General features: G+C 46.3%; 1 protein-coding gene across 3 annotated transcripts; it reads right to left on the bottom strand.

The window, feature by feature from the left end:
• Nucleotides 1-31,329: 31,329 nt before the first annotated feature.
• On the bottom strand, nucleotides 31,330-51,011 carry LOC130346492 (cilia- and flagella-associated protein 251-like). Of its 3 annotated transcripts, none has more exons than XM_056554563.1 (5): nucleotides 50,391-51,011; nucleotides 43,902-43,994; nucleotides 40,532-40,621; nucleotides 38,519-38,572; nucleotides 31,330-32,240 (listed from the first exon to the last, which is right to left on the bottom strand). In XM_056554563.1, the coding sequence occupies exons 2-5, from the start codon at nucleotides 43,953-43,955 to the stop codon at nucleotides 31,845-31,847; spliced, it is 594 nt and encodes a 197-aa protein (XP_056410538.1). In that variant the 5' UTR covers nucleotides 43,956-43,994; nucleotides 50,391-51,011; the 3' UTR covers nucleotides 31,330-31,844. The 3 variants fall into 3 exon arrangements, with proteins under 3 accessions (XP_056410538.1, XP_056410537.1, XP_056410539.1); XM_056554562.1 differs by having other exon boundaries at nucleotides 43,902-43,955; nucleotides 50,391-51,009; XM_056554564.1 differs by lacking the exon at nucleotides 40,532-40,621 and having other exon boundaries at nucleotides 43,902-43,955; nucleotides 50,391-51,003.
• Nucleotides 51,012-72,089: the final 21,078 nt, after the last annotated feature.

Raw genomic sequence — 72,089 nt, 5'->3', positions numbered from 1 at the left:
TGTCGATGTCAGCATCGACATACGATGCTTTTATATGTCGGGGCCATCGCATCAACTGCTATCCGACAGCGCAAAATGCTTAAGCTGCTGTCGGATAGCAGTTTAAGCATCCCGGGCAGGTTCGCCTACCTATTCCCGCTGCTCCGGGTCCACTTCCCGATCCTCCGGCGTCTTCTGCATCTTCTCCAGGGTCCGGGCCTCGCTTTCCGGTGTCGTTATTACGTCACTACGCACGCCGCGCCGGCGCAGCATCGTAATAACGGCTCCAGAAAGCGAGGCCCGGACCCTGGAGAAGATGCGGAAGAAGCCGGAGGATCGCGAAGAAGACACCGGAGCAGCGGGACAGCATCGGGAGCCCCTTGGACAGCATCGGGAGCGGTGAGGACCTGGTCCGGAGTTGCGGGGACAGGTGAGTACAGCTTCCTATACTTTACATTGCACGGATACCTCAACATACGATGGATTCGACAAACGATGGGTCATTTGGAACGAATTACCATCGTATGTTGAGGGACCACTGTACATGTGCCTGATTCGAAATGTCTGACACATGTGTGAGGTGGAGACTATAGTCGTGTAATGATGCTGTTAAACTTATGGATGTTATGAAACTGTCAAGATGATCGTGCTGATGTTGATGTATACTTGTCCATGCACAGTGACTAGTCATGGACTTATGAGTGATGAGTGAGCTAAGACCCCAAGAACCATGTACAAGCTTTTTGTGACTGCATAACTGCATAATATGAAATAACCAAAAGCTGGTGCAGCTCATGATGAATCATTAAATCTTATGCAAACCTGGACTAAAGCAATGTAGTTATGTACCAAATGATAACAATAAGAAAGCTATCGTGTATGCACCGTGACAGTCATGACCTGTAGGTCGATAAGCATGAAGTACCTATGAGTGGCATGAGCAAACAAATCGGACAGATGATACGAGCAGAACTTGGAAGCTGTGATCATATGTATCCCAATGTTCGCCAAGAATGCCATGCACCAAATGAAACTATAAGCGACATGCATGAAACGATGATCATTTATCACATTAATGCTGGACCTAGTGAATGTCGTATGAATGCTCCAAGCCTATGCAGTATGACTGGAGCGAAATGCTATGCATTTACACTATGACCATTTTCAGAATGTATATACTGTGCCGTAATTGCTACTTAACGGAAAAGCTATACATCATGAGATGCTACACGTACAAGTACTGTAAATTGTCACAACGTTGTGACAATTTACAGTACTTGTACGTGTAGCATCTCATGATGTATAGCTTTTCCGTTGAGTGTAAGAAAACCGAGTGTACAGTGAGATTGTTTATGAAAATACTGTATAAAGTTACAAACCTCTGTACCGTGTGTGTGAAACTAGGAATGTATGTAGTATGCATAGTATCAAGCTGTGAGCTTGAAGACAGTGTGAAGTTGTGAGCATAGTATAAAGCTCAAATGAAATTATAGCTAAGAGTGCATGTTTGTGTAAAAAGCGCAAACACATGTACAGTGTAAACTTGCACAAGCATACGAACAGTATAACAGCAAACGAATCTGTCGCCCTAATGATATGAGCGTGAGTACCGTTGTAAACTTACAAGCGTAAAATAGTACGGCCGTAAGTTTATTATGCCAATGACTATGGTAACAACCCCTGACCTATGTACAGTATAAATGATGCAAGCGTACGTCCCGTATACCAACTACAAGTATATATATCTTATGACAACTACTATCACCTGTATTGTGTAACTACTACAGTACCAACCACTAGCGTGTGTACAGTATGAATGGCACAAAACCGTGTGTGCAGCAAACCTACTACCAGCATGTATACCGTATCACTACAAGGGCGAAACCATCATTAATGTATTTCAATGTAATAATACAAGCATGTGTGCAGTAACCAACTACTAGTGTATGAACAGTGTGATAATTACCACAGTAACGCCAGAATGTAACAACGGTGAAGATGCCCTACCTGTGTGAACAGTATAAATGTACACAAGTATAATCAATGTAAAACCAAGAGCGTATGAATAGTATGAGTGCCATGATCGAATGAATATTATGAGTAAGTTAACCATGTAAATGTCGTGAGCGCATGAATATAACGTTCATGATCTGTAAACAGTGTTCCTGTAAGCGTATATGCAGTATAAATACTATGAGTGTATGTGCAAGGTAAGCTGTGGGCGTACTTACAGCATGAACGTTATAAGTGTATGTGTGGAGCGTGCGTGTAGTGAAAGCGTTTGAGCGTGCATGCAGTGCGATTATTATGACCCTGCGTGCAGTATAAAGCTATGAGTGTGCGTGCCATGGTCTCGGTGTGGAAACACATGCGTGCAGCGTAATGCTAAGTGCGTGCCGTATACAATGCCAAGAGCATACATGCAGTATGTGATGCTAGGAGCGTAAATGCAGTGTATAATGCTAGGAGTGTGCGTACAGTGTACGGTGCTGAAAGTGTGCGTGCAGCATGCAATGCTAAGATCGGGCGTGCAATATACCATGCTTTATGCGGACGTGCAGAATACAATGCTACATCCGTGCGCGCAGTCCACAATGCTAGGAGAGTGCGTGCTGACTGCAATGCTAAGAAAACCGTGCGTGCAGTATACAATGCTAGGAGCCTGCGTGCAGACTACAATGCTAAGAAAACTGTGGGTGCAGTATACAATGCTAGGAGCGTGCGTTTTTTTTTTCTCTCCCCGGTGGTGATTCTAAATGAAGTGTAGTATTAGCGGCATGAATAAATGCTCGGTATGAATGCCCATTGTAGACGTTGAGATTAAATGCACAGGAAATATGATGATTGCATGAAAATTTTTTATGCAAAACTTCAATGTAATGGAAGAAAGCCCAGTACCAATGCACGGTATGAATGCAGCTAAAATGCACAGTATTAAAGCCGTGACTGCAAGCACCACATACACTCTATGTACGCCCAATATCAAATTAAAACATTTATGTGTAAAACGGAGTCATTCAATATATATGTATATATACCTAGCATGATTAAGCACCAGGCATGATGTTCGGGGGTCCCGCCTCTCGATTCTGCAGCACTGAAGAAACAGGGCTCGGAGCCCACTGCAGGGCCCCGGTAACCAGCGACGCGTTGCCAGGCGTCTGGTCATGTAATAGGATTTGCCCAGTCTTGTTGCGGCGGCGGGCCGAGAGTGCATCGCGATGTAGAGAGCCTGGATCGTGGTCACAAACCCAGGTAACTGCATTGCCTGTAAAACATCGCTATGTACACAAAGAGGTGGGGACCACATTCACGTCGGTTGCCCCCAGCAACGAACTGCCGATGTCCTTTTTTCAGAATTTTTTTTTAATCTCGATCAGTTTCCCCTAGCAACGCTCCTCCGCAGACACCATCCTGTGCTTGAACTCCTCTGCTGGGCTCCTCCAACTTGCAATCTTGAGGGGGTTGCTCCTAGCAACGGCTCCTCTCCAACTCGCCTGTTGGTTGCCCTTGTCAACGTTATGTCCTTATCAACGTGTGCCCGCATCCTCCACCAAAATGTGACGAACCGTCTCAGGGATTAGCTCTCGGATCGTCCTGGTCACTTTCAAAGGGACACGTTCCTCACAATAACACAGCAGACCACAGTTCCTCATACAAGTCTGGCTCCTTGCCAGCTTTATTTCCACAGGTTGCAGGTAAAAACAAAACATAAACAGGAACAAAATAAAGTCCTAGACCAGTGGTTCTCAACCTTTTCGGCGACCGTACCCCCAAGTCCTGAACTTATGTCCGCGGGTACCCCCTCATGCGCGAGGGGTACCCGCGGACAAAAGGAGTGTTCTTACCTTTATACTAATGCATCCCCCCTCCATCTTAATCCCCTTGTGCCATTATTATCCAATATGGCAAAAGGGGATTAAGATGTAGGGGGGAATAATGGCAAAAGGGGATTCAAATGGAGGGGGGAATAATAGCACAAGGGGATTAAGATGGAATTAATCGCCTTGTGCCATTATTCCCCCCTCCATCTTAATCCCCTTGTGCCATTATTCCCCCCTCCCTTTTAATCCCCTTGTGCCATTATTCCCCCTTGCATATTAATCCCCTTGTGCAATTATTCCCCCCTCCTTCTTAATCCCCCTGTACCATTATTCCCCCCTTTTGCCATATCAGATAATAATAGCACAAGGGGATTAAGTTGGAGGGGGGAAAAATGGCAAAAGGGGATCAGAGGGAGGGGGGAATATTGGCACAAGGGGATAAAGATGGAGGAGGAATAATAACACAAGGGGATTAAGATGGAGGGGGGATAATCAACCCCCCCTCCATCTTAATCCCCTTGTGTCATTATTCCCACCTCTCTCTGATCCCCTTTTGCCATTTTCCCCCCTCCACCTTAATCCCCTTGTGCCATTATTATCCGATATGGCAAAAGGGGATCAGAGGGAGGGGGAATAGTGCAAGGGGATTAAGATGGAAGGGGAGAGGGATAATGGCGGAGGGGGGGGAGGGAGTAATAAAGCACAAGGCATTACATTTTAAAGCCTTGTGCTTTATTACTCCCCATCCCCCCTCCGCCATTATCCCTCTCCCCTTCCATCTTAATGCCTTGTGCTCCGTCCCATACAGTCCCCCCTCCGTCCAATACAGTTGTTTACCTGGCGTCCTGCGGTCCCGTTACCTGCTCCTTCACGGGATGTTCGGCGGGGCCGCACTGACGTCCCCCTGCGCTGTACGGCAACTCCGCGCAACATCAGGGGAGGCCACACTTCTCTCCGGCAACCACGCAGCTCACTTACAGGCTATGCGCTGACAAATACTGGCCAATGCATGGCCGGTATTTGTCAGCGCTTTCACGTACCCCGACAGCCCCTGGCGTACCCCTAAGGGTACACGTACCCCAGGTTGAGAACCCAGGCCCTAGAGACTGTCCAAAAACTAGATGGTATAAATCCCCAGCAGGGCAACAAGGTGTTAATGGACAGATTTATCGATGGGGCTCATAATAAGTGGGACAAAGCCCAGTTGAGAATGTTAGCAGTCAAAAACCCTCATTTGTCCTGCCCTGCTTTTAAGAGACTGACTATTCAAGTGATTGAGTCCGGGACTGACTTTGAGGAAGTTTGTACTCCTGTCCAAGAGCCACAAGGGCCGGTAGTTGGGCCAATACCACCATCATGGGCCCCCGCCCCAGTATCATCTGCTTTGCCAGTCACCACAGCCTTTGACCTACAAAGTGTTAAGCAGGACATTGAACAGTTGACTAAGGCGGTGAAGGAGCTTGCCATTCGGGCCGCCCCACCTGACTATGAACAGCCCCCACATAGGAAACCTGTCCCTGCCCCCTGCAATTTCAACTCTCCGTCCAATAGGCCCTCGGGGACTCATAGGCCCTTTTGTACTTACTGCAATAAGTCAGGACATTGGAAGATGCAGGGATTTAAACAGATTTCTCCTGAGGTCGCGGACCGGCCCTCAGGAAAACAGTCACCAGGTCCAAACCTGAATGCCTAAGTTAGGACTCGCACTTTATGTTGCCTCCTGCCCCTATGTAAAAATTATTGTAGAGGGTGTACAGTTGGAGGCGCTGATAGATACAGGGTCACAAGTGTCTACCATACCTAAAAAAAAATTCTATCAGCATTGGGATGCTAGTTTATTGTGTGAGCCTGATGATGTTGACTTTAGAGTAGTGGCAGGTAAGACAACCAATACCCAGACATGAATACTGGGAGCCAACTATTCAGTTGGGAAAGCGTGTACTTATTGGGCAGGGAGTGATTGTAAATAATGTGGCAGATAAGGGGTCTGCTGAATTTATAATGGAGATGAACATTATGAAAAACTGTTTTGTTGAAATAGTAGATGCCGTACCTCTCTCCCCTACATGTCCCTTTCAGGCCAATGGGCTGTGCAACACCACTTGAAAGTTCTACAGGCAGAGAAGTTTTCCAACAAGCAAGGTGAAATCTGCAGAGGGCGAGTACAAGACATCAGGTCGGTGACCTTGCAACCCAACATAGAGACCATCACCTGGTGCCGTGCAAGTCCTGGAGTAAGAAACAAGGACTATCAAGCCCTGCTGGAGCCAATGCAACTGGAAGATCATCCTCGATCATCCTTGTTGGAGCTGCGAGTAGCCTTGTTACAGTTACCAATGGGCCCCAGTACGGTTAGTCAATCTGTCTGATTCTACTACTGTGCTACCTAAATACACCCCAGTCGCCCAGCTGTATCTCATAGAGTCAAGGGTCATCCTAACAGAACACAAGGTGGCTCAAAAGCATGCGGCCCAAGTGGTTGAAGGATCCTGTATGAGTTCTCCTGAGCCCTGGTGGGCGCAACTCCAAGTAGGAGACAATACCACCCCAAGGGATCAAGTCAAGGGAGTCGTCAACGTCGCCAAAAGGTACCACAAGGCTTTTAGTAAACACCCTACAGACTTCGTACATGCGTCCATGATCCAACACAGAATCCTCACCGGCGACAACCCAGCTACAGAAATTCTTTGGATCCGGTCTCTGATGCTCGACTTCATCAGATTCTGGTTCCTCGAAGAGATGCGGCGATGGTCCGCAACACATGTCATGATCAGTCGGGACACTTTGGAGTCCACAAGACCGAGGCTACTGGATTGGAATGTGGAGCGACATTGAGAAATGGTGCAGTGAGTGTGCACTCTGCAATGTCACCAAGAATGTGTGCAAGGGCGCAAGAGCACCCCTCCATTCAATCCAGAGTGAAAGGCCTAATCCGTTGGTCGCGCTAGACCATGTCAAGTTGTCTCCTACCCAGTCTGGGCACACTTATGCTCTCACCATGGTGGATCACTACTCCAAATGGGTTGTCATGGTACCCGTTAAAGACCTCACAGCCAAGACAGCGGCCCAGATGTTGTACTCCAATTGGGTGCAAACCCTTGGGTGTCCGGAGTCTGTCCTAACAGACCGTGGAAGGGCCTTCGAGGCCCAACTCTTTGAGGAGCTGTGTCAGTTCCACGCCTGTAAGAAACTTTGGACTACAGCTTACCACTCTCAAGGGAACGGGCTCTGTGAGCACATCAATCAAGTCTTCATCAACATGTTGCGAGCTGCATCTGTATCCAAGCATGAAGAGTGGCCCCAATTGTTGCCCGAATTGTTGGAGATTTATAACAACACGGTCCATTGTTCTACCGGCTACACCCCTTTCTACCCGATGAGGGAATGGCATGGGCATTTGGGCTTCAAGCCCCATTCAATAACTCCCCAGGATCAAAGAAGGATCCAAGAAGCAAAAGAGATTGTTGGCAAAAAGATGGGCGAGGCTTAACGAAGACAACAGCAAGATTATAACTGTCATGCCTCCGCCAAACCCCTCCAGCTAGATGACAAAATCTGTCTGCGGAAGTTCCCGAGAACTCATAAACTGGACTCTATCTGGGAGACAGAACCATACACAGTGATGTCTGTACCCTATCCAGACTCTGACATGTACGAGGTACAAAAACTTGGGTATGAGCCGCAAATTGTCCATCGTAACAGAATCAAGCTGTGTCTCAAGGAAGACCTATTCCTGCTCCCAGCACCTTCTCCACCAGCTGTCAGACCTGCGAGGGAGTATGTGCCGGGCAAGGAAATCCACCCATCCATGAATGTCCCTATGTTCTCCCAAAGTCAACCTTCGGTCTTCTGTATCTCGCCAAACCCTGGACCGGTTCAACCAACCTTAGTCGCCACACCAGTCCCAGTCCTGTCACCAGTCTATACCCCAATCTCCCGATTACCTGTCTCACCAATGTCTCTGCCAACAAGTCCAAGTCCTGCCAGTCCCGAACCGCTACCTACTCCAGAATTCGACGAGGGAGAGCCTGTTGCAATTCCAATCGAGTCAAGAGCTCCCGAAGAAGTAGGCATTCCTTAATCCCAAGGGTAGGTGCTGTGTAGGTCCTCAACAGTCCACTCAAGGCCAAGTTCCAGCTAGGTATAAAGATTAAAATACCACATAAAGTCCTGTGCTACACATAGTCCACTGACACCACGTTAAGTCATGCACATATGTTTAATATCACATTAGGGCTGTAGCATTTACCATAGTACTAGTCCACAAAATGTTTATAATGCTTAATGTCTAATATTTTCTTGTGTCCACGTGCCCAGGATATTTTACTGGCCAGAAGGTAAAATAAGGTAACAAATGTCTAATGTTGTCTAACAATGCATAGAGCTCTGGGGGAAGTGTGTCCAACCAAGAGACCCCAGTAGCCAATGCATTGGGTAGATAGCCTCTGGCAGCCCAATCCGAAAGAGCTATGTATATTGTCATTTGACATGTTACTACAGCAGTTGCATGGTTACCAAGAGTCCCTTTATGTACCCAGGGCCCCCTGCAGTTTTAACCCCTATGTACACATGTTATATGTTAAAAGTGTAATGTTTCTTTAACTAGCGTGACCATGTGCTTGATACCCAGGAGGCACTAGTGACCAGGTGACCCCTCTAGTGACCTATGGGCTCTTTGCAAGACACTCCAATAAAAGCAGGGGTGGAGCTACAATCGCTCTCCTCCTGCATTCTTGCTTCTGCTGAGGTCCAGTGCAGTTGCCTCAGAGTGTGTCCAGAGCATTTGAGGCCTCAAGCCTAAAGCCTGCAGCCACAAGTCAGCTCAAGTAAGCTCAAAGTCATCTTCTTGTCAATTGTCAAGTCAGTCAAGTCTTCTATATAGTCACCATGGCCTGCACTAAAGTGTATCTATATACTGCAATTCCCAGGAAGCCTGCGAGGTCCCTCTGTGTAACTGGTCACCTATTTGGGAAATTGTCTGTACTGCATATACTATATCACCTCTCTACCCTCAGTAAAGCTACCGTGGAGGTATCAGGACGAGTCGAGACCAAACCAAAAGTGATCTGCTGGGAAGTGAGGTAAGGTCATACCTTTTCAGCTGTCTTGATAACCTCTTTAAACAGCGCCTCCTCTAGACTCTACTGGTCTTAAGGGAGTTCTGTTCTCCATTATTTGATCTTAAAGGGGGTCTCCTCCTGATGTTAAGGGCGCCTCATTTGCCTCTATATGTTAAAGGTGCTATCAGAGGAGCTAAAAATGCATAACTTTTTCCCTCCCTCCAGTGGCTCTTTTCCAAATAGCTCTCATCTCATCCTGATATCTCCTCACCTGGAATAAAGGGGGTGGCTGAAATAAGGGGTCAGGTAATGTGTTGTGATCACCACATGTGGGGGCGAAACCAGGCCTCCATGTGGTAGCCAATGTGCACACGATGTTGCATTTGTTTGCTGCCACTGATTTCGCTTGCATGTGACTACAAGCTACCTTCTCCCCCATCTCGGCCCTCCATTTTCATACCGGAAGGAATCAGGACGAGTCGAGACCAAATCAGAAGTGAGCTGCTGGTAAGCGAAGGAACGTCATACGTTTTCAGCTGTCTTGATAACCTCTTTAACAGTGCCTCCTCCAGACTCCAATGGTCTTAAGGGAGTCTTGCCTTCCAGTCTTTGATCTTAAAAGGGGTCTACTCCTACCCCTTATGAGGCAAATGAATCCTCCTGATGTAAAAGGCGCCTCATTTTCCTCTATATGTTAAAGGGGTTATCAGAGGAGCTAAAATGGCATAAACTTCACCCTTCCTTCAGTGGCTCTTTTCCAGTTAGCTCTCATCTCATCCCGATACATTCTCACCTGGAATAAAGGGGGAGGCTGAAATAAGGGGTCAGGTAATGTGCTATGGTCACCACATGCGGGCGAGACCAGGCCTCCATGTGGTAGCCAATGTACACACAATGTTGCATACATTTGCTGCCACTGATTTTGCCTGCATGTGACGACTGAACATGCCACCTGCTCCCCCATCTCGGTCCTCCATTTTCATACCAGAAGGTATCAGGATGAGACCAAACCTGAAGTGAGCAACTGGGAAGCATGGTAAGTTCTTACTTTTTCAGCTGTCTTGATAACCTCTTTAACAGCGCCTCCTCCAGACTCCAGTGGTCTTAACCCCTTAAGGACTCAGGGTTTTTCAGTTTTTGCACTTTCCTTTTTTCCTCCTTACCTTTTAAAAATCATAACCCTTTCAATTTTCCACCTAAAAATCCATATTATGGCTTATTTTTTGTGTCACCAATTCTACTTTGCAGTGACATTAGTCATTTTACCCAAAAATTCACGGCGAAATGGAAAAAAAATCATTGTGCAACAAAATCGAAGAAAAAACGCCATTTTGTAACTTTTGGGGGCTTTCGTTTCTACGCAGTGCATATTTCGGTAAAAATGACACCTTATCATTATTCTGTAGATCCATATGGTTAAAATGATACCCTACTTATATAAGTTTGATTTTGTCATACTTCTGGAAAAAATCATAACTACATGCAGGAAAATGTATACATTTAAAAATGTCATCTTCTGACCCCTATAACTTTTTTATTTTTCCCCGTACTGAGCAGTATGAGGACTCATTTTTTGCGCCGTGATTTGAAGTTTTTATCGGTACCATTTTTGTTTTGATCGGACTTTTTATTCATTTTTTAATGGTATAAAAAGTGACCAAAAAATACGCTTTTTTGGACTTTGGAATTTTTTTGCGCGTACGCCATTGACCGTGCGGTTTAATTAATTATATATTTTTATAGTTCGGACATTTACGCACGCAGCGATACCACATATGTTTTTTTTTTTATGGGAAAAGGGGGGTGATTCAAACTTTTATTAGGGAAGGGGTTAAATGACCTTTATTAACACTTTTTATTTTATTTTATTTTGCAGTGTTATAGGTCCCATATGGACCTATAACACTGCACACACTGATCTCTCATGCTGATCACTGGCGTGTATTAACACGCCTGTGATCAGTGTTATCGGCGCTTGACTGCTCCTGCCTAGATCTCAGGCACGGAGCAGTCATTCGTCACCGAGGAGGCAGGTAAGGGCCCTCCTGGTGTCCTGTAAGCTGTTCGGGACGCCGCGATTTCACCGCGGCGGTCCCGAACAGCCCGGCTGACTAGCCGGGATAGTTTCACGTTCACTTTAGAAGCGGCGGTCCGCAGCTTCTAAAGGGTTAATACCGCACATTGCCGTAATTGGCGATGTGTGGTATTAGCCGCGGGTGCCGGCCGTTGATGAGCGTCGGGACGGACGTGATGTGATGCTTCATATCGCGGGAGCCGGCGCAGGACGTAAATATACGTCTTGCATCGTTAAGGGGTTAAGGGAGTCTTGTCCTCCAGTATTTGATCTTAACCTGTTGGGAAAGAAGGGCGTATGCATACGCCCTTGCGTCCTGGTACTTAAGGACGAAGGGCGTATGAATTCGCCCGTGGGAATTTCGGTCCCCACCGCGCACCGGGCGGGGACTGGACCGGGGTGACTGCTGATATTGATCAGCAGGCTTCCCGCGCAAATGCCCAGGGGGGTCATCAGACCCCCCCCCATGTCGGCGATTGGTGCAAATCGCAAGTGAATTCAAGGGGGATCGCGGTTGTCTAAGACACCTACGATCCCCCTGAAGGCATAAGAGTGAGGTGGCAGGGGTGCCACCCCTCCTATACCTGCTTTTGGTCATCAGAAGCGAAGACCAATAGCAGATCGGGGGCGGGGGGGGGGTTAACTTTCGTTTTCCCCGTCCTACCCACCCACAATAAGCGGGGCAGAATGGGGAAACCGAAGAGGACAGGGCGCCGAAATCCACTTACCCGTCCTGAGGCAGCGGGCGACGGTGATCAGCGGGCGGCGATGTCGTGCAGCAGAAGAGGATGGCTCCCTGGATCCTACGGAAGCCAGTAAGTTGCCTAGTTGCCTATACAGTGGTCTCTAACCTGTAGCCCTCCAGATGTTGCAAAACTACAACTCCCAGCATGCCCAGACAGCTGTTTGGGCATGCTGGAATATGTAGTTTTGCAACAGCTGGAGGGCTACAGTCTGAAACCACTATACAGTGGTCTCTAAACTGTATCCCTCCAGATCTTGCAAAACTACAACTCCTAGCATGCCCAAACAGCTCTTTGCTGTCTTGGCATGCTGGTATTTGTAGTTTTGCAACATCTGGAGGGTCACAGTTTGGAGATCACGGTGCAGAGGTCTATAAACTGTAGCCCTCAGATGTTGCAAAACTGCAAATACCAGCATGCCCAAACAGCTATCTCGGCATGCTGGGAGTTGTAGTTGCGTACCTCCAGCTGTTGCATAACTACATCTCACAGCATGCCCTTCGGCGATCAGCACATGCTGTGAGTTATAGTTTTGCAACAGCTGGAGGCACACTGGTTGGAAAATACTGAGTTAGGTAACAGAACCTAACTGAAGGTTTTCCAACCAGTGTGCCTCCAGCTTTTGCAAAAGTACAACTCCCAGTATGCACGGTCTGTCAGTACATGCTGGGAGTTGTAGTCTTGAAACAGCTGGAGGTTTGCCCCCCCCCCCCCCCCATGTGAACGTACAGGTTGCATTCACACAGGCAGGTTAACAGTAAGTTTCCTGCTTCAAGTTTGGGCTGCGGCAAATTTTTCAATGCAGCGCAAACTCCTAGCTGTAAGCTCGCCATAACACACCAGTGCAAATGTACCGTAAAAAAACTACACTACACTACCACATAATAAAGGGTAAAACACTACATATTACACCCCCTTACACTGTGCCCCCCCCAATAAAAATGAAAACCGTGTTTCCAAAACGGAGCCTCCAGCTGTTGCAAAACAACAACTCCCAGCATTTCTGGAGAGCCGCTGACTGTCCAGGTATGCTGGGAGTTTAGCAACAGCTGGAGGCACCCTGTTTGGGAATCACTGGCATAGAATACCCCTATGTCCACCCCTATGCAATCCCTAATTTAGTCCTCAAATGCGCATGGCGCTCATTTAAGAGACCTGTCGTATTAGTTTAGGACCACATATGGGGTATTTCCGTACTCGGGAGAAATTGCACTACAAATTTTGGGGGCTTTTTCTCCCTTTACCCCTTATGAAAAGGAAAAGTTGGGGTCTACACCAGCCTGTTAGTTTAAAAAAAAAAAAAATTTTACACTAACATGCTGGTGTTGCCCCATAGGGCACCTGTGTTTACAAAGCCCCCATAGTGCCAGAACAATGGACCCGCCCCCCCACATGTGACCCCATTTTGGAAACTACACCCCTCATGTAATCTATTAAGGGGTGCAGTGAGCATTTATGATCTGTCAAACGCCAGTGGGGTGTAAATACTCACTGCACCCCTTATTAAATTCTGTGAGGGGTGTAGTTTCCAAAATGGTGTCATATGTGGGGGGTCCACTGTTCTGGCACCACGGGGGGCTTTGTAAACGCGCATGGCCCCTGACTACCATTCTAAATGAATTCTCTTTCCAAAATCTCAATGGCGCTCCTTCTCTTCTCAGCATTGTAGTTCGCCCGCAGAGCATTTTACATCCTAACATGGTATTTCCATACTCAGAAGAGATGGGGTTACAAATTTTGGGGGCCATTTTCTCCCATTACCCTTTGTAAAATTGGTAAAGTTGGGGAAAAACTGCACTTTAGTGGAAATTTTTTTTTCATTTACACGTCCAATTTTAACGAAAAGTCGTCAAACACCTGCGGGGTGTTAAGGCTCACTGGACTCCTTGTTACACGCCTTGAGGGGTGTAGTTTCCAAAATGGTATCCCATGTGGGGTTTTATACTCACTGTAAGCCCCCTGCCCATGTGAATGTATCCTGTACATTCACGGGGGGGGGGGGGGGAACCTCCAGCTGTTGCAAAACTACAACTCCCAGCATGCACAGTCTATCAGTGCATGCTGGTAGTTATAGTTTTGCAACAGCTGGAGGCACACGGGTTGGGAAACACTGAGTTAGGAAACAGACAATGTTTCCCAACCAGTGTGCCTCCTGTTGTTGCAAAACTACAACTCCCAGCATTCTCAGGCATGCTGGAAGTAGTAGTTCGGCAACATTTTTAGAGCCAGATGTTGCCGAACTACAACTCCCAGCATGCTTGGAGTTGTAGTTTTGCAACATCTGGAGGACTACAGTTTGCAGACCACTAATACAGTGGTTCCCAATCTGTGCCCTTCCAGATGTTGCAAAACTACAACTCCCAGTATGCCAAAACTGTCCAGGAATGCTGGGAGTTGTAGTTCTGCAACATCTGAAGGGCCAGATGTTACAGAACTACAACTCCCAGCATGCCTGGACAGTAAGGGCATGCTGAGGATGTGTAGTTTTGCAACATCTGGAAGGGCACAGTGGTCTCCAAACTGTGGGCCTCCAGATGTTGCAAAACTACAACTCCCAGCATGCCCAGACGCCAAGGGCTGTCTGGGCATGCTGGGAGTTGTAGTATACAGGGTCCCAATACAGCAATGCATGTCGCTTTACGGCGACGTGCATTGCTGTAAAGGGGCCGACCGCGGCTGAAGATCCACTCACCTGTTGCCGCCGCCGCCGTCTTTATCGCCGGGATCCGGGTCTTCAGGGACGAGGTAAGTACCGGGGCCGGTCCCCAGCACTCCCCCGTCCCCCGCTGCGTCCTCCGGTCTTCCTTCCGTCCTCTCCGGACTTCCAGGGGCCGGGCAGGGCGGGAGGAAGTAACTGCCCCCCCCCCCCTGCGATTGGTCGGTTAACTAACCGAAGAATCGCAGGGGATCGGAGGAGGTGGCAGGCTTGACACCTTGCTCCTATACTTTACCATGGTCCTGGCTGCCGGGATCATGCAAAATTACCGGGCGGTCGGGTCCCAGAGACCCGATCAGCCCGGTATCGCCGCAAATCGCAAGGGCAATTTCCCTTGCGATTTGCGGCGATCACCGACATGGGGGGCCTACATGGCCCCCCTCGGCGTTTGCCCTGGATGCTTTCTGAAGGATTTCAGCAGGCATCCGGTTCCGATCTCTGCCTGGCGAGCGGCAGGGAGCGGAAAACGCCATGATGTCCTGGGACGTCATTGGTCCTTAAGGCCCAGGGTGCCATGACATCCCAGGACGTCATTGGTCCTTAAGATGTTAAAGTTGGATGTGCAAATGATTTTTTTTTCATTAAAATGCTGGTTTTCCCTCAAATTAATTTTTTTTTTTTACAAGGGATAATAGGACAAAATGCCCCCCAAAATTTGTAACCTCATCTCTTCTGAGTATGGAAATACCCCATGTGTGGATGTCAAGTGCTCTTCTGGCACACTACAATGCTCAGAAGAGAAGGAGTCACATTTGGCTTTTGAAAAGCAAATTTTGCTGAAATGGTTTTTGAGGGGCATGTCCCATTTAGGAAGCCCCTATGGCGCCAGGACAGCAAATAAAACCCCACATGGCATACTATTTTGGAAACTACACCCCTCAAGGCACATAACAAGGGGTCCAGTGAGCCTTAACACACCACAGGTGTTTGACGACTTTTCGTTAAAGTTGGATGTGTAAATGATTTTTTTTTTCACTAAAATGCTGGTTCTCTCTCAAATTTTAAATTTTTACAAGGGATAATAGGACAAAATGCCCCCCAAAATTTGTAACCCCATCTCTTCTGAGTATGGAAATACCCCATGAGTGGATGTCAAGTGCTCTGCTGGTGCACTACAATGCACCAGAGGAGTCACATTTGCAAATTTTGCTGAAATGGGGGGGGGGGGGGGGGGGGGGGGGGCATGTCGCATTTAGGAAGCCCCTATGGTGCCAGAACAGCAAAAAAAAAAAAAAAAACACATGGCATACCATTTTGGAAACTACACCCCTCAAAGAACGTAACAAGGGGTACAGTGTGCCTTAACACCCCTCAGGTGTTTGATAAATGTTCATTAAGTGGCATGTTAAAAGGAAAAATTTTATTTTTTTACACAAAAATGCTGGGGTTACCCCAAATTTTTCATTTTCACAAGTGGTAACAGGAGAAAATGTTACTGTAAATTTGCAAATACATTTCTTTGGAGTAAGGACATACCTCATATTTGACCGTAAACAGCTTGCACACTGGTCTCAGAGGTGCCGGAGATCAGTCAGGGTCCTTGAGCTTTGTATTTCTCCTATGGAGGAGGAACAGTGGGACCCCCCTCAAGGGGCATTACATGTGGTAAATAACTGGGGTACACTATGTAACTAAAGTGTGGTACAGTGGGACATAAAATTATAAATTATGTTCCCAGAATGATGAACCAGAGCATAGCCAAAACAAAAAAATATGCCCACCCCAAACCCTATGCTCTGAATCATCATTCTGGGAATGTGATGTGTGTGGCCGTCCCTAACCTGTTGCATTAATGCGCACCCCGCTCAGGTGGAGAGAGAGAGCGCTGAACATTTGAGGCAACATAAAAAGTCCCCGATGATAGTGACTCAGTGACCCATTTTTGGAAGAAATACCCCCAGAGGTCTTATCAGTTTTTTTTTTATAAAGAGTTTTTTGGGCATTTTAGTGGTTTTATGGGGTTGAAATTTGCAATGTACTCTGGACTTGGTACATTGGGGTCAAATTATGGGAAATTAAAATGAAGAGGGAAAATTTAGTACCGTATGGAAGTGTGATACTCACTGAAGCAGTTTTTAATTCAGAGGCCCGGATGATGGGGGCAAGTGTCACATTGAGTGGTGGTGTCCTTCCGAATCCCCCTCTTGTGACACATTCTGCATTTTTTTCAGGGTTCGTCCCTTCTTTCCAGTGTGGGGGACTTCACCTGGAAAGTGTTGGCCTGGGACGATCCTGGCACCTAATACTTCAGTTCCTTGGGAAGTCCAGCCTGCTCTTTCCCGGTCACCAAAGATAAGGACCTTTAGGGCTTCTTCTTGGAATTGAAGGTATGTCCCTGTGTTGCCAGCGTACTGGGACAGTACAAAAGCATTGTACATGGCAACCTGTACCATGTAGACCGCAACTTTTTTGTACCATACCCGTGTTTTCCGCATGGCCATGTATGGCTTGAGGACTTGATCAGAAAGATCAACTCCCCCCATATACCGATTGTAGTCCAGAATACAATCGGGCTTGAGGACCGGTGTTGTGGTACCTCGCACAGGGACAGGTGAGCTGCTGTTGCCATGAATAGTAGTCAGCATAAGGACATCCCTCTTATCCTTATACCTGACCAGCAACAGGTTTTCATGGGCAAGGGCACGGGACATACCCTTGGACATAGGTGTCTGGATCAAATTTAAAGGGAGGCCTCTCTGGTTCTTCCGCACGGTCCCACAAGCGGACGTGGATCTGGTGGAAGGGTTGTGAAGAGAGGGATGCTGGTATAAAAGTTTTCCACGTACACGTGGTAACCCTTATCCAACAATGGGTACACAAGGTCCAAAACGATTTTACCGCTAACACTCAGAGTGGGTAAACAATCTGGGGGTTCAATACGGGAATCTCGTCCCTCATACACCCTAAACTTGTAAGTGTACCCGGAGGTACTCTCACAAAGTTTATATAGCTTCACGTCATACCGCGCCCGCTTCGAGGGAATATACTGGCGGAAGATGAGTCTCCCCTTAAAACTGATAAGAGACTCATCTACCGAGAGGTCCCTGAGTGGTACGTAGGCCTCCAAAAATTTGGCCCCAAAGTGATCGATGAGCGGTCTCACTTTGTAAAGCCGGTCATAGGTGGGATCACTTCGGGGTGGACATGCCTCATTATGTGCATAATGCATAATGCATGTGCATAATGGAGGCATTTCCGAATGGCCTCGAACCGCTTCAGTGTCAGGGCAATACTGTAAAGCTGGGTCTTGTATAGGATGTCCCCGCTCCAGTACTGCCTGACACTTGGCTTTTGACCAGGCCCATATGCAGCAAGAGGCCCCAAAATGTCATCATTTCTGCTGCATCAATGGAGTACCATTCATTGGACCTGGCCAAAAAAGAATCAGGGTGGTGGGCAATGAACTGCCTGGCGTACAGATTTGTCTGCTCCACCATTAGATTGACAAAACTGTCACTGAAAAAATAACTGAAATAGTCAAATTTCTGTGAATCCAGAATTGTCAATCCGGATTCCGGAGTAGCCAACAAACTCCAGAATCCGTGGCAGATAACCCTCTGGGGGTCTCCAGAAAGGTTCACCAGAAGGGGGCTCTGGTAAACTTGTCTAGGGGTTCGGACTCCTAGTACAAGCGGCATCACCACTCGCACTAGTGCAGGCCACAGGGCCACTACAATGGGGGTTGCGTGGCCTCACCTGGCGGCGTCTCTGCCGCACAGGTGACTCCTCATCAGTACTAGATGATGAGGAGGACGATGAAGAACACAGGAATGTAGGATCTTCATCGTCCTCACTGACAGATTCGGAGTCGGAGGCAAGAAAAGCGCATGCCTCCGCTGCTAAAAATTTTAGCCTAAAGTCTATCTGCGTGTTATACGCCGATATACTGTTTGTGATCCCGCAAAAGCTGCTGCAGTTCAATGATTTAAAGCGGGCACTTTAAATCATTGAACTGCAGCAGCTTCTGCCTGGCCAGAGTCCCACTGCCACCGCCAGATTCCCTCCCAGTCCCCGGTTTTATAGTTATATGTCCCGGCGCCGCCACTGCCCAATTCCCTCCCCGTCCCTGGTTTTATAGTTAAATATCCCGCCGCCGCCACGGCCCAATTCCCTCCCCGTCCCCGGTTTTATTGTTATATGTCCCGCCGCCGCCACTGCCCAATTCCCTCCCCGTCCCTGGTTTTATAGTTAAATATCCCGCCGCCACCACGGCCCAATTCCCTCCCAGTCCCCGGTTTTATAGTTAAATATCCCGCCGCCGCCACCACGGCCCAATTCCCTCCCCGTCCCTGGTTTTATAGTTACATGTGCCCTGGGGACTGCGGTCCTTCATGCTCCGGTGGCCTCCTGATCTGTCACTGTGCGCTGCGTAATGACGAGTGACGTCCTCAACACAACGTCACTCGTCAGTCAGTGCACGGCGCAGTGACAGATCAGGAGGCCGCCGGAGCATGAAGGACCGCAGTCCCCAGGGCACATGTAACTATAAAACTGGGGACGGGGAGGGAATTGGGCAGTGGCAGCGGCGGGATATTTAACTATAAAACCAGGACGGGGAGGGAATCAGGCAGCGGGGGGGGGGGGGGGGTATTTAACTATAAAACCGGGGACTAGAGCAGTGGCACTCTGGCCCCACAGAAGTAGAAATGTAGGATCTTCATCGTCCTCACTGACAGATTCGGAGTCGGAGGCAAGAAAAGCGCATGCCTCCGCTGCTAAAAATTTTAGCCTAAAGTCTATCTGCGTGTTATACGCCGATATACTGTTTGTGATCCCGCAAAAGCTGCTGCAGTTCAATGATTTAAAGCGGGCACTTTAAATCATTGAACTGCAGCAGCTTCTGCCTGGCCAGAGTCCCATTGCCACCGCCAGATTCCATCCCAGTCCCCGGTTTTATAGTTATATGTCCCGCCGCCGCCACGGCCCAATTCCCTCCCCGTCCCCAGTTTTATAGTTATATGTCCCGCCACCGCCACTGCACAATTCCCTCCCCGTCCCTGGTTTTATAGTTAAATATCCCGCCGCCGCCACGGCCCAATTCCCTCCCCGTCCCCCGTTTTATAGTTAAATATCCCGCCGCCGCCACGGCCCAATTCCCTCCCCGTCCCCGGTTTTATAGTTACATGTGCCCTGGGGACTGCGGTCCTTCATGCTCCGGTGGCCTCCTGATCTGTCACTGTGCGCTGCGTAATGACGAGTGACGTCCTCAACACGACGTCACTCGTCAGTCAGTGCACGGCGCAGTGACAGATCAGGAGGCCGCCGGAGCATGAAGGACCGCAGTCCCCAGGGCACATGTAACTATAAAACCAGGGACTGGGAGGGAATCAGGGAGCGGGGGGATATTTAACTATAAAACCGGGGACTAGAGCAGCGGCACTCTGGCCCCACAGAAGCCACTGCACGTAAAAGATTTAAGCGCTTGCTTTAAATCATTGAACTGCAGAAGCCACCAGAAACAGTTTATCGTGGTACACCTGAAAAACACACACACCCTCATTTTTCCAAGGATATTTTGGTAAAAAAACTTTTTTACCAAAACCTCCTTGGAAAAAAGGGGGTGCGTGTAATAGGCCGATGGGTGGTATACCCCGATAAATACGATATATAACAGTGTGTGATTAAAAATCACACACAGTTATATGGGGGGGGGGGGAGCTGCGGACGTCACACGCCGCTGGCCCTGCGGTCGACCGTAATCAAACCCGTAGCGAATACGGGGGGCTGATTACAAACGGGGTGCCGCGTGCATGCTCACGGGCGTCCCCAGCTGTGGGACTCCCGCGATCAGGCATCTTATCCCCTATCCTTTGGATAGAGGATAGGGGATAAGATCTGCTCTTAGGGGGATAGGGTATAAGATCTGCTCTAAGGGGGATCTTCAGTCCTGAGGGGGTTCCGATCATGCAGAGGAGAGGTCCCTAGCTTCCTCCAGCAGCTCTGACCGCTGACTGAACTAAGCCAGCCATGGGAGCTGCAAGAGGATGCCGTTAACCCCTCCCCTGCCGGCTGCTATTGGCAATAGCAGCGTTCCTGGGGGTGAAGAAATCGCCACCTTCCCATAGATACAGTGGCTGATAGGGGGTGTATCCAACACCCCCGATCGCCATGTATTTCCGGGTCAGCGGGTCACCTGTGACCCACATCACCGGAATAGACGCAAATCGCAAGTGTGAATTCACTTGCGATTTGCGCCGATCGCCAACATTGGGGGGGTCTGATGACCCCCCTGGGCATTTGCGCTGGGTGCCGCTGCGCGGCAGGGACCTAAATTCGCACGGATGTACATGTACCCAGGGTGTCGGAATGTACCAGTACGCCCGGGGTACTGAACAGGTTAAAGGGGGTCTCCTCCTACCCCTTATGAGGCAAATGAATCCTCCTGATGTAAAAGGCGCCTCATTTGCCTCTATATTTTAAAGGGGTTATCAGAGGAGCTGAAATGGCATTAACTTTCCCCTCCCTCCAGTGGCTCTTTTCCAGTTAGCTCTCATCTCAACCCGATACCTTCTCACCTGGAATAAAGGGGGTAGCTGAAATAAGGGGACAGGTAATGTATTGTGGTAACCACATGTGGGTGAAACCAGGCCTCCATGTGGTAGACAATGTACATACGATGTTGCATACATTTGCTGCCACTGATTTCGCCTGCATGTGACGACTGCAACATGCTACCTGCTCCCCCATCTCGGCCCTCCATTTTCATACCAGAAGGTATCAGGACGAGTCGAGACCAAAGCAGAAGTGAGCTGCTGGGAAGTAAGGTAAGGTCATACCTTTTCAGCTGTCTTGATAACCACTTAAACAGCACCTCCTCCAGACTCCAGTGGTCTTAAGGGAGTCTTGTCCTCCAGTCTTTGATCTTAAAGGGGGTCTCCTCCTATCCCTTATGAGGCAAATGAATCCTCCTGATGTAAAAGGCGCCTCATTTGTCTCTGAATGTTAAAGGGGTTATCAGAGGAGGTAAAATGGCATAAACTTCACCCTCCCTCCAGTGGCTCTTTTCCAGTTAGCTCTCATCTCATCCCGATACCTTCTCAAATGGAATAAAGGGGGTGCCTGACATAAGGGGTCAGGTAATGTGTTGTGGTCACCACATGTGGGTGAAACCAGGCCTCCATGTGGTAGACAATGTGTATAGGATGTTGCATACATTTGCTGCCACTGATTTCGCCTGCATATGAAGACTGCAACATGCTACCTGCTCCCCCATCTCGGCCCTCCATTTTCATACCAGAAGGCATCAGTAGTGTTGCTCGCGAATATTCGCAATTCGAATATGATTCGCGAATATCGCATATTCGCGAATTCGCGAATTTCGCGAATATAGCGCTATATATTCGTAATTACGAATATTCGTTTTTTTTTATTTTTATTTTTTCACAGTACACATCACAGTGATCATCCCTCTCTGCTTCCAGCTCGTGTGGTGTAAAGAAGACTCTAATACTACTGTGTGAGACTGGCGTGCGGATTATCGCATATGCAAACATTTGCATATGCTAATTTTCGCATATTCGAATTTTTGCTTGCAATATTTTTTGCATATGCTAATTTTCGCATATGTAAATTTTCGCATACACGAATTTTTCGCGTTGCGAAAAAAAAAGCGAGAATACTACGAATATGTGAATATTCGCGAATACATGACGAATATTCGCCCATATATTCGCGAATATTCGCGAATTCGAATATGGCCTATGCCGCTCAACACTAGGCATCAGGAAGAGTCGAGACCAAACCAGAAGTGAGCTGCTGGGAAGCAAGGTAATGTCATACCTTTTCAGCTGTCTTGATAACCTCTTTAACAGCGCCTCCTCCAGACTCCACTGGTCTTAAGGGAGTCTTGTCCTCCAGTATTTGATCTTAAAGGGGGTCTCCTCCTACCCCTTATGAGGCAAATGAATCCTCCAGATGTTAAAGGCGCCTCATTTGCCTCTGCAAAAGGGGTTATCAGAGGAGCTAAAATGGCATAAACTTTTCCCTCTCTATAGTGGCTGGGAAGCGAAGGAAGGCCATACCTTTTCAGCTGTCTTGATAACCGCTTTAACAGCACATCCTCTAGACTCCAGTGGTCTTAAGGGAGTCTTGTCCTCCAGTCTTTGATCTTAAAGGGGGTCTCCTCCTATCCCTTATGAGGCAAATGAATCCTCCTGATGTAAAAGGCGCCTCATGTGCCTCTATATGTTAAAGGGGTTATCAGAGGAGGTAAAATGGCATAAACTTTCCCCTCCCTCCAGTGGCTCTTTTCCAGTTAGCTCTCATCTCATCCCGATACCTTCTCAAATGGAATAAAGGGGGTGGCTGACATAAGGGGTGAGGTAATGTGTTGTGGTCACCACATGTGGGTGAAACCAGGCCTCCATGTGGTAGACAATGTACATACGATGTTTCATACATTTGCTGCCACTGATTTCGCCTGCATGTGACGACTGCAACATGCTACCTGCTCCCCCATCTCGGCCCTCCATTTTCATACCAAAAGGTATCAGGAAAAGTCGAGACCAATCCAGAAGTGAGCTGCTGGGAAAGCAAGGTAAGGTCATACCCTTTCAGCTGTCTTGATAACCTCTTTAACAGCGCCTCTTCCAGACTCCAGTGGTCTTAAGGAAGTCTTGTCCTCCAGTTTTTGATCTTAAAGGGGGTCTCCTCCTACCCCTTATGAGGCAAATGAATCCTCCTGATGTAAAAGGCGCCTCATTTGCCTCTATATGTTAAGGGGGTTATCAGAGGAGCTAAAAAGGCATAAACTTTTTCCTCTCTCCAGTGGCTAGGAAGCAAAGGAAGGTCATACCTTTTCAGCTGTCTTGATAACCTCCTTAACAGCGCCTCCTCCAGACTCCAGTGGTCTTAAGGGAGTATTGTCCTCCAGTATTTGATCTTAAAGGGGGTCTCCTCCTACCCCTTATGAGGCAAATTAATCCTCCTGATGTTAAAGGCGCCTCATTTGCCTCTGTAAAATGGGTTATCAGAGGAGCTAAAATGGCATAAACTTTTCCCTCTCTCCAGTGGCTGGGAAGCGAAGGAAGGTCATACCTTTTCAGCTGTCTTGATAACCCCTTTAACAGCGCCTCCTCCAGAATCCACTGGTCTTAAGGGAGTCTTGTCCTCCAGTATTTGATCTTAAAGGGGGTCTCCTCCTACCCCTTATGAGGCAAATGAATCCTCCTGATGTAAAAGGCGCCTCATGTGCCTCTATATGTTAAAGGGGATATCAGAGGAGGTAAAATGGCATAAACTTTCCCCTCCCTCCAGTGGCTCTTTTCCAGTTAGCTCTCATCTCATCCCGATACCTTCTCACCTGGAATAAAGGAGGTGGCTGAAATAAGGGGTCAGGTAATGTGTTGTGGTCACCAAATGTGGGTGAAACCAGGCCTCCATGTGGTAGACAATGTACATACAATGTTGCGTACATTTGCTGCCACTGATTTCGCCTGCATGTGACGACTGCAACATGCTACCTGCTCCCCCATCTCGGCCCTCCATTTTCATACCAAAAGGTATCAGGATGAGTCAAGACCAAACCAGAAGTGAGCTGCTGGGAAGCGAGGTAAGGTCATACTTTTTCAGCTGTCTTGATAACCTCTTTAACAGCGCCTCCTCCAGACTCCAGTGGTCTTAAGGGAGTCTTGTCCTCCAGTCTTTGATCTTAAAGGGGGTCTCCTCCTACCCCTTATGAGGCAAATGAATCCTCCTGATATTATAGGCGCATCATTTGCCTCTATATGTTAAAGGGGTTATCAGAGGAGCTAAAATGGCATAAACTTTTCCCTCTCTTCAGTGGCTGGGAAGTGAAGGAAGGTCATACCTTTTCAGCTGTCTTGATAACCGCTTTAACAGCGCCTCCTCCAGACTCCACTGGTCTTAAGGGAGTCTTGTCCTCCAGTATTTGATCTTAAAGGGGGTCTCCTCCTACCCCTTATGAGGCAAATGAATCCTCCTGTTGTAAAAGGCGCCTCATTTGCCTCCATATGTTAAAGGGGTTATCAGAGGAGCTAAAATGGCATAAACTTTCCCCTACCTCCAGTGGCTCTTTTCCACATAGCTCTCATCTCCTCCCTATACCTTCTCACCTGGAATAAAGGGGGTGGCTTAAATAAGGGGTCAGGTAATGTGTTGTGGTCACCACATGTGGGTGAAACCAGGCCTCCATGTGGTAGACAATGTACATACGATGTTGCGTACATTTGCTGCCACTGATTCCGCCTGCATGTGACGACTGCAACATGCTACCTGCTCCCTCATCTCGGCCCTCCATTTTCATACCAGAAGGTATCAGGATGAGTCAAGACCAAAGCAGAAGTGAGCTGCTGGAAAGCGAGGTAAGGTCATACTTTTTCAGCTGTCTTGATAACCTCTTTAACAGCGCCTCCTCCAGACTCCACTGGTCTTAAGGGAGTCTTGTCCTCCAGTATTTGATCTTAAAGGGGGTCTCCTCCTACCCCTTATTAGGCAAATGAATCCTCCTGATGTAAAAGGCGCCTCATTTGCCTCTGTAAAGGGGGTTATCAAAGGAGCTAAAATGGCATAAACTTTACCCTCCCTCAAGTGGCTCTTTTCCAGTTAGCTCTCATCTCATCCCGATACCTTCTCAAATGGAATAAAGGGGGTGGCTGACATAAGGGGTTAAGTAATGTGTTGTGGTCACCACATGTGGGTGAAACCAGGCCTCCATGTGGTAGACAATGTACATACGATGTTGTATACATTTGCTGCCACTGATTTCGCCTGCATGTGACGACTGCAACATGCTACCTGCTCCCCCATCTCGGCCCTCCATTTTCATACCAAAAGGTATCAGGAAAAGTCGAGACCAATCCAGAAGTGAGCTGCTGGGAAAGCAAGGTAAGGTCATACCCTTTCAGCTGTCTTGATAACCTCTTTAACAGCACCTCTTCCGGACTCCAGTGGTCTTAAGGGAGTCTTGTCCTCCAGTTTTTGATCTTAAAGGGGGTCTCCTCCTACCCCTTATGAGGCAAATGAATCCTCCTGATGTAAAAGGCGCCTCATTTGCCTCTATATGTTAAGGGGGTTATCAGAGGAGCTAAAAAGGCATAAACTTTTCCCTCTCTCCAGTGGCTAGGAAGCAAAGGAAGGTCATACCTATTCAGCTGTCTTGATAACCGCTTTAACAGCGCCTCCTCCAGACTCCACTGGTCTTAAGGGAGTCTTGTTCTCCAGTATTTGATCTTAAAGGGGGTCTCCTCCTACCCCTTATGAGGCAAATGAATCCTCCTGATGTTAAAGGCGCTTCATTTGCCTCTGTAAATGGGGTTATCAGAGGAGCTAAAATGGCATAAACTTTTCCCTCTCTCCAGTGGCTGGAAAGCGAAGGAAGGTCATACCTTTTCAGCTGTCTTGATAACCGCTTTAACAGCGCCTCCTCCAGACTCCACTGGTCTTAAGGGAGTCTTGTCCTCCAGTATTTGATCTTAATGGGGGTCTCCTCCTACCCCTTATGAGGCAAATGAATCCTCCTGATGTAAAAGGCGCCTCATTTGCCTCTATATGTTAAAGGGGTTATCAGAGGAGCTAAAATGGCATAAACTTTCCCCTACCTCCAGTGGCTCTTTTCCACATAGCTCTCATCTCCTCCCTATACCTTCTCACCTGGAATAAAGGGGGTGGCTGAAATAAGGGGTCAGGTAATGTGTTGTGGTCACCACATGTGGGTGAAACCAGGCCTCCATGTGGTACACAATGTACATACGATGTTGCGTACATTTGCTGCCACTGATTCCGCCTGCATGTGACGACTGCAACATGCTACCTGCTCCCACATCTCGGCCCTCCATTTTCATACCAGAAGGTATCAGGATGAGTCAAGACCAAAGCAGAAGTGAGCTGCTGGAAAGCGAGGTAAGGTCATACTTTTTCAGCTGTCTTGATAACCTCTTTAACAGCGCCTCCTCCAGACTCCAGTGGTCTTAAGGGAGTCTTGTCCTCCAGTTTTTGATCTTAAAGGGGGTCTCCTCCTACCCCTTATGAGGAAAATGAATCCTCCTGATGTTAAAGGCGCCTCATTTGCCTCTGTAAAAGGGGTTATCAAAGGAGCTAAAATGGCATAAACTTTTCCCTCTCTCCAGTGGCTGGGAAGCGAAGGAAGGTCATACCTTTTCAGCTGTCTTGATAACCGCTTTAACAGCGCCTCCTCCAGACTCCACTGGTCTGAAGGGAGTCTTGTCCTCCAGTATTTGATCTTAAAGGGGGTCTCCTCCTACCCCTTATGAGGCAAATGAATCCTCCTGATGTTAAAGGTGCCTCATTTGCCTCTATAAAAGGGGTTATCAGAGGAGCTAAAATGGCATAAACTTTTCCCTCTCTCCAGTGGCTGGGAAGCGAAGGAAGGTCATACCTTTTCAGCTGTCTTGATAACCTCTTGAACAGCGCCTCCTCCAGACTCCAGTGGTCTTAAGGGAGTCTTGTCCTCCAATCTTTGATCTTAAAGGGGGTCTCCTCCTACCCCTTATGAGGCAAATGAATCCTCCTGATGTTAAAGGCGCCTCATTTGCCTCTGTTAAAGGGGTTATCAGAGGAGCTAAAATGGCATAAACTTTTCCCTCTCTCCAGTGGCTGGGAAGCGAAGGAAGGTCATACCTTTTCAGCTGTCTTGATAACCGCTTTAACAGCGCCTCCTCCAGACTCCACTGGTCTTAAGGGAGTCTTGTCCTCCAGTATTTGATCTTAAAGGGGGTCTCCTCCTACCCCTTATGAGGCAAATGAATCCTCCTGATGTAAAAGGCGCCTCATTTGCCTCTATATGTTAAAGGGGTTATCAGAGGAGCTAAAATGGCATAAACTTTCCCCTACCTCGAGTGGCTCTTTTCCACATAGCTCTCATCTCATCCCGATACCTTCTCACCTGGAATAAAGGGGGTGGCTGAAATAAGGGGTCAGGTAATGTGTTGTGGTCACCACATGTGGGTAAAACCAGGCCTCCATGTGGTAGACAATGTACATACGATGTTGCGTACATTTGCTGCCACTGATTTCGCCTGCATGTGACGACTGCAACATGCTACCTGCTCCTGCATCTCGGCCCTCCATTTTCATACCAGAAGGTATCAGGATGAGTCAAGACCAAAGCAGAAGTGAGCTGCTGGGAAGCGAGGTAAGGTCATACTTTTTCAGCTTTCTTGATAACCTCTTTAACAGCGCCTCCTCCAGACTCCGGTGGTCTTAAGGGAGTCTTGTCCTCCAGTCTTTGATCTTAAAGGGGGTCTCCTCCTACCCCTTATGAGGCAAATTAATCCTCCTGATGTTAAAGGCGCCTCATTTGCCTCTGTTAAAGGGGTTATCAGAGGAGCTAAAATGGCATAAACTTTTCCCTCTCTCCAGTGGCTGGGAAGCGAAGGAAGGTCATACCTTTTCAGCTGTCTTGATAACCTCTTTAACAGCACCTCCTCCAGACTCCAGTGGTCTTAAGGGAGTCTTGTCCTCCAATCTTTGATCTTAAAGGGTGTCTCCTCCTACCCCTTATGAGGCAAATGAATCCTCCTGATGTAAAAGGCGCCTCATTTGCCTCTGTTAAAGGGGTTATCAGAGGAGCTAAAATGGCATAACCTTTCCCTCTCTCCAGTGGCTGGGAAGCGAAGGAAGGTCATACCTTTTCAGCTGTCTTGATAACCGCTTTAACAGCGCCTCCTCCAGACTCCACTGGTCTTAAGGGAGTCTTGTCCTCCAGCATTTGATCTTAAAGGGGGTCTCCTCCTACCCCTTATGAGGCAAATGAATCCTCCTGATGTAAAAGGCGCCTCATTTGCCTCTATATGTTAAAGGGGTTATCAGAGGAGCTAAAATGGCATAAACTTTTCCCTCTCTCCAGTGGCTCTTTTCCACATAGCTCTCATCTCATCCCGATACCTTCTCACCTGGAATAAAGGGGGTGGCTGAAATAAGGGGTCAGGTAATGTGTTGTGGTCACCACATGTGGGTGAAACCAGGCCTCCATGTGGTAGACAATGTACATACGATGTTGCGTACATTTGCTGCCACTGATTTCGCCTGCATGTGACGACTGCAACATGCTACCTGCTCCTGCATCTCGGCCCTCCATTTTCATACCAGAAGGTATCAGGATGAGTCAAGACCAAAGCAGAAGTGAGCTGCTGGGAAGCAAGGTAAGGTCATACTTTTTCAGCTGTCTTGATAACCTCTTTAACAGCGCCTCCTCCAGACTCCGGTGGTCTTAAGGGAGTCTTGTCCTCCAGTCTTTGATCTTAAAGGGGGTCTCCTCCTACCCCTTATGAGGCAAATGAATCCTCCTGATGTTAAAGGCGCCTCATTTGCCTCTGTTAAAGGGGTTATCAGAGGAGCTAAAATGGCATAAACTTTTCCCTCTCTCCAGTGGCTGGGAAGCGAAGGAAGGTCATACCTTTTCAGCTGTCTTGATAACCTCTTTAACAGCGCCTCCTCCAGACTCCAGTGGTCTTAAGGGAGTCTTGTCCTCCAATCTTTGATCTTAAAGGGGGTCTCCTCCTACCCCTTATGAGGCAAATGAATCCTCCTGATGTTAAAGGCGCCTCATTTGCCTCTGTTAAAGGGGTTATCAGAGGAGCTAAAATGGCATAAACTTTTCCCTCTCTCCAGTGGCTGGGAAGCGAAGGAAGGTCATACCTTTTCAGCTGTCTTGATAACCTCTTTAACAGCGCCTCCTCCAGACTCCAGTGGTCTTAAGGGAGTCTTGTCCTCCAATCTTTGATCTTAAAGGGGGTCTCCTCCTACCCCTTATGAGGCAAATGAATCCTCCTGATGTTAAAGGCGCCTCATTTGCCTCTGTTAAAGGGGTTATCAGAGGAGCTAAAATGGCATAACCTTTCCCTCTCTCCAGTGGCTGGGAAGCGAAGGAAGGTCATACCTTTTCTGCTGTCTTGATAACCGCTTTAACAGCGCCTCCTCCAGACTCCACTGGTCTTAAGGGAGTCTTGTCCTCCAGTATTTGATCTTAAAGGGGGTCTCCTCCTACCCCTTATGAGGCAAATGAATCCTCCTGATGTAAAAGGCGCCTCATTTGCCTCTATATGTTAAAGGGGTTATCAGAGGAGCTAAAATGGCATAAACTTTCCCCTACCTCCAGTGGCTCTTTTCCACATAGCTCTCATCTCATCCCGATACCTTCTCACCTGGAATAAAGGGGGTGGCTGAAATAAGGGGTCAGGTAATGTGTTGTGGTCACCACATGTGGGTGAAACCAGGCCTCCATGTGGTAGACAATGTACATACGATGTTGCGTACATTTGCTGCCACTGATTTCGCCTGCATGTGACGACTGCAACATGCTACCTGCTCCTGCATCTCGGCCCTCCATTTTCATACCAGAAGGTATCAGGATGAGTCAAGACCAAAGCAGAAGTGAGCTGCTGGGAAGCGAGGTAAGGTCATACTTTTTCAGCTGTCTTGATAACCTCTTTAACAGCGCCTCCTCCAGACTCCGGTGGTTTTAAGGGAGTCTTGTCCTCCAGTCTTTGATCTTAAAGGGGGTCTCCTCCTACCCCTTATGAGGCAAAAGAATCCTCCTGATGTTAAAGGCGCCTCATTTGCCTCTGTTAAAGGGGTTATCAGAGGAGCTAAAATGGCATAAACTTTTCCCTCTCTCCAGTGGCTGGGAAGCGAAGGAAGGTCATACCTTTTCAGCTGTCTTGATAACCTCTTTAACAGCGCCTCCTCCAGACTCCAGTGGTCTTAAGGGAGTCTTGTCCTCCAATCTTTGATCTTAAAGGGGGTCTCCTCCTACCCCTTATGAGGCAAATGAATCCTCCTGATGTAAAAGGCGCCTCATTTGCCTCTATATGTTAAAGGGGTTATCAAAGGAGCTAAAATGGCATAAACTTTCCCCTCCCTCCAGCTCTTTTCCAGTTAGCTCTCATCTCATCCCGATACCTTCTCACCTGGAATAAAGGGGGTGGCTGACAAAAGGGGTCAGGTAATGTGTTATGGTCACCACATGTGGGTGAAACCAGGCCTCCGATGTTGCATACATTTGCCGCCACTGATTTCGCCTGCATGTGACGACTGCAACATGCTACCTGCTCCCCCATCTCGGCCCTCCATTTTCATACCAGAAGGTATCAGGACGAGTCGAGACCAATCCAGAAGTGAGCTGCTGGGAAAGCAAGGTAAGGTCATACCTTTTCAGATTTCTTGATAACCTCTTTAACAGCGCCTCCTCCAGACTCCAGTGGTCTTAAGGGAGTCTTGTCCTCCAGTCTTTGATCTTAAAGGGGGTCTCCTCCTACCCCTTATGAGGCAAATGAATCCTCCTGATGTTAAATGCGCCTCATTTGCCTCTATATGTTAAAGGGGTTATCAGAGGAGCTAAAATGGCATAAACTTTCCCCTACCTCCAGTGGTTCTTTTCCACATAGCTCTCATCTCATCCCTATACCTTCTCACCTGGAATAAAGGGGGTGGCTGAAATAAGGGGTCAGGTAATGTGTTGTGGTCACCACATGTGGGTGAAACCAGGCCTCCGATGTTGCATACATTTGCCGCCACTGATTTCGCCTGCATGTGACGACTGCAACATGCTACCTGCTCCCCCATCTCGGCCTTCCATTTTCATACCAGAAGGTATCAGGATGAGTCAAGACCAAAGCAGAAGTGAGCTGCTGGGAAGCGAGGTAAGGTCATACTTTTTCAGCTGTCTTGATAACCTCTTTAACAGCGCCTCCTCCAGACTCCAGTGGTCTTAAGGGAGTCTTGTCCTCCAGTCTTTGATCTTAAAGGGGGTCTCCTCCTACCCCTTATGAGGCAAATGAATCCTCCTGATGTTATAGGCGCCTCATTTGCCTCTTTATGTTAAAGGGGTTATCAAAGGAGCTAAAATGGCATAAACTTTTCCCTCTCTCCAGTGGCTGGGAAGCGAAGGAAGGTCATACCTTTTCAGCTGTCTTGATAACCTCTTTAACAGCGCCTCCTCCAGACTCCAGTGGTCTTAAGGGAGTCTTGTCCTCCAATCTTTGATCTTAAAGGGGGTCTCCTCCTACCCCATATGAGGCAAATGAACCCTCCTGATAGTAATGGCGCCTCATTTGCCTCTACATGTTAAAGGGGTTATCTCAGCATCTAAAATGGCATTATCTTTCCCTGGTTCCCAGTGGCTCACTTCAAGCTTGGTCTCTTTCCCTGTTGACTTATCACCTGGAATAAAAGGGGGGGAATGAGATGGTGGGTCAAGTACTTTGTTGTGGTCACCACATGTGGGCAAAACCATGCCTCCATATGGTAGCCAATGTACACACAATGTTGCATACATTTGCTGCCACTGGTTTCACCTGCATGTAAAGGCTTCAGCATAGTACCTGCTCTGCCATCTAAGATCTACCTTTTCATACCAGAAGGTATTAGGAAGAGTAGAGACCAAATCAGAAGTGAGCTGCTGGGAAGGGAAGAAAGGTAATACCTATTGATAATCTCTTTAACAGCGCCTCCTCCAGACTCCACTTGATGTTAAGGGAGTCCTCCACATTTGGTAAAGAAAAAGTTTGTTACGCTGCTGATGAAGGCTCTAGTTGGTGTACAAAACCACGTGCAGCAAGTTAGCTCTTCTTCTTCTTCTTCTTCTTCTATTACCTTTTCATCTTTCTCCTTCTTTACCTCTTCCTCTGCTTCATTCTGCCCTTCATTCTTCTCCACTTGTTCTTTCTCCTTTCTGTCATTCTCTTCCTCCTTCTCTTCTTTTTTTTCTTCATTGTCCCCTTCATCCTGCTTCTCATCTTCGTTCTCCTTCTCCTCTTCATATTTCTTCTTTTTCTCCTTCTCTTCCTCTTCTTTTTCCTCCCCTTCATCCTCCTCTTTTTCCTCTTCCTCTTCTTTGTTTTCCTTCTCCTTCTTCTCCTCTTCTTCCTTCACACATAAGTAAATCAGATAATCTGTATGATTTGCCTCATCCAGCCTTCCATGATTGTTGTAATATCCTCCGTCAGAAAGGGTTGCTCTCGACTAGAACAGTATCAGGGGATCCAAAGCCAAGACTTTGACATAATGAGACAACAGAGGTCCAACGATGGTGTATTTATTTGTAGGCAATTTTGGGCAAATATCACTTTTCTCTAGGAAATACTTCTTTTAGGTTAACTCATGAATGATAACAACAAGGTTTATGAAACAATGAACAAGAAGAAAGATATGTGTAGCTCACTTTAACAAAATAAACTAGTAACCAAGGTTTCTGATGTTGTGCATAACCACAGAGGGCTTATACTACAATGCAAAACAATTAATTACAGAGAAAATAAAAAATCAGTCCTCAAGGATGCAGTAAAAATGTCTTAATCCATATCCACAGGTTGAAGGTAAGAGTATAATTGAGGAGGGTCTGACTGCTGGGACCTCCACGATCTCCAGAACTGCAGTCCGTCTCTTATCTCTGAGCGCGTGTTGTAGGATGTATGGAGTGGGATGTATGTAAATCACTTAGATCAATAAAGGACATATGTCCTGCATAAATCTGTATAAGTCATCTAACCATTGCTCATACAAGTCCCCTTGGGCATTGGTCACCAAACTCTAGACCTACAAAAGTTGCAAAACCACATCTTCCAGCAAGCCCCAACAGTAATTGGCTGTTAACGTGTAAAGAAAAAGAAATCTGTTTTTACAAATATAAATTAACCCTCCCCATACAAAAAAGTAAAGAAAAAAAAAATGTTGTTTGCATATTTGGAATAACTGCATGTATAATTATCCTAACTCATAAAACTTAACCTTATTAATCCTGCATGGGGAATGACTTATACAGAAAAAAAGAGCCCTAAAATGATTCCACAGGTGTAAAAAGGGGTACTCTGGGAAACTAAACCTATAGCCCATCTTTTCCTCTCATCAACGTATTTAATTGTCTAAATATCATTTATTAGCTATATAGAGCAGTCTCCCCTCTTTAGTTGTTACTTATGTGCATAAAGTGAGGGAATGACATCATCCAGCCATCCACTCTGTCTCTGTCCAAATAACTATCTGAAAGCAACCCCCACCTTCCTGTGAGACACAGACCATGTGGTTTCTACCCTGCACTGATGGTCATGCTCTCTTTAGTGCTAAGAACTGTGAGGTGTGTGAAGCCTCAGCCAATCAGACACTGAACCTCTCTCTGCTGCTCACTGCAGAAGGGAGCCAGCTGACAGAGCAGTGCTGCAATGATTGCTGGGAGATGTAGGCAAGGCGAGGGAAAGATGGCAAAGAATTTCAAGAAGCCAGAGAAGACAATGCATATCAGGCAGGATAGTTTACAGGGTACATATCCAGGACTATAGTGTCCATTGTGCCCCTGGTGAAGTCCTGTATCAGCACACCCCTACCCCCAAAAAAGCCAGCTGCACAGGCATACGCTGCTATCTACATGGTGGTTTGTACTGGTAGGTGATGAAATATAAAGTTCAATGGTGGTATATACAGGTAGGTGATGTAATATACAGGTACATGATGCTATATACATGTATATAGTGCTATGAATCAGTACATGAAAGTATATACAGGTACATCCTCTCACCGTGTTACCGCATTCTCTCCCCTGCCATCACCAATCACATAACTAAAATCTTTCATTCCTCCTTCAAACATTCTGTCATAACCCCATTTCTGAAGAAAACATCTCTGGATCCTGTGCAGCTAACTATTGACCTGTCTCTCCACTTCATCTCCAAACTCCTGGAATGCTTGGTCTATTCCCACCTAATCCATTATCTCTCCAGGAACTCTCTCCTTGACCCCTTACTGTCTGGATTACATTCCCCATTCTCCACAGAAACTGGCTTAACCGAAGTCACTAATGATGTCTTATGGTTAAATCTAATAGCAATTCTCTCTACTGATTCTTCTTGATCTCTATGCAGCATTTGACACTGTAGATCACCAATTACTTCTTGCTATACTCCACTCCATTGTTCTTAAAGATTCCTCTCTCTCCTGGTTTTTGTTTCCTACCTCCGTGAACGCTCCTTCGGTGTATCAATCCCTATCTCTAGCTATTTCCCTGCTGCTCTTGTTGTTGGGGTTCAGGGACCCTTCCTGGGCCTTCTCCTCAGTAGATTTGAACTCCAGTACCATCTCTCCGCTGATGACATACAGCTCTCTACCTCTTCCCGTATCATCACCCCCGCACTCCTACAGAACACCAGCAACTTTCTCTTTGCTGTCTCTAACATTGTGTCCTCCCTATTCCTGAAAAGAAATCTTTCTATTATAGAACTTCTTGTATTTCCTCCATTTAATCTACCTAAACCTGACATCTCCATCTCGGTGAGTGGTACAACCATTACTCCTGGACAGTAAACCCGCTGTCTTGAAGTTATGGTAGACTCAGATCTGTCTTCCACGCACCCCTCATTTACTGCTGAAACAACCAAAACTATTGTGGATGCTTTAATTCATTCCCACCTGGACTACTGAAACTCTTTACTAATAGGCCTTCCCTTCTCTAAACTCTCCCTCTCCAGTCCATCCTAAATGCCACTGCCAGATTCATCTTTCTCTACAGCTGTTATGTGATCTTAAAGGGATACTCCGGTGGAAAACTTTTTTTTTTAATCAACTGGTGCCAGAAAGTTAAACAGATTTGTAAATTACTTCTATTAAAAAAAATCTTAATCCTTCCAGTACTTATTAGCTGCTGAATACTACAGAGGAAATTATTTTCTTACATAGAGCTCTCTGCTAACGTCATGACCACAGTGCTCTCTGCTGACACCTCTGTCCATTTTAAAAACTGTCCAGAGTAGGAGAAAATCCCCATAGAAAACATATGCTGCTCTGGACAGTTCCTAAAATGGACAGAAATGTCAACAGAGAGCACTGTGGACATGATGTCAGCAGAGAGCACTGTGTTCCAAAAAGAAAAGAATTTCCTCTGTAATATTCAGCAGCTAATAAGTAGTGAAATGATCTAAAGTTAACATCTTCTTTAATCTGAACCCCTCAATTCCACCTCTAAGACTTTGCTTGTGCTGCACCAGTTCTCTGTAATGCAATACCTCGGACCATCAGGCTTATACCCATCTTCCTCAGTTTCAAACATGCCCTAAAGACACATCTTTTAAAGCAAGTGTATTCCCTAAATTTGGTCTCCCCTTTTATTACTACGTCTCTTCACTGGCAGTGTTATTATATGCTCTATGTATTTTAGACCTTATGCAATTGGCTGGTGGCTGGAATTGAGGATTTACGTTTTGTGAATAGCCCGGTTTATTCACAACTTTAAATATGCCTGTAAATATTTGTAGGATTCCTTTGGGAAAAGTTCAGCACTTTCTTCTGTGTATTATAATTCACAGCTTTATTGTAGATCTATCGTGCAAGCATGGGTGTCCATGGGGAAATCGCCCCTTCTGGAAAAATGATCACAGAGGGAACATTCACACCACGATTTCTTCATACAGTCGCCGGATCGCCGGAAATTTCAAAACCGTCCGCTGCTGTATCCTCGACAGACCTGTCTCATTGATTTGCATGAGCCAACTGGAGTTAGATAGTGACTCTGGTCAGATAATTTTTCACAACAAAATCTGGTTTTGTTGCTGGACGGAAAAACCATGGAATGTTGCGGTTTAAGTCCGGCAATAAAACTGATGCGGTGCAAAAATGAGCCGACCAAAGTCACTATCTGACTCCAGTCTCAAAAATGAGAATGAGATGTGGCGTGGGTCTGGCGGGGATACGGCAGTGGCCAACTTTGAAATTTCTACAGGTGATCTGGCAAACGTATGATAAAAATTGTGGTGTGAATGTAGTCTAACTTGATGTCAGAAAGCAATTTCGTCCTGCTTTAGCTGCATGGAAATACCCCATATGTGACCCTAAACTGATACCTTGAAATACGACAGGGCTCTGCAATGAGAGAGCTCCATGCGCATTTGAGGACTAAATTAGGGATTGCATAGGGGTGGACATAGGGGTATTCTACACCAGTGATTCCCAAAAAGGGTGCCTCCAGCTGTTGCTAAACTCCCAGCATGCCTGGACAGTCAGTGGCTGTCCGGAAATGCTGGGAGTTGTTGTTTTGCAACAGCTGGAGGCTCCGTTTTGGAAACACTGTCGTACAATACGTTTTTCATTTTTATTGGGGGGGGGGGGGGGAACAGTGTAAGGGGGTGTATATGTTGTGTTTTACCCTTCATTATGTGTTAGTGTAGTGTAGTGTTTTTAGGGTGCATTCGCACTGGCGGGTTACGGTGAGTTTCCAGCTAGGAGTTTGCTCTGCAGCTCAAACTTCAAGCAGGAAACTTACTGTAAACCTGCCCGTGTGAATGTACCCTGTACATTCACATGGGGGGGGGGGGGTCAAACCTCCAGCTTTTTCAAAATTACAACTCCCAGCATGTACTGACAGACCGTGCATGCTGTGAGTTGTACGTTTGCAACAGCTGGAGACACTCTGGTTGGAAAACCTTCAGTTAGGTTCTGTTACCTAACTCAGTATTTTCAAACCAGTGTGTCTCCAGCTGTTGCAAAACTACAACTCCAAAACTGTAGTTTTGTAACATCTGTAGGGCTACAGTTTTGAGACCACTGTATAGTGGTCTCAAACTGTAGCCCTCCAGATGTTGCTAGGCAACTCATCGGCTTCCCTAGGATCCAGGGAGCCAGCCGCACAACATCGTTGCCCACCGATCACCGTCGCCCGCAGCCTCCGCAGATCGGTAAGTGACCTTCGGCGCCGGTCCCTGTCTGTTTCTCCGTCCTGCCCCGCCTATTGTGGGTGGGCAGAATGGGGAAACCGAAAGTAACCCCCCCCCCGCCCCCGATCTGCTATTGGTCGTCGCGTCTATACGACCAATAGCAGGGATAGGAGGGGTGGCACCCCTGCCACCTCACTCCTATCCCTTCAGGGGGATCGCAATCCCCCTTATATTCCGGGTCACCATAGACCCGTAATTGCACAAATCGCAAGTGTGAATTCACTTGCGAGTTGCCGCGTTCGCCGACATGGGGGGGGGGGGGTTCTGAAGGATTTCAGCAGGCATCCCGGTCCGATCCCCGCCCGGCGCGCTGCGGGGACCGGAATACTCCATGACGTACGCATACGTCATGGGTCCTGGTCCTTAAGTACCAGGGTGTCATGACATACGCGTATATCAAGGGTCCTTAAGAGGTTAAAAAAGTAGTTTTTTGGACTATTGCTTTTGGAAGGGAGGAGGGAGGGACAGACGCTGTGGCTGTATGAGTTCCTAAAATTCCTTATGGCACCATGGGATATGAGGAATGAAGGTTCTTCTACTCTGGACAGTTCTTTGGGCTGGGTAAATAAGCTTGATATATCCTAGGAAAGAGGAACCTCTGGTGCCAGTTTCATCGATGGAAACAATGGTGCAGGTCATTTATACTGTGTGCACAGATATTTGGGGTCTATTAGGGTTAGCTACATAGACATAAGATTACTGACACATTCATCAAAACTGGTAAAATCTGCCATAACATAATCTAGGGGGCATTTATGAAGCCTCATCAGCATACAGGCTCCCCTGCCAGCGTACGGGCTCCCCCCACCAGCGCACAGGCTCCCCTGTCAGCGTACGGGCTCTCCTGTCAGCGTACGGGCTTCCCTGCCAGCGCACAGGCTCCCCTGTCAGCGCACGGGCTCCCCTGCCAGCGTACGGGCTCCCCCCACCAGCGCACAGGCTCCCCTGTCAGCGTACGGGTTCTCCTGTCAGCGTACGGGCTCTCCTGTCAGCGTACGGGCTTCCCTGCCAGTGCACAGGCACCCCTGTCAGCGTATGGGCTCCCCTGTCAGCACACAGGCTTCCCTGCCAGCGCACAGGCTTCCCTGCCAGCGCACAGGCTCCCTGGATTTATGAAGAAGCAGACACCTCTATATAAGTCCAGTAAACCTGTGCACCCATGATGATATCTCCGCCAGCTCTGAGCAAGGGGAGATCTTAGCAGCAGTTTAGGCTGGCAGTGTAAACGGTGAGCAACCACACCCCTTTTCAATAGGTCACACCCCTTTAGCAAGTACCGTCTTAAACAGCAAATAATCACACATCTGCAGTTAGTGCACAAATTGTGCAATTATTTGCCTTTTTCACAAATCAACAAAAATATCACAATTGATGAATCCCCTGAATGCCTACTAAACTTTATATGTATACTTTTATATAACAAATTTGATTATCTCCAATGTCACTTACTTCTTCCTGGAACGCTGTGATAATGTCTATGGCCCTTCTGTTCATCTCAAAGACCTAGAACAGAACAGATTAAACTTAGTTTTATTCAGCTCATTAAACATATTATGGCATAATGTATTATATCTATACATTATGATGAAATAAAATGATCTTGTTTTACTCATTTCCCCTATCAAATGTCTTTATTTGTATCTTATCTAAGTAATAATCTATAGGACGAAGCCTAAGGCTAGAATTACACTAAAGCTTTGTACTGGTGTTTTTTTTAGGCTTTTTTTAGCCTAATGAAGAAGTAGGGATGGGAAAATTTGTAGGGAATTAAGTATTTCTTTTTTATGACAAAAAGTTTTTTACATTTTCAATCAGGTAATGATTGATGTGAGCGGTCAGGGACGTGAAAATGTAGCCGGCAATAGCCCAAATGGATAAAGGGTCCATGTAATTGTAAAAATAATATATATTTTTATCTTAATTTTCTAAAACTTTTTATTAATAATGTTTTTGATGTATTTTAATAATGATATTTTTAATAAATACAGTGTAAAATCCGATATCAACTATATGTGCGTGATTATTGTGGTACTACAGAGTCTGTTCAATGTTGGGAGCAGTAGTACCTGCACTAAGTGACAGATCACAGCGGGTCTCACTCCTGAGACCCATTGTGATCATAATTTCTAGTCATGAGAAGCAGGTGACACGCAACACCGCTCCACATCCCTGCACTGTACCGTACTCCGGCCAGTGATGTGAACAGAACTTCACATAACTTATTCATGTTTGCCGGTGATTGGCCGGTACTGTATGGCCAATCACAGCGGTCAGCATCCGTGCCTTCGCAGATAAATCAGATTTGCTCGAAAAACGCCATGTTTTCAACATGAGGTCGTTTTTGAAAATCACCCACTGAGCCAAAAAGATTTATAAAATGCCAAACTCAAAAATGGCAAGTGGACCTAGCATTTTGCAGTTCCTTATTGAAATCTGGCTGCAGCGCTTTTTCAAGGCAAAAAACTCTGTGCGACAGAATGGGGGCAATTTTGCACAAAATCCCAAGTGGAATTATAGCCTAAGGGTCTATTCACACAGCAGAATTTGCGCTTGTGGAATTCTGCCTCAAATGAAAGCCCAATAAACTTCTATGGGATTCCTCTCTCCCATTAACACTTCTGAATTTCTGCACAGATTAAGCACAAATTCCGCATAAAATCCACAAGCCAGAAACCACCCAAGGAAGCGGAATTGGTGTGGAAATTCTGCTGTGTGAATAGACCCTAAAGGGTTTGTCCCATTATTAACCCCTTAAGGACGCAGCCCTTTTTCACCTTAAGGACTGAGCCCTTTTTCGCAATTCTGACCACCGTCACTTTACAAATTAATAACGCGAAAACGCTTTTACCGAATATTCTGATTCTGATTGTTTTTTCGTGACATATTCTACTTTATTTTGGGGGTAAATTTTCGGCGTTACTTGCATCCTTTTTTGGTGAAAAATCCCAAAATTTCATGAAAATTTAGAAAATTTTGCATTTTTCTAACTTTGAAGCTCTCTAATTGTAAGGAAAATGGATATTCCAGATACATTTTATTTTTCTTCACAAACACAATATGTCCACTTTATGTTGGCATCATAAAATGGACATATTTTTGCTTTTTGAAAAAATTAGAGGGCTTCAAAGTAGAGCAGCAATTTTCAAAAATGTCATGAAAATTACTAAATCTGAAGGGACAGATGTTACAGAACTACAACTCCCAGCATGCCTGGGCAGTCGAGGCATGCTGAGAGTTGTAGTTTGGCAACATCTGGAGGGCTACTGTTTGGGTACCACTGTAACAGTGGTCTCCAAACTGTGACCCTCCAGATGTTGCAAAACTACAACTCCCAGCATGCCCAGACAGCCTTTGGCTCTCTGGGCATGCTGGGAGTTGCAGTTTGGCCCCCCTAGTGGTTGCCACGGTAAAGATCGATTTACTTTCACTTTCAATTCCACCCCCCCACTGTGGATTCCCTACCTGATCAGGATCCTGCAGGCTCAAGCGAAGATCCCAGGTCCCCAGGCATCTTCTCCTGCAGGTACGGCCTCCATCTTCTTTCCAGAGCCCCTTGACAACCAGGGGCGGGCAGATTTCAGCAGGCATCCGGCTCCGGTCCCCAACCGGCTAACGGTGGGGACCGAAATTCACACGGGCGTATGGATACGCCCTGCGTCCTTAAGGACTCGGAATGCAGGGCGTATCCATACGCCCTGCGTCCTTAAGAGGTTAAGATGTATACCCTATTCCCAGAATGGGGGATAAGTATGCAGTATGATTGCAGGGGTCTCATTGTTGGGACCACCTGTGATATCGAGCATGGAAAGGCAGTCATGTATGTGCTCTGCCTCTCTATACATTGTGTATGGGTTGGCTGTAGATAGTTTACTTTACATCTGTTATGAATTGCTGGTCTTGGTAAATCTATCATATTAGGTACTAAGAAAAATAAAGAAATAAATATCAACATAGATTTCAACATTGCCTTTTTGAAAAGATGGCACCAAACATCCAGGATTCAGGATTTTAGGCTCTATTTTGGGGGACAGATACTTAGAAAGGAGGAGATGTGTCAAAATCTGTGCAGAGGAAAAGTTGACCAGTTGCCCATAGCAACCAATTAGATTTCTTTTTTTTCTTTTTCAGAGGCTTTTTTAAAAATGAAAGGAGCAACCTGATTTGTTGCTATGGGAAACTGGTAAATGTTTCCTCTGCACAGGTTTAATAAATCTTCCCCACAATTGAAAAAAGATTTTTTTAAAAAAGTTAATCAAGTTCAACCTATATGCCTATTGTGTCACTAGTGTGTTGATCCAGAGGAAGGCAAAAAAAAAACCTTATAAGGCTCATGCCAATTGCCCAATACCAGGTGGAAATGTTCCTTCCTGATTCCAAATATGGCATCAGAATAAATCCCTGAACCAACGTTCTGTCCTTTTGAATCTAGTATCCATAACCTGTAGTGTTATTACTCTCCACTAAGAGGTAAATGTCGATGGCCTGTCTTTAGGAAAGGCCACCAATATTTGACGGTTGGGATGCTCCCTGAACACCATGGGGGAAATGTTATCAAAACCTATGTCTAGGAAAAGTTTACCAGTTGCCCTTACAACCAATCAGAGTGCTTCTTTTATTTTTCAGAGGCCTGTTCAAAAATTGAAGAAGCAATCTAATTGGTTGCAATGGGCAACTGGTCATCTTTCTCATCTTCTTCATTATGTCTACAGGATTAGCAGGTTGTCCATATAGGCAGCTGTGAATGATAATGCAGGGCAGTTCCATTAAAGTGAAAGAGCGCAGCCTATCAATGTGTTAGACCTTTAAAGAGTGGAAAACAAATGTTTTCAAATCAACTGGTGCCAGAAAGTTTAACAGATTTGTAATCCTTCTAGTACTTATCAGCTGCTGTATACTACAGATATACTACAGAGAAGTTTGTGTAGTTATTTCCAGTCTGACCACAGTGCTCTCTGTTGACACAACTGTCCATGTCAGGAACTGTCCAGATTAGAAGCATAATCCCATAGAAAACCTCTCCAGCTCTGGACAGTCCCTAACATGGACAGACTGGACTTGTCAGACTGTGAAGAATTTCACAAATTTCTCTGTAGTATATCTGTAGTATACAGCAGCTGATAAGTACTAGAAGGGTTAAGATTTTTAAATAGAAGTAATTTACAAAACTGTTTAACTTTATAGCATCAATTGATTTGAAAACATAATTTTTCCACCGGAGTTCCCCTTTAAATATTAAAGGGGTATTCCAATGTTTTCTAAAAAAAAAAAAAAAAAAAAAAAAAAAAAAAAAAAATGAATCATATGCTGCTGGGGCAGGAAAAAAAAAATATAGATAGATATATATCTAGCCCAATGCCCTGTTGGTCCACCCCAGCTTTGTTTCGCCCCGGTTAGGTCCCCCGATCTTTCTTCTTCACAGTAGTGTCCTCTGACAGCCAGTTATTGGCTGAGCGAGCAAGTCCTGGACTAATTGCCTGTCTCAAAGGCAGGAAGAAAAGAGAAGATCAGGGGACCAGGAGACACACAGGAGCTGCGGGGGACCAAGGCTGGGTTCGTATGGCCTTTTAGGCTATTTTCCCCCTGTCACAGCCACATTTTTTTTTTTTTTTTTTTTAGAAAGCAGTCTGTCACATGTGCTAAGTGTGAACCTGCTTTCATCCGTGAAGAGCACAGGGCAACAGTGGCGCATTTGCCAATCTTGGTATTTTCTGGTAAGCACAACCCCCACCTGTGGACGTCGGGCCCTAATACCACCCTCATGGAGTCTGTTTCTGACCGTTTGAGTAAACACATGCACATTTGTGGCCTGCTGGAGGTCGTTTTACAGGGCTCTGGCAGTTTTCCTCCTGCTCCTCCTTGCACAAAGGCCGAGGTACCGGTCCTGCTGCTGGGTTGTTGCCCTCCTACTCCATGTCTCTTGATGTACTGGCCTGTCTCCTGGTAGCGCCTCCATGCTCTGGACACTACGCTGACAGACACAGCAAACCTTCTTGCCACAGCTCACATTGATGTGCCATCCTGGAAGAGCTGAACTACCTGAGCCACTTGTGTGGGTTGTAGACTCAGTCTCATGCTACCACTAGAAGGAAAGCACCGCCAGCATTCAAAAGTGACCAAAACATCAGCCAGGAAGCATAGGAACTGAGAAGTGGTCTGTGGTCACCACCTGCAGAACCGCTCCTTTATTGGGGGTGTTTTGTTAATTGCCTATAATTTCCACCTGTTGTCTGTTCCATTTGCACAACAGCATGTGAAATTGATTGTCAATCAGTGTTCTTCCTGAGTGGACAGTGTGATTTCACAGAAATGTTATTGACTTGGAGTGCAATTGTGTTATTTAAGTGTTCCCTTTATTTTTTTGAGCAGTGTAGTAATATCTTCATCTGCACCATCCCCGGAGGACATTTCTGTCCACAGGGATGGGGAGGATTTGCAGTTTGTAAGTCCCCCCCCCCCCCCCCCCCCCAGCAGCCCTGTAAGTAGCCCCCTAGACGGGAGCTATACTTATCTAGTCTCGCCGCTCTGGGTGCAGTAATGTCCCCTCGGCATGATTGACAGCCCACGTCACTACTCAGTTCCTTAATCCGACAAAACAGAGGAGGGAGGAGATGCTGCTGAAACTTAGCACCAACTGTTTGACTCTTCAGCTGGTAACACAGGCGATCATCAAAACTAAATGTATGGGTAATCTTATCCCTCTAGCACCTAAATGCAAAGATCTGCAGATTCTACACCTTGTATGGAGATGATTCAGGAGAAGATTCACTTTAACAGAGCAATTATTATTCACAACTATAGGATTAATGAAAGTCAACACAAACATGAGATTTACCTCGTCATCCGTGTAGTCATAGTGGGGTGTCCTTTCAAAAGTGTGGCGCTCCATCTCCAAAAAAAGAGACAGAGGTCAGCTTATTGACTCGTTCTGTAAACAGTAAAGACATATTCCTGCACAATATTCATATAACCTGATTGATTAGTGATTGACATATACAATTATTCTTTATATATTTACCACATTACTATTTGTATGATAAAAAAATATGAGGATTTTTCTATGTATTTTCTGCACCAGTGTTTTGTTGATTTCTGTTTCTTGTTGTCATCAATAGGAACCTTCAGGGTTGGACACAGAAAGCAGAGGTCACCTGCATAAGAACAGCATGTCGGCCTTTCATAGAGCTCCCCCTCATGTTCCTCTAACAACCCAACAGTATCTGTAAGCTATGAGATGTATTATTACATGCAATCTAATGGGCAGTAGGAAGCTGCCTATAAGGTGGCAGTGGATCCTTTTACTACTTGACCCCTATACAATAGTCTGCACATGAAACATGTCCACTCTGGGAACCTTCATTGTTACTTCCAATGGCTGAATATCTCTCCCAATCATGTGATCACTGGGTTGCTTGGCTTATTACAGGACAAAGCTCTTATACCTGTCCTGATAGGGTATGTTCACATGGGGTAGATACACTATGGAAATTTTTTTTTTGCATTTTAACCCCTTAGGGACCAAGCCAATTTTCACCTTAAGCACCAGAGCGTTTTTTGAACATCTGACCACTGTCACTTTAAGCATTAATAACTCTGGGATGCTTTTACTTTTCATTCTGATTCCAAGACTGTTTTTTTCCTGACAAAATATACTTTATGTTAGTGGTAAATTTTTTCGATACTTGCATAATTTCTTGGTGAAAAATTTCCAAAATTTGATGCAAAAATTGAAAATTTAGCATTTTTCTAACTTTGAAGCTCTCTGCTTGTAAGGAAAATAGACATTCCAAATAAATTATATATTGATTCACATATACAATATGTCTACTTTATGTTGGCATCATAAAGTTGAAATGTTTTTACTTTTGGAAGACATCAGAGGGCTTCAAAGTTCAGCAGCAATTTTCCAATTTTTCACAAAATTTTCTAAATTGGAATTTTTCAGGGACCAGTTCAGATTTGAAGTTGATTTTGAAGGGCCTTAATATTAGAAATACCCCACAAATGACCCCATTATAAAAACTGCACCCCTCAAAGTATTCAAAGTGAAATTCAGTAAGTGTGTTAACCCTTTAGGTGTTTCACAGGAATAGCAGCAAATTGAAGGAGAAAATTCTAAATCTATATTTTTTACACTGGCATGTTCTTGTAGACCCAGTTTTTGAATTTTTACAAGGGGTAAAAGGAGAGAAATCTTCCTAAAATGTGTAACCCAATTTCTCTTGAGTAAGGAAATACCTCATATGTGTATGTCAAGTGTTCGGCAGGCGCAGTAGAGGGCTCAGAAGGAAAGGAACAACAATGGGATTTTGGAGAGTGAATTTTGCTGAAATGTTTTTTTGGGGTCATGTCACATTTAGGAAGCCCCTATGGTACCAGAAAGCAGAAAACGCCCCATGTGGCATACCATTTTGGAAACTACACCCCTCAAGACACGTATAAAGGGATCCAGTGAGCCTTAACACCCCACAGGTGTTTGACGGCTTTTCACTAAATTCGGATGTGTAAATGAAAATAATTATATTTTTCACTAAAGTGCAAATTTTTTTCCCAAATTTACCATTTTTACAAAGCGTAATGGGAGAAAATGCCCCCCAAAATTTGTAACCCCCTCTCTTCTGAGTATGGAAATACCCCATGTTAGGACGTAAAATGCTCTGAGGGTGAACTACAATGCTCAGAAGAGAAGGAGTCACGTTTGGCTTTTGGAAAGCAAATTTTGCTGAAATGGTTTTTGGGGGGCATGTCCCATTTAGGAAGCTCCTATTGTGCCAGAACAGCAAAAAAATAACATGGCATACTATTTTGGAAACTACACCCCTCAAGGAATGTAACAAGGGGTACAGTGAGCCTCAACACCTCACAGGTGTTTGACGACTTTTTGTTAAAGTTGAACGTGTAAATTTTTAATTTTTGCAAGGGGTGATAGGAGAAAATTACCCCTAAAATTTGTAACCCCATTTCTTCTGAGTATGGAAATACCCCATGTGTGGACATCAAGTGCTTTGCTGGCGCACTACAATGCTCAGAAGAGGAGGAGCGCCATTGAGCTTTTAGAGAGAGAATTTGTTTGGAATGGAAGTCAGGGGCCATGTGCGTTTACAAAGCCCCCCCGTGGTGCCAGAACAGCGGGACCCCCCTCATGTGACCCCATTTTGGAAACTACACCCCTCACAGAATTTAATAAGGGGTGCAGTGAGTATTTACTCCCCACTAGCGTTTGACAGATCTTTGGAACAGTAGGCTATGCAATTTAAAAATTTCATTTTTCATTTTCACAGACCACTGTTCCAAAAATCTGTCAGACACCTGTGGGGTGTAAATGCACACTGTACCACTTATTACATTACATGAGGGGCGTAGTTTCCAAAATGGGTCACATGTGGGGGGGTCCATTGTTCTGGCACTATGGGGGCTTTGTAAACACACGTGGCCTTCAATTCCGGACAAATTTTCTCTCCAAAAGCCCAATGGCGCTCCTTCTCTTCTGAGCATTGTAGTTCGCCCGCAGAGCATTTTACATCCACATATGGGGTATGTTCTTACTCAGAAGAAATGGGGTTACAAATTTTGGGGGGCTTTTTTTTCTATTTTCCCTTGTGAAAATGAAAAATTTAGGGTAACACAATTTATTTTTCATTTTCCCATCCAACTTTAATTAAATTTCTTCAAACACCTGTGGGGTGTTAAGGCTCACTATACCCCTTGTTACATTCCGTTAGGGGTGTAGTTTCCAAAATGGAGTCATGGAAATACCCCACAAATATGTGGCCCTAAACTTCCTTTCCTTTAAATATGACAGGGCTCCGAAATGAGAGAGTGCCATGTGCATTTGAGGACTAAATTAGGGATTGCATAGGGGTGGACATAGGGGTATTTTATGCCAGTGATTCCCAAACAGGGTGCCTCGAGCGGTTGCTAAACTGGGGGGACAGTGTAAGGGGGTGTATATGTAGTGTTTTAGCCTTAATTATGTGTTAGTGTATTGTAGTGTAATGTTTTTAGGGTACATTCACACGGGCGGGTTTATGGTGAGTTTCCAGCTAGGAGTTTGCGCTGCGGCAAAAAATTTGCAGCAGCTCAAACTTCAGGAAACTCACTATAAACTCGCCCGTGTGAATGTACCCTGTACATTCATATGGAGGGGCAAACCTCCAGCTGTTTCAAAACTACAACTCCCAGTATGTACTGACAGACCGTGCATGCTGGGAGTTGTACTTTTGAAACAGCTGGAGGCACACTGGTTGGAAACCCTTCAGTTAGGTTCTGTTGCCTAACTCAGTATTTTCCAACCAGTGTGCCAGTCCAGCTGTTTCAAAACTACAACTGAGATGTAGTTATGCAACAGCTGGAGGTACGCAAATACAACTCCCAGCATGCCGAGACAGCTATTTGCTGTTTGGGCATACTGGGATTTGCAGTTTTGGAACATCTAGAGGGCTACTGTTTAGAGACCGCTGCACAGTGATCTCCAAACTGTAGCCCTCCAGATGTTGCTAGGCAACTCACCGGCTTCCGTAGAATCCAGGGAGCCACATCGCTGTCCTCTGCCGCCACCGATCCCCGCCCACTGCTGCTGATCACCGCCCGCTGCCGATGGGTAGGTGGACCTCCGGCGCTGTTCCCCGACGGTTCCCCGTTCTGCCCAGCCTACGTTAACCCCCGCCCCCGATCTGCTACTGGTCGTCGCTTCTGAACGACCAATCCCCGCCCGCTGCCGCTGATCGCCGCCAGCTGCCGATGGGTAAGTGGACCTCCGGCACTGTGCACCGACGGTTCCCCGTTCTGCCCGGCCACTGTGGGTGGGCAGAATGGGGGAACCGAACGTTAACCCCCCCCCTGCCCCCGATCTGCTATTGGTCTTTGCTTCTGAACGACCAATAGCAGGGATAGGAGGGGTGCCCCCCCTGCCACCTCACTCCTATCCCTTCAGGAGTATCGTGGGTGTCTTGGACAACCCCGATCCCCCTTACTTTCCGGGTAACCGGGTCACCGTAGACCAGTATGAATTCACCAGTGATTTGCGGCAATTGCCGACATGGGGGGGGGGGGTTGATCTCAGGACCCCCCTGGGCATTTGCACGGGGTGCCTGCTGATAGATATCAGTAGTCAACCCGGTCCGGTCCCCGCCCGGTGCGCGGCGGGGACCGAAATTCCCACGTGCGTACAGGAACGCCCTTGGTCCTTAAGTACCAGGGAGCGAAGGCGTACCTGTACGCCCTTGGTCCCTAAGTGGTTAATAAACAAATTGCTAAACAAAAGAATGCAGAAATGGTATGTAAAACTAAACTACTGATACAGTGATCCCTCAACTTACAATGGCCTCAACATACAATAGTTTCAACATACAATAGTATTTTCTGGACCATTTTAACTTGAATCCAGACTCAACATGGCTGGAAGAACTGACCAATCAGAACGGATATTTTACTGGAAAAACCCTTGTTACTGAAGTGCATGCACTGAATTCCTGTCCGATAGCACCCTCTACAGTGCAGGGAGGTATTACATGTTCTGTACTACTCTTTACCTGTGCCAGGGTTAGCTGCTCCTTTGGACACCAGGTAAAGGCGACTCCATGATACTTTTTTTGGACATTGTGTGTACTATACAGGACCCTGAAGAAGCTCCTGTCCTCTACATAGACAGTGATTTACAGCAACCAGCAGATCTTTCGTACTTTTATATGTAAGGACTTGCTTTATCTATATTAGTTATCTACCTATTTTTGTTTACTCCTCCCTTTTTCCTATTTTTGGATAAAATTTTGGAGGCTTCAGAACCAATTACCATCTTTCCATAGAGTTATGGTCTCAACATACAATGGTTTCAACATACAATGGTTGCCCTGGAACCAATTAATATTGTAACTTGAGGGACCACTGTACTAACTTATATTAGACAGTCTAAAGATGTGCCAGATTTATATCATACAGCTACTGTGATAAATTTGGTGATTTTGAAAGTTTTACACTGTCCAAGAATCAATAGTATTAATATATCTGCTCCCCTGACAAACAAAAAATATTACCAAAACCAAAATTTACAGCCTGGTCCAGAATTCTGATGTAAACAATTAACTGTACATAGAACACATGGCAAGGGGGAGAGAGGTGCACTGATTCTTATATCATGTGACTCAAGGAATTCTATTGAAAAATGCCCTTTCTTCCACCTATAGAGGACTATGAGAGGAGTAACACCACAATTTTTTTAAGAAAAGGAAAAAAACAAAAACAAAAACAAAAACAAAAAAAAACAACAACATAGCTAGTGAATGCAGTGATTTTGAAAAGTTTCCATTGAGCCCAAAAAAACACCACTAAAGGGTGAGGTAATGCCAAAAATTAAAGGATAACTCCGGGATGTAACAACTTATCCCCTATCTAAAGTGTTAGATCGCTGGGGTCTGACCACTGGGGCCCTCCGTTATCTCCCGCATGGAGCCCCGGCTCCCTGCATGAAACAAGCCCTTTCGACCACAGCACGAACCTGTGGCTGACACGCCCCCTCCATGCAGTCCTATGGCAGAGCCGGAGATTGCCGAAAGCAGCGCTCCAGCTCTCCCATAGAGCTGCCCGGAAGGGGCGTGTCGGCCGCCGCTTTGTGTGGTGGTCAACACGCCCCATTCATGCTGAGAACTGGGGCACCGTTCGGGAGATCCAGCTGTCAGATCCCCCGCGACCTTAGGATAGGGGATAAGTTGTTACATCCAGGAGTTATCCTTTAAAACACTATGTAGGTATGGAATTTCATATTTTCCTATTGACTCCTAGCTAACATCTGGCAGCGGTAGTTTTGTCCCAAATGCATTTTGGGGGCATTTTTTTTCCAGCCTAAAGCAGTGCTCTCCAACATGTAGAGGAAGAGTGGTGCAGTTGCCCATAGCAACCCATTGGATCGCTTCTTTCAAATATTTTGATAAATCTCCCCCATAGAGCCCAGTTCATATAATAATAAGATGATATATGTGCCAGGCTGTGACCAGTTAGTGCCCATCACATGCCAGTCTCATGACCTATTATTTCAGACATATATTTACAGTTGGAGCAATATACAGCTATAATATACATTGGGAGGGAGATTTATCAAAACCTGTGCAGAGGAAAACTTGCCCAGTTGCCCATAGCAACCAATCAGATATCTTCTTTCATTTTAAAAAGGGCCTGTCCAAAATGAAAGAAGAGATCTGATTGGTTGCTATGGGCAACTGGACAACTTTTCCTCTGAACAGGTTTTGATAATTCTCCCCCTGGATGTGTAACTGGACAGAAATATGTGACGATATTAATGAGGGATAATATAGTTTAGAGTAGGACTTACCACTGGATGATCCGGAAAGGATGGTATAACCGGAAAGTGAGGTGTTACCTGAAATAAAAGCACAGACACACAGACACACAACAACAAACAACACACACAGACACTAAGACGCAACAAATAATACAATAATGCACTTGTACGGCTCAGAAATCACAGAATAGCTCCTCCTCTGGCGGTCGCTCCAGCTGAGTGGTTGGTTGTCAGGACAACAGACAAACATACCGTGCAGGTGCCAAGCCAGACCGACCAATCACAGGCCAGCTCACTTGTATCAAGACCAACCAATCACAAACCAGCTCTTTTGTATGTAGATGATCTGCTGGATTCATACATATAATAGGGTTTTAGGATGATTGATAAATCTCCCCAATAATTTTGGATCAATAACCAATATCCCTGCTGAAACCTCTACAATAGTAGGCCCTGACATCAATCCCCTCTAATTATTAATGGAAGTGCCTGTCCTTAATGCAAAAGCTGCTCCTCAGTATATTTCCTATATATAATTTACATTTATAGACACCACACAGGTAAATCCGCATATGTGCTACTCCATGTCACCTGGGACCTCATCCAACTGCTCATATGTTATGTTTCCTTCCTTGTATAGGAGACTGAATTGTAAGCAATAACTAATACAAAGCTTATATATATATATATATATATATATATATATATATATATATAAAATAATGAAGGCTTATTGTAAAATAGAAGAATATTTGAAGTCACAAAAGGGTCTTTATGATCTTCCATGACCATTTAAACAGTATAAGGCAGCGTATTATATTCAGACCATGGGGCTATAATTTATCTTACACAACGCAGCTGCTGCAGAGCTTCTTTTGACTTTCAAAATGGTCGGCTCATATGGACCACTCCTGGCAGTTAGTACCAAGTTGTACCAAGAGTTGTGTGCCCTCATTTTATACAACATGGGGAAAACATTTCATCTCGAAAAAATAAAGGATTGTTGGGGAGATTTATCAAAACCAGTGCAGAGGAAAAGTTGACCAGTTGCCAGTAGCAACCAATCAGATCGCTGCTTATATTTTTCAGAGGCCCATTTAAAAATGAAAGAAGCAATCTTATTGGTTGCTATGGGCAACTGGTCAACTTTTCCTCCGCACAGGTTTTTATAAATCTTCCCCTGTATGTTTAGTTGGGTGCAGGCCCATCATAATATGGACATTATCATAAGTCACATTTACATAACATGTTATTTTTATAAGTCTACTACTGAATACATTGAGGTATTATGGCTGTGAAAGAGTTGACATTTTACTCTTTGTTGCCCCTACTTATGAGCCATATATGTATGTGTAAGAATGTATAGATCCTTGGTCACATGACTCATCTTAGCTAGATTCTATGCAGAAACTGCTAGTCTCCTAAGTCCAACCCTTTCTCCCTAGCCCCTTAAAGGGGTAGTCCAGTGGTGAAAAACTTATCCCCTATCCTAAGGATAGGGCATAAGTTTGAGATCGCGGGGGGTCCGACCGCTGGGGCCCCCTGCGATCTCTCTGTACAGGGGCCAGGCTCTCCGGCCAGATAGCGGGTGTTGACCTCCGCACGAAGAGGCGGCTGACACGCCCCCTCAATACATCTCTATGGCAGAGCCGGAGATTGCCGAAGGCAGCGTTTCGGCTCTGCCATAGAGTTGTATTGAGGGGGCGTGTCGGCCGCCGCTTCGTGCGGAGGTTGACACGCCCCCTTCCCGCGGGCTGTCGGGGCTCCGTACAGGAGATCGCAGGGGGCCCCAGCGGTCGGACCCCCCGCGATCTGCAACTTATCCCCTATGCTTAGGATAGGGGATAAGTTGTTCACCACTGGGTTCACCACTGGACTACTCCTTTAAGGACGCAGCTCATTTTCACCTTAAGGACCCTTTTTCGCAAATCTGACCACCGTCACTTTAAGCATTAATAACTCTGAGATGCTTTTACCGATTATTCTGATTCTGAGATTGTTTTTTCGTGACATATTCTACTTTATGGTAGTGGTAACTTTAAGTTGTTACTTGCATCCTTTCTTGGTGAAAAATCCCAAAATGTCATGAAAATTTTGAAAATTTAGCATTTTTCTAACTTTGAAGCTCTCTGCTTATAAGGAAAATTGATATTCCAAATACATTTTATATTGATTCACAAATACAATATGTCTACTTTATGTTGGCATCATAAAATGGACATATTTGTACTTTTTGAAAAAATTAGAGGACTTCAAACTATAGCAGCAATTTTCTAAATTTTCATGAAAATTGCAAAATCTGAAGGGACATATGTTACAGAACTACAACTCCCAGCATGCCTGGGCAGTGTAGGCATGCTGAGAGTTGTAGTTTGGCAACATCTGGAGGGCTACCGTTTGGGCAACACTTTAAAAGTGGTCTCCAAACTGTGACCCTCCAGATGTTGCAAAACTACAACTCCCAGCTTGCCGAGACAGCCTTTGGCTGTCTGGGCATGCTGGGAGTTGCAGTTTAGCAACCACTAGAAGGGCAGCAGTAAATATTGCTTTACTGCCACCTTTCTTTCCCCCCTCCCACCGTCACTTCCCTACCTGCGCCGCTGATCTCCGCTGTCTCTACCGATGAACGGCAGTCCGCACGGCATCTTCTGCACAGGTACAGGCCGCCATCTTCTCCCCCTGTTCTGCCCGACATCCAGGGGTGGGCAGAGCGGGGGGTTTCCATGGCAACCCCCTGTCGTGCACTGCCATTGGTCAGAATTCATTTCTGACTAATGGCAGGGGACAGGAGGAGATTGCAGCGCTGAAACCTCGCTCCTATCCTTCAGGATGATCGGGGCTGTCACTGACAGCTCTGATCATCCCTATTTTCCGCGTGATGGGGTCACTAGAGACCCGTTCATCCCGAAATAGGAGAAAATCGCATGTCTGAATTGACATGTCATTTTTTCCGATCGCCAACATGGGGGTGTCTCAGGACCCCCCTCGGCGATGTGCCGGGATGCCTGCTGAATGATTTCAGCAGGCATCCCAGTCCGGTCCCCAACTGGCTAGCGGTGGGGACCGGAATTCCCACGGGCGTATCCATACGCCCTACGTCCTAAAGGACTCGGGATGCAGGGCGTATGCATACGCCCTACGTCCTGAACAGGCTAGAGGACTTGAACCTGATTGTCTCATATCTCTGCTAGGTCCCATGTGAGAGGAGTTTAGGCCTAGTCAGAACTCATTTTCCAGTTATCTCCAAAATCCTGCTTCCTGCTCCAATGAGAAGAATTTTTCTTGTCAGTAAAAAGTAGTAGCTGAGCAAGGACTCTTCTGCATACACTTAACTCATTGTTGGCTTCCAGTCATGCTAAGTGCTGTGTAGCTATCGCATCACGAGCAACTTTAATCCACACCCTGTGGCAGGAAATTGGGCCGCAAACTGAAACCTGAGCAGGGTCTCTACAGTAGAGTGTGTGTATAAAAATATATATATTTAAATAAACATATCCCAGCGCTGAAAGGGTTAAACAATAGAGATACTTTTATTGTTGAATGTTGATGTAATCTGCAGATAGTGGTAATAATCCTCAATGTGTCGATGGTCTAGATAAAATAAAATGAATACGTGTATAATGAGCTGTAGTGCCCGGGTATACCTACAAGTAGATCTACAATGTAATGCACTTACACAACGTTGTACTTACCTCTATGTATGCATAGATGTGTAACTGTCCCTGATGCCAGGTGGCAGTGTGTGGTAAAGAAGAGAGCGTGATATCCTGGATAAATAAATAAATTAAAGGGTTAAGTATAAAAGCACAAGAATGGGACTTGCAGGTTATTCGCTTGGTAAATAGTCCGTACCCCTTAAATATTGATGACAGTTGTATTCTTTGGGATCAGGCTATATAGTAGTTATACACCTCTCTTTATTTACACATTGGCCCTCATTTACTATTGCAAACCCGACATGTTTAAAATTGTCATTTTCTGACCCCTATAACTATTTTATTTTTCCGCGTATGGGGCGGTATGAGGGCTCATTTTTTTGCGCCGTGATCTGAAGTTTTTATCGGTACCATTTTTGCATTGATAGGCCTTATTGATCGCTTTTTATTCATTTTTTCATGATATAAAAAGTGACCAAAAATGCACTATTTTGGACTTTGGAATTTTTTTGCGCGTACACCATTGACCGTGCGGTTTAATTAACAATATATTTTTATAATTCGGACATTTCCGCACGTGGCGATACCATATATGTTTATTTTTATTTACACTGTGTTTTTTTTTTGATGGGAATAGGGGGGTGATTCAAACTTTTAACCCCTTCAGGACGGAGCCCATTTTGGCCTTAAGGACCGGAGCGTTTTTTGCACATCTGACCACTGTCACTTTAAACATTAATAACTCTGGGATGCTTTTAGTTATCATTCTGATTCCGAGATTGTTTTTTCGTGACATATTCTACTTTAACTTAGTGGTAAATTTTTGTCGATACTTGCATCCTTTCTTGGTGAAAAATCCGTAAATTTGATGAAAAATTTTAAAATTTTGCATTTTTCTAACTTTGAAGCTCTCTGCTTGTAAGGAAAATGGATATTACGAATAAATTTTTTTTGGTTCACATATACAATATGTCTACTTTATGTTTGCATCATAAAATTGACGTGTTTTTACTTTTGGAAGACACCAGAGGGCTCCAACGGTCAGCAGCAATTTTCCGATTTTTCACAAAATTTTCTAACTCAGTATTTTTCAGGGACCAGTTCAGGTTTGAAGTGAATTTGAAGGGTCTTCATATTAGAAATACCCCATAAATGACCCCATTATAAAAACTAGACCCCCCCAAAGTATTCAAAATGACATTCAGTCAGCGTTTTAACCCTTAAGGTGGTTCACACGAATAGCAGCAAAGTGAAGGAGAAAATTCACAATCTTCATTTTTTACACTTACATGTTCTTGTAGACCCAATTTTTGAATTTTTACAAGGGGTAAAAGGACAAAATGTTTACTTGTATTTGTAGCCCAATTTCTCTCGAGTAAGCACATACCTCATATGTCTATGTAAAGTGTTCGGCGGGCCCAGTAGAGGGCTCAGAAGGGAAGGAGCGACAAGGGGATTTTGGAGAGTACGTTTTTCTGAAATGGTTTTTGGGGGGCATGTTACCTTTAGGAAGCCCTTATGGTGCCAGAACAGCAAAAAAAAAACCACATGGCATACCATTTTGGAAACTAGACCCCTCGGGGAATGTAACATGGGATAAAGTGAACCTTAATACCCCACAGGTGTTTCACGACTTTTGCAAATGTAAAAAAAAATAATAATAATTTTACCTAAAATGCTTGTTTCCCCAAAAATGTTTTATTTTTAAAAAGGGTAATAGCAGAAAATACCCCTAAAAATTTGAAGCCCAATTTCTCCCGATTCAGAAAACACCCCATATGGGGGTGAAAAGTGCTCTGCTGGCGCACTACAGGTCTCGGAAGAGAAGGAGTCACATTTGGCTTTTTGAAAGCAAATTTTGCTCTGGGGGCATGCCGCATTTAGGAAGCCCCTATGGTGCCAGGACAGCAGAAAAACCCCCACATGGCATACCATTTTGGAAACTAGACCCCTCGGGGAACGTAACAAGGGGTTAAGTGAACCTTTATACCCCACAGGTGTTTCACGACTTTTGCATATGTAAAAAAAAAATTTTTTTTTACCTAAAATGCTTGTTTTCCCAAAAATTTTTCATTTTTAAAAAGTGATAAAGCAGAAAATACCCGCCAAAATTTGTAACACAATTTCTCCCGAGTACGGCGATACCCCATATGTGACCCTAAACTGTTGCCTTGAAATACGACAGGGCTCCAAAGTGAGAGTGCCATGCGCATTTGAGGCCTAAATTAGGGACTTGCATAGAGGTGGACATAGGGGTATTCTACGCCAGTGATTCCCAAACAGGGGGCCTCCAGCTGTTGCAAAACTCCCAGCATGCCTGGACAGTCAACGGCTGTCCGACAATACTGGGAGTTGTTTTGCAACAGCGGGAGGCTCCGTTCTGGAAACAGTGGCGTACCAAACGTTTTTCATTTTTATTGGGGAGGGGAGGGGGGCTGTGTAGGGGTATATGTATATGTAGTGTTTTTTACTTTTTATTTTATTTTTTGTGTTAGTGTAGTGTTTTTAGGGTACAGTCGCACGGGCGGGGGTTCACAGTAGTTTCTCGCTGGCAATTTGAGCTGCAGCAGAAAGTTTGCGGCAGCTCAAATTTGCAGCCAGATACTTACTGTAATCCTCCGCCCATGTGAGTGTACCCTGTACGTTCACATTGGGGGGGACATCCAGCTGTTGCATAACTATAACTCCCAGCATGCCCGTTGGCTGTCGGTGACTGCTGAGAGTTGCAGTTTTGCAACAACTGTAGGCACACTGGTTATGTATCACTGAGTTTGTGACCTAACTCAGTGTTTCACAACCAGTGTGCCTCCAGCTGTTGCAAAACTACAACTCCCAGCATGTACGGTGCATGGTGTACGGTGACTGCTGAGAGTTGTAGTTTGCAACAGCTGGAGGCACACCGGTCGTGAAACACTGAGTTAGGTAAAAAAAAACTCTGAGTTTCACAACCAGTGTGCCTTCAGCTGTTGCAAAACTACAACTCTCAGCAGTCACCGACAGCCAACGGGCATGCTGGGAGTTGTAGTTATGCAACCAGCAGATGCACCACTACAACTCCCAGCATGCACTTTAGCTGTTTGTGCAAGCTGGGAGTTGTAGTTATACAACAGCTGAAGGTACACTTTTCCATTGAAAGAATGTGCCACCAGCTTTTGCAAAACCATAAGTCCCAGCATGCCCATAAGGGAATGCTGGGAGTTGTGGTGGTCTGCCTCCTGCTGTTGCATGACTACAGCTCCCAGCATGCCCTTTTTGCATGCTGGGAGCTGTTGCTAAGCAACAGCAGGAGGCTGTCACTCACCTCCAACGATCCAGACACTGCAGGTCAGTCCCGCCGCCGCCGCTGCTCCTGGGGCCCCGATCCCAACATTAACGCCGGTGATCGGGGTCCCCAGCACCCGGGGTGCACGTCCCGCACCCGCTCACGTCCTCCAGAGGGGCGGAGCGGGTGCGGGAGTGACACCCGCAGCAGGCGCCCTGATTGGTCGGCCGGTAATCCGGCCGACGAATCAGGGCGATCGTGAGGTGGCACCAGTGCCACCTCACCCCTGCAGGCTCTGGCTGGAGACCCGATTGACCCGGAATCGCCGCAGATCGCTGGACTGAATTGTCCAGCGATCTGCGGCAATCGCCGACATGGGGGGGCATAATGACCCCCCTGGGCGATATGCCGGGATGCCTGCTGAACGATTTCAGCAGGCATCCGGCTCCGGTCCCCAACCGGCTAGCGGTGGGGGCCGGAATTCCCACGGGCGTATGGATACGCCCTCGGTCCTTAAGGACTCGGGATGCAGGGCGTAGCCACGGGTCCCGGCCGTTGTTAGAGGCCGGGCCACGCCTCGATCTATAACGGACACATGACGTTCTATAACGGACACATGACGTTCCAGTACGTCATGTGTCCTTAAGGGGTTAAAGTAGAACCCCACCAGTAGGTTGATATTGCTCCTTGTAGGTAATTCCCTCAGTAATGCTCCCAGATAGGTTATGTCCCAGTAGGTAGGCAGTAGGTCATTCAGCTAGATAAGTTGTACTTAATGCCCCCTGCAGGTATGTAATAGACAATGCCCCCAGTAGGTAGTAAGTTATTCCTCCCGGTAGGTAATGCCCCTGAGTAAATAATACTCCCAGGAAATAGTGCCCCCCCCCAGGTAGGTAATGTCCAAGTAGGAAGTGCCATCAGTAGGTAGTGCCCCCAGGTAGGTTATGTCCTAATAGGAAGTACCATCAGTGGGTAGTTCCTCCAGGTAGGTCACGCCTCCAATAGGTAGCTCCACCAGGTAAGTAATGCCCTGGGTAAATAGTAGCAGCCCCTGTGCTGATTGTAAAGGGCCCTCAGCCCATCCTGGCGTCTAAGTGAGTAGGGGGCAGTGGCGTTGCGACCGGTGTGCGGGGGGTGCAGCCCGCACCGGGTGACACCATCCTGATGGGGTGACACTAGGTACGCCCCCGGTCCTCAGTTGCGCTGTCTCCGAACTAGCAGCACTCCCCCCCCCCGTCCTCACTTGCGCTGTCTCTGTACTAGCACCCCCCCCCCCGTCCTCACTTGCGCTGTCTCCCTACTAGTAGGACCATCCCCCCCCCCGTCACCTGCACAGTGAACCGGCCTGCGCCCCCATGCCTTCTGTTGCGCCGGCCCGACGTGCCTCTGCAGGGCCGTGCAGGAGGACGTGACGTCACTCGCAGAGCGCCCCGAGAGAAGGAGCGCTGCGCTGGTTGGGTGAGTGAGTGTGTGTCTGTCTCACTCTATCTCTGTTTGTGTGTCTCTGTCTGTGTGTGTGTGACTCTGTGTGTGTGTGACTCTGTGTGACTCTATGTGTGTGTGTGTGACTGTGGGTGACTCTGTGTGTGTGTGACTGTGTGTGACTGTCTGTGTGTGACTTTCTGTGTGTGTGTGTGTCCAGGGGCGGACACAGACAGCAGAGGGCCCTTGTGCAAAGAATGTGCCTGGGCCCCCCCCCCAAAAAAAAAACATCAATTGTTCAGGACCCCCCCCCCTCCATGTGTCACCTACTCAGGTGGACCCCCATATGTCACTTGCTCGGGAAGACCCCCCCCCCCGTATAAGTATCTAATTATTTATTAAGGGCTCCCATATGCCGCAGCTCATTCAAGCCCCCCACATTAGGTAGCATAGCTTTCCCACGTTAGGTAGCATAGATTCCCCACATTAGGTAGCATAGATTCCCCACATTAGGTAGCATAGTTTCCCCACATTAGGTAGCACAGATTCCCCACATTGGGTAACATAGTTTCCCCACATTAGGTAGCATAGTTTCCCCACATTAGGTAGCATAGTTTCCCCACATTAGGTAGCATAGTTTCCCCACATTAGGTAGCATAGATTCCCCACATTAGGTAGCATAGATTCCCCACATTAGGTAGCATAGTTTCCCCACATTAGGTAGCACAGATTCCCCACATTGGGTAACATAGTTTCCCCACATTAGGTAGCATAGTTTCCCCACATTAGGTAGCATAGTTTCCCCACATTAGGTAGCAAAGATTCCCCACATTAGGTAACATAGTTTCCCCACATTAGGTAGCAGTTTCCCCACATTAGGTAGCACAGATTCCCCACATTAGGTAGCACAGATTCCCCACATTAGGTACCATAGTTTCCCCACATTGGGTAGCACAGATTCCCCACATTAGGTAGCACAGATTCCACACATTAGGTAACATAGTTTCCCCACATTAGGTAGCCATAGCCCCCACGCAAACACACAGAGAAAAAAGACACACACACAGACACACTTAACTGCCCTGCACAGCGCTTCTCCTCTCCGGCGGCGGCCTGACGAGTGACGTCACTGACGTCCTCCTGAGCAGGTCTGCAGAAGTACGTCACTTGTGCGACGTCCCTCGTCAGACCCCGGTCGGCCGGAGGCAGACTCACTGTCTAAAGTGCCCGCTGTGCTATTATACCCCGCAGCTGCTTTAGAACAGTGAGCAGCGGCGGCGCCAACCCTACCATGAACCTACTAGGCACAAAAAAAGGGGGGCAGCAAAATGCCACCCCTGAAAAGTGCCACTTGGGACTTATGGTCCCACCGGGTCCCATGGTAGGGCCAACCAGAGGCGGCTCTAGACTTTGTGAGGCCTTCGGCGAAACTTGAACATGAGGCCCTGCTTTATTTTCTGCTGAAATTACATGGTGGTCCAGCTGTGAGATGGTTATACTGTGACATCACTGTGTATTATCCCTGTACTGTGACATCACTGTGTATTATCTCTGTACTGTGCCATCACTGTGTATTATCCCTGTACTGTGACGTCACTGTGTATTATCTCTGTACTGTGCCATCACTTTGTGTATTATCTCTGTACTGTGACATCACTGTGTATTGTCCCTGTACTGTGATATCACTGTGTTTTATCCCTGTACTGTGACATCACTGTGTGTATTATCCCTGTACTGTGACATCACTGTGTATTATCTCTGTACTGTGACATCACTGTGTATTATCCCTGTACTGTGACATCACTGTGTATTATCACTGTACTGTGACATCACTGTGTATTGTCCCTGTACTGTGACATCACTGTGTGTATTATCCCTGTACTGTGACATCACTGTGTATTATCTCTGTACTGTGACATCACTGTGTATTATCTCTGTACTGTGACATCACTGTGTATTATCCCTGTACTGTGACATCACTGTGTATTATCCCTGTACTGTGACATCACTGTGTATTATCCCTGTACTGTGACATCACTGTGTATTATCCCTGTACTGTGACATCACTGTTTGTATATTATCCCTGTACTGTGACATCACTGTGTGTATATTATTCCTATACTGTGACATCACTGTGTATATGTTACGCCGAGCGCTCCGGGTCCCCGCTCCTCCCCGGAGCGCTCGCTTCACTCTCCCCGCGGCAGCGCTCCGGTCACGTCCTCTGACCCGGGACGCTGCGATTCCGCTGCCAGCCGGGATGCGATTCGCGATGCGGGTAGCGCCCGCTCGCGATGCGCACCCCGGCTCCCCTACCTGACTCGCTCTCCGTCTGTTCTGTCCCGGCGCGCGCGGCCCCGCTCCCTAGGGCGCGCGCGCGCCGGGTCTCTGCGATTTAAAGGGCCACTGCGCCGCTGATTGGCGCAGTGGTTCCAATTAGTGTTTACACCTGTGCACTTCCCTATATCACCTCACTTCCCCTTCACTCCCTCGCCGGATCTTGTTGCCTTAGTGCCAGTGAAAGCGTTCCTTGTGTGTCCCTTGCCTGTGTTTCCAGACCTTCTGCCGTTGCCCCTGACTACGATCCTTGCTGCCTGCCCCGACCTTCTGCTACGTCCGACCTTGCTTTTGCCTACTCCCTTGTACCGCGCCTATCTTCAGCAGCCAGAGAGGTGAGCCGTTGCTAGTGGATACGACCTGGTCACTACCGCCGCAGCAAGACCATCCCGCTTTGCGGCGGGCTCTGGTGAAAACCAGTAGTGGCTTAGAACCGGTCCACTAGCACGGTCCACGCCAATCCCTCTCTGGCACAGAGGATCCACTACCTGCCAGCCGGCATCGTGACAGTAGATCCGGCCATGGATCCCGCTGAAGTTCCTCTGCCAGTTGTCGCTGACCTCACCACGGTGGTCGCCCAGCAGTCACAACAGATAGCGCAACAAGGCCAACAGCTGTCTCAACTGACCGTTATACTACAACAGTTACTACCACAGCTTCAGCAGTCATCTCCTCCGCCAGCTCCTGCACCTCCTCCGCAGCGAGTGGCCGCTCCTGGGATACGCTTATCCTTGCCGGATAAATTTGATGGGGACTCTAAGTTTTGCCGTGGCTTTCTTTCCCAATGTTCTCTGCATCTGGAGATGATGTCGGACCTGTTTCCCACTGAAAGGTCTAAGGTGGCTTTCGTAGTCAGCCTTCTGTCCGGAAAAGCCCTGTCATGGGCCACACCGCTCTGGGACCGCAATGACCCCGTCACTGCCTCTGTACACTCCTTCTTCTCGGAAATCCGAAGTGTCTTTGAGGAACCTGCCCGAGCCTCTTCTGCTGAGACTGCCCTGTTGAACCTGGTCCAGGGTAATTCTTCCGTTGGCGAGTATGCCGTACAATTCCGTACTCTTGCTTCAGAATTGTCCTGGAATAATGAGGCCCTCTGCGCGACCTTCAAAAAAGGCCTATCCAGCAACATTAAAGATGTTCTGGCCGCACGAGAAATTCCTGCTAATCTACATGAACTTATTCACCTAGCCACTCGCATTGACATGCGTTTTTCCGAAAGGCGTCAGGAACTCCGCCAAGATATGGACTCTGTTCGCACGAGGCGTTTCTTCTCCTCGGCTCCTCTCTCCTCTGGTCCCCTGCAATCTGTTCCTGTGCCTCCCGCCGTGGAGGCTATGCAGGTCGACCGGTCTCGCCTGACACCTCAAGAGAGGACACGACGCCGTATGGAGAACCTCTGCCTGTACTGTGCTAGTACCGAACACTTCCTGAGAGATTGTCCTATCCGTCCTCCCCGCCTGGAAAGACGTACGCTGACTCCGCACAAAGGTGAGACAGTCCTTGATGTCTACTCTGCTTCTCCACGTCTTACTGTGCCTGTGCGGATGTCTGCCTCTGCCTTCTCCTTCTCTACAGTGGCCTTCTTGGACTCTGGATCTGCAGGAAATTTTATTTTGGCCTCTCTCGTCAACAGGTTCAACATCCCGGTGACCAGTCTCGCCAGACCCCTCTACATCAATTGTGTAAATAATGAAAGATTGGACTGTACCATACGTTTCCGCACGGAGCCCCTTCTTATGAGCATCGGATCTCATCATGAGAGGATTGAACTTTTGGTCCTCCCCAATTGCACCTCGGAAATTCTCCTTGGACTTCCCTGGCTTCAACTTCATTCCCCTACCCTGGATTGGTCCACTGGGGAGATCAAGAGTTGGGGGTCCTCTTGTTCCAAGAACTGTCTAAAACCGGTTCCCAGTAACCCTTGCCGTAACTCTGTGGTTCCTCCAGTAACCGGTCTCCCTAAGGCCTATATGGACTTCGCGGATGTTTTCTGCAAAAAACAAGCTGAGACTCTACCTCCTCACAGGCCTTATGATTGCCCTATCGACCTCCTCCCGGGCACTACTCCACCCCGGGGCAGAATTTATCCTCTCTCTGCCCCAGAGACTCTTGCCATGTCCGAATACGTCCAGGAGAATCTAAAAAAGGGCTTTATCCGTAAATCCTCCTCTCCTGCCGGAGCCGGATTTTTCTTTGTGTCCAAAAAGGATGGCTCCCTACGTCCTTGCATTGACTACCGCGGTCTTAATAAAATCACGGTTAAGAACCGCTACCCCTTACCCCTCATCTCTGAACTCTTTGATCGCCTCCAAGGTGCCCACATCTTCACTAAATTGGACTTAAGAGGCGCCTATAACCTCATCCGCATCAGAGAGGGGGACGAGTGGAAAACGGCATTTAACACCAGAGATGGACACTTTGAGTATCTGGTCATGCCCTTTGGACTGTGCAACGCCCCTGCCGTCTTCCAAGACTTTGTCAATGAAATTTTTCGTGATCTGTTATACTCCTGTGTTGTTGTATATCTGGACGATATCCTAATTTTTTCTGCCAATCTAGAAGAACACCGCCAGCATGTCCGTATGGTTCTTCAGAGACTTCGTGACAACCAACTCTATGCCAAAATTGAGAAATGTCTGTTTGAATGCCAATCTCTTCCTTTTCTAGGATATTTGGTCTCTGGCCAGGGACTACAGATGGATCCAGACAAACTCTCTGCCGTCTTAGATTGGCCACGCCCCTCCGGACTCCGTGCTATCCAACGCTTTTTGGGGTTCGCCAATTATTACAGGCAATTTATTCCACATTTTTCTACCATTGTGGCTCCTATCGTGGCTTTAACCAAAAAAAATGCTGATCCCAAGTCCTGGCCTCCTCAAGCAGAAGACGCCTTTAAACGACTCAAGTCTGCCTTTTCTTCGGCTCCCGTCCTCTCCAGACCTGACCCTTCCAAACCCTTCCTATTGGAGGTTGATGCCTCCTCAGTGGGAGCTGGAGCTGTTCTTCTACAAAAAAATTCTTCCGGGCATGCTGTCACTTGTGGTTTTTTCTCTAGGACCTTCTCTCCAGCGGAGAGGAACTACTCCATCGGGGATCGAGAGCTTCTAGCCATTAAATTAGCACTTGAGGAATGGAGGCATCTGCTGGAGGGATCAAGTTCTCCTGTTATTATCTACACCGACCACAAGAACCTCTCCTACCTCCAGTCTGCCCAACGGCTGAATCCTCGCCAGGCCCGGTGGTCTCTGTTCTTTGCCCGATTTAATTTTGAGATTCACTTTCGTCCTGCCGATAAGAACATTAGGGCCGATGCTCTCTCTCGTTCCTCGGATGCCTCAGAAGTTGAACTCTCTCCGCAACACATCATTCCACCTGACTGCCTGATCTCCACTTCTCCTGCCTCCATCAGGCAGACTCCTCCAGGAAAGACCTTTGTTTCTCCTCGCCAACGCCTCGGAATCCTCAAATGGGGTCACTCCTCCCATCTCGCAGGTCATGCGGGTATCAAGAAATCTGTGCAACTCATCTCCCGCTTCTATTGGTGGCCGACTCTGGAGACGGATGTTGTGGACTTTGTGCGAGCCTGCACTATCTGTGCCCGGGATAAGACTCCTCGCCAGAAGCCCGCTGGTTTTCTTCATCCTCTGCCTGTCCCCGAACAGCCTTGGTCTCTGATTGGTATGGATTTTATTACTGATTTACCCCCTTCCCGTGGCAACACTGTTATTTGGGTGGTCGTTGATCGATTCTCCAAAATGGCACATTTCATCCCTCTTCCTGGTCTTCCTTCTGCGCCTCAGTTGGCTAAACAATTTTTTGTACACATTTTTCGTCTTCACGGATTGCCTACGCAGATTGTCTCGGATAGAGGCGTCCAATTCGTGTCTAAATTCTGGAGGGCTCTCTGTAAACAACTCAAGATTAAATTAAATTTTTCTTCTGCATATCATCCCCAGTCCAATGGACAAGTAGAAAGGATTAACCAGATCTTGGGTGATTATTTGCGACATTTTGTTTCCTCCCGCCAGGATGACTGGGCAGATCTCCTCCCATGGGCCGAATTCTCGTATAACTTCAGGGTCTCTGAGTCTTCCTCCAAATCCCCATTTTTCGTGGTGTACGGCCGTCACCCTCTTCCCCCCCTCCCTACTCCCTTGCCCTCTGGTCTGCCCGCTGTGGATGAAATTTCTCGTGACCTTTCCATCATATGGAGAGAGACCCAAAATTCTCTCTTACAGGCTTCATCACGCATGAAGAAGTTCGCGGATAAGAAAAGAAGAGCTCCCCCCGTTTTTTCCCCTGGAGACAAGGTATGGCTCTCCGCTAAATATGTCCGCTTCCGTGTCCCTAGCTACAAGTTGGGACCACGCTATCTTGGTCCTTTCAAAATTTTGTGTCAAATTAATCCTGTCTCTTATAAACTTCTTCTTCCTCCCTCTCTTCGTATCCCTAATGCCTTTCACGTCTCTCTTCTCAAACCACTCATCCTCAACCGTTTTTCTCCCAAATCTGTTCCTCCCACTCCTGTTTCCGGCTCCTCGGACATCTTCTCGGTCAAAGAAATTTTAGCTGCCAAAAAGGTCAGAGGGAAAAAATTTTTTTTAGTGGACTGGGAGGGTTGTGGTCCTGAAGAGAGATCCTGGGAACCTGAGGACAACATCCTAGACAAAAGTCTGCTCCTCAGGTTCTCAGGCTCTAAGAAGAGGGGGAGACCCAAGGGGGGGGGTACTGTTACGCCGAGCGCTCCGGGTCCCCGCTCCTCCCCGGAGCGCTCGCTTCACTCTCCCCGCGGCAGCGCTCCGGTCACGTCCTCTGACCCGGGACGCTGCGATTCCGCTGCCAGCCGGGATGCGATTCGCGATGCGGGTAGCGCCCGCTCGCGATGCGCACCCCGGCTCCCCTACCTGACTCGCTCTCCGTCTGTTCTGTCCCGGCGCGCGCGGCCCCGCTCCCTAGGGCGCGCGCGCGCCGGGTCTCTGCGATTTAAAGGGCCACTGCGCCGCTGATTGGCGCAGTGGTTCCAATTAGTGTTTACACCTGTGCACTTCCCTATATCACCTCACTTCCCCTTCACTCCCTCGCCGGATCTTGTTGCCTTAGTGCCAGTGAAAGCGTTCCTTGTGTGTCCCTTGCCTGTGTTTCCAGACCTTCTGCCGTTGCCCCTGACTACGATCCTTGCTGCCTGCCCCGACCTTCTGCTACGTCCGACCTTGCTTTTGCCTACTCCCTTGTACCGCGCCTATCTTCAGCAGCCAGAGAGGTGAGCCGTTGCTAGTGGATACGACCTGGTCACTACCGCCGCAGCAAGACCATCCCGCTTTGCGGCGGGCTCTGGTGAAAACCAGTAGTGGCTTAGAACCGGTCCACTAGCACGGTCCACGCCAATCCCTCTCTGGCACAGAGGATCCACTACCTGCCAGCCGGCATTGTGACAGTATAGTATCCCTGTACTGTGACATCACTGTGTATTATTCCTGTACTGTGACATCACTGTGTATTATTCCTGCACTGTGACATCACTGTGTGTATTATCTCTGTACTGTGACATCACTGTGTATTATCCCTGTACTGTGACATCACTGTGTATTATCTCTGTACTGTGACGTCACTGTGTATTATCCCTGTACTATGACATCACTGTGTATATTATCCCTCCCTGTACTGTGACATCACTGTGTGTATATTATCCCTGTACTATGACATCACTGTGTATATTATCCCTGTACTGTGACATCACTGTGTATTATCCCTGTACTGTGACATCACTGTGTATTATTCCTGTACTGTGACGTCACTGTGTATTATTCCTGCACTGTGACATCACTGTGTGTATTATCTCTGTACTGTGACATCACTGTGTGTATTATCCCTGTACTGTAATGTCACTGTGTATTATCCCTGTACTGTGACATCACTGTGTATTATCTCTGTACTGTGACGTCATTGTGTTATCCCTGTACTATCACATCACTGTGTATATTATCCCTCCCTGTACTGTGACATCACTGTGTGTATTATCTCTGTACTGTGACATCACTGTGTATTATCCCTGTACTGTGAAATCACTGTGTGTATTATCTCTGTACTCTGACATCACTGTGTATTATCCCTGTACTGTGAAATCACTGTGTGTATTATCTCTGTACTGTGACATCACTGTGTGTATTATCCCTGTACTGTGACATCACTGTGTATTATCTCTGTATTGTGACATCACTGTGTATTATCCCTGTACTGTGACATCACTGTGTATTATCCCTGTACTGTCACATCACTGTGTATTATCCCTGTACTGTGACATCACTGTGTATTATCCCTGTACTGTGACATCACTGTGTATATTATCCCTGTACTGTGACATCACTGTGTATATTATCCCTGTACTGTGACATCACTGTCTATATTATCTCTAAACTATAACATCACTGTGTGTTATCTCTATACTGCAACATCACTGTTGATACTTACACTGCACTGTGACATCACTGTATATATTAAGCCTGTATACCCTAATGTCACTGTACATATTTACCTTGCACTGCGAGTGACAATACAGGGTAAATATGCACAATGACATCACAGTTCAGAGTTAATATAAACAGTAATGTCTCTGTACAGCGACAATAAACAGTTTTGCCACTACAGGGTTAATAAACGCAGTGTTGTCACAGTAGAGGGTAACTATACAGTGATGTCATTGTACCGGGAAAATATACACAGTGAAGTCAGCATTCAAGAATAATAAACTGTGATGTCACTACAGGGTTGTTATACACAGTGACATCAAATTACAGCATGAAGCACAGTGATGTCAGTTTATTATGAAGCACAATGATGTCACAGTTTATTATGAAGCACAGTGATGTCACAGTTTATTATGAAGCACAGTGATGTCACAGAGACTGCAGAATGTACAACTGTACGTATGATAAAGATGGCGGGATGCTATCGAAACGTCACACATACATGGGGGAATAAAACACTTTGTTTTTGCACCTTATCTGGGAGTGCCGCTGGATCTTTAGTTTTGTAGATAGATAGATAGATGATATATAGATAGATAGATAAATAGATAATAAATATAAGATAGATAGATGATAGATAGATATGAGATAGATAGATAGATGATAGACATGTGATAGATAGATAGATAGATAGATAGATAGATGATAGATAGATAGATAGATAGATAGATAATAGATATGAGATAGATGATAGATAGATATGAGATAGATAATAGATATGAGATAGATAGATAATAGATATGAGATAGATGATATATAGATAGATAGATAGATAGATAGATAATAGATATAAGATAGATAGATGATAGATAGATATGAGATAGATAGATAGATGATAGACATGTGATAGATAGATAGATAGATAGATGATAGATAGATAGATAGATAATAGATATGAGATAGATAGATGATAGATAGATATGAGATAGATAATAGATATGAGATAGATAGATAATAGATATGAGATAGATGATATATAGATAGATAGATAGATAGATAATAGATACAAGATAGATAGATGATAGATAGATATGAGATAGATAGATAGATGATAGACATGTGATAGATAGATAGATAGATAGATAGATAGATAGATAGATGATAGATAGATAGATAATAGATATGAGATAGATAGATGATAGATAGATATGAGATAGATAATAGATATGAGATAGATAGATAGATAATAGATATGAGATAGATGATAGATAGATAGATAGATAGATATGAGATAGATAGATAGATAGATGATAGACATGTGATTGATAGATAGATAATAGATATGAGAGATAGATAGATATGAGATAGATAGATAGATAGATCAGTGTATCCCAGCCAGGGGGCTTCTAGCTATTCCAAAACGACAACTCCCAGCATGTCTTTGGCTTTATGAGCATACTGGGAGTTGTAGTTTTGCAACAGCTGGAGGCCCCCTGGTTGGGAAACACTGTTCTATCTATCAATCATCTATCTATCTATTTATCTATCCATCTATCTCCTATCTATCTATCTATTCATCCATCTATCTATATCCATCTATCTATTTATGTATCTATTTTTCTATTTATCTATCTATCTCATATCTATCTCAGATAGATGAGAGATAGATAGATGAAAGATAAATAGATATGAGAGATAGATAGATACATAAATAGATGGATATATAGATAGAAAGATAGATAAATAGATGATAGATAGATAGATACTATCTATCTAAAACAAATAAAAACGGCACAACCAAAATCCAGAAATTAGATAGAAGTCGGGGTGCCCGCATACTTGGAACCTGGGTCCACTGGTTCCTCAGTCGGGACAAAGAACAATATGATGCAGCACGCCACAAGTTTGCAGAAAATGGTGGTTTATTCCATCATGTGCATAGACTATGCACATGATGGAATAAACCACCATTTTCTGCAAACTTGTGGCGTGCTGCATCGTATTGTTCTTTATCTATCTATCTATCTATATCCTATCTATCTATATCATATCTATCATCTATCTGTCATCTATTTATCTATCTTTCTATCTATCTATCTATCTATCTATCATCTATCTCTCATATCTGTCTATCTTTCATCTATCTCTCATCTATCTGAGATAGATATGAGAGATAGATAGATAAATAGAAAGATAGATACATAGATAGATGGATAGATATATAGATATGAGATAGATAGATATGATATAGATAGATAGATATGAGATAGATAGGAGATAGATATGAGATAGATAGATATGAGATAGATAAATAGATAGATAGATAGATAGATAATAGATAGATGAGAGATAGATAGATAGATGATTGATAGATAGATAGATCAGAGTTTCCCAACCTGGGGGCCTCCAGCTGTTGCAAAACTACAACTCCCAGTATGCTCATAAAGCCAAAGGAATGCTGGGAGTTGTAGTTTTGCAACAGCTGGAGGCCCTCTGGTTGGGAAACACTGAACTATCTCCCACTGTCTCCTACAACTTTCCCCCTCTCCCCCAAGCAAGTTACTTACTTTAAAAGGGCAGCATGAGCAGTGGGCACTGGGCAGGTAAGTCTTCCATACTGGTGGTGTCCGGGCCTGTATACACACAGCGGGCCTGCTCCACAAGGTCCAGTATACAGGGGAGTGAGAGAGGGGGAGGAGCTTCCTGTCTGCTCTTCCCAGTCTGCATAGCGCAGCCCCTGCGTGGTGACAGGGCTGCAGGCTGAAGATTTATTTAAAAAAAGGATGCGGAGTAGTACTTTTTAGGTAGTACTACTACTCCCAGCATGGAACACACTCTTCCATGATGGGAGTAGTAGTTACCTGTACTAATTGACAGATCGCAGGGGTCCCTTGCGATCATCTTGTATAATGTATAGATACGGCAGCTGCTCTTCTATGGTCCCCTGCACTCACGTATATGTACACATATTCATATTTCCCGCAGAGCTGTGATTGGCCAGATGGTTCCAGCCAATCACAGCTCTCTGAGAGAAATAGGAATATGTGTATATATACGGCCGTGCAGGGGACCATAGAAGAGCAGCCGCCGCATTCATACATTATACTGGAGGATCGCAGCGGGTGTCAGGAGTGATACCTGCAGTGATCTTTCCTTTACTACAAGTACTACCACTCCCAACATGGAGTACACTCTGCTCCATGCTGGGAGGTGTCAGAAGTTACACTCGCTGCCATATGTCTATTAATGCAGGTACTACAGCTCCCAGCATGGAGAAGAGTGTGCTCCATGTTGGGAGTATTAGTACCTGCAGTAAGGGGCAGATCCCAGCGGATGTCACTCCTCCTGACACCCGCTGCGATCCTCCTGATGTCAATGTCGGGATCAGCTGTTCTCAGGGCTACAGAGCCGGGAGAACAGCTGACGCTGAGCCGTAGGTATACATCGTATATCTACTGCCCAGCAAGAACTTACAGTGAGCTTGCAATGTGTATACAGTATACACATTGCTGGCTCAATTAACCCCTTGCTGAGCTGTGCGCTATGCGCAAGCCCAGCAAGGGAAGAGTTAACTTACACTGCTGGACAGTGTAGGTTAACCCTTTGTGCGGTATACACTGTATACAGCTATCTATAGATAGCTGTATACAGTGTATACAGAAGACGAAGTCCAGCTTACTTCCCTCGAGTCCCGGCCGGGTTCGTGTAGCTCCGCCCCCTAGTGATGACGTCATTAGGGGGCGGAGCTACAGAAGGGAACAAGGCTAGTTTATCTGAAGCTCTGTTCACATTGTACGTTTTGTATAATGTGAACAGACCCTTCTGGCAGTGTCTACCCAGACAGGGAGACTCCAGCTGTTGCTAAACTACAACTCCCAGCATGCCCAGACAGCCAAAGGCTGTCTGGGCATGCTGGGAGTTGTAGTTTTGCACCAATTGGTGGCTCCCTGTTTGGGTAGACATTGCATCATGGGTGCTCTCCCCAGCGGACAGCGCCAAAAATGTCATAACCAATTTTTTGTGTTTTTTTTTCTTCTCGTTTCAGATCCGTGTATGCAGAGGATTACTGCGGATTCGATGGATTACATCGGATTGTTTTTTTTCCCTTTAATAAAATGGTTAACGAGGGCTGTGGGGGAGTGTTTTTTTAAATAAAATAATTTTTCCAATGTGTTGTGTTTTTTTTTTTTTTTTAATTAAATTTTCAGGGTTAGTAGCGGAAGCTGTCTTATTGACGGAATCCATTACTAGGCCAGGGCTTAGTGCTAGCCCCAAAAACAGCTAGCGCTAACACCCAATTATTACCCCGGTACCCACCGCCACAGGGGTGCCGGGAAGAGCCGGTACCAACAGGCCCGGAGCGTCAAAAATGGCGCTCCTGGACCTAGGCGGTAACAGGCTGGCGTTATTTAGGCTGGGGAGGGCCAGTAACAATGGTCCTCACCCACCCTGGTAACGTCAGGCTGTTGCTGTTTGGTTGGTATTGTGCTGAGAATGAAAATACGGGGAACCCTATGCGTTTTTTTTTTAAATTTAAATAAAAAAATAAAAATAAAAAAACGCATAGGGTTCCCCGTATTTTCATTCT

The sequence above is a fragment of the Hyla sarda genome, unplaced genomic scaffold (genome assembly GCF_029499605.1).
Source record: "Hyla sarda isolate aHylSar1 unplaced genomic scaffold, aHylSar1.hap1 scaffold_792, whole genome shotgun sequence".
Lineage (NCBI taxonomy): Eukaryota > Metazoa > Chordata > Amphibia > Anura > Hylidae > Hyla > Hyla sarda.
Note: the sequence above shows the minus strand (reverse complement) of the source record. Positions and strands in the feature narration are given on the sequence as shown.

What these genes read in the sequence shown, in the direction of transcription:
- LOC130346492 (XM_056554563.1), bottom strand. Translation starts at nt 43,955, where the DNA reads ATGGAGCGCCACACTTTTGAAAGGACACCCCACTATGACTACACGGAT. An exon ending in GCCTGCAGGATCCTGATCAG is followed by an intron (nt 38,573 to 40,531) that starts GTAGGGAATCCA and finishes GTTCTGTTCTAG; the next exon opens with GTCTTTGAGATGAACAGAAG. An exon ending in TCACAGCGTTCCAGGAAGAA is followed by an intron (nt 32,241 to 38,518) that starts GTAAGTGACATT and finishes TTATGTGTGAAG; the next exon opens with GAAGAAGAGGAGAAGAAGGA.